General features: G+C 43.8%; 2 long non-coding RNA genes across 3 annotated transcripts; both read left to right on the forward strand.

The window, feature by feature from the left end:
* The first annotated feature begins 10,529 nt into the window (after positions 1-10,529).
* Positions 10,530-40,306, forward strand: LOC138745715 (uncharacterized). Of its 2 annotated transcripts, none has more exons than XR_011346439.1 (3): positions 10,530-10,697; positions 19,899-20,018; positions 39,085-40,306. It is a non-coding gene; the product is annotated as an uncharacterized lncRNA (long non-coding RNA). The 2 variants fall into 2 exon arrangements; XR_011346440.1 differs by having other exon boundaries at positions 19,899-19,988.
* A 5,588-nt stretch (positions 40,307-45,894) lies between these two features.
* LOC138745714 (uncharacterized) lies at positions 45,895-52,662 on the forward strand. Its single transcript, XR_011346438.1, has 2 exons — positions 45,895-47,758; positions 51,383-52,662. It is a non-coding gene; the product is annotated as an uncharacterized lncRNA (long non-coding RNA).
* Positions 52,663-72,089: the final 19,427 nt, after the last annotated feature.

Genomic DNA, 72,089 nt, shown 5'->3' on the forward strand with positions numbered 1-72,089 from the left:
CAGCAGAGACTGGGCACAAATCAAGTCTCACCTGCACACCCTCTTCTCCCAACTGGTCGAATCTGGCCTAACAATCAACCTGGCCAAATGCCAGTTCCGGAAACAGTCCATGCAGTTTCAGGCCCACATCATCATGGCCGAAGGAGCTACACCAACTGCTATGAAGGTCACTGCAATCAGTGATTGTCCTTGCCCGGACAACCTCAAGGGGCTACAAGAGTTCGCAGGTATGGTCAACTTCTATAACCGATTCATTCCAGGAGCTGCACACATCATGCAGCCACTCTTCGCCAAGGACAAGATACTCGCCTGGACTCCAGGGCATTCAAAGCCACGAAGGTTGCCCTCGTGAAGGCTACCCTGCTCCTCCACCCACGTACCGACCTTCCTATGGTGCTCTCCATCGATGCCTCTGCCACTGCCATTGGTACTGTCTTGGAGCAGCAGGTTAATGGACAGTGGAAACCACTGGAATTCTTTAGCCAACTTCTTCATCCGCAAGACCGCAAGTATAGTGCTTTCAACCGTTAGTTGCTGGGCTATCCTTCTGCAACTTTACGGTTTTTACACTTCCTACTCTGTCCCCTATCTTGGTGACCTCTGCAAATTTCGCCACAAAACCATTTAAACCACAATCCAAATCATTAATTTCTTTTTCCTTGCAATATATCTATCCTGCATTCCTTTTATTATGGCCACATGCCATTCTAGAATTTATCATTACTGAACCTGAACATGTTCTTTGTGATAAACATCTTCAAATAAATGTTCTGGATTTAATTTTTTTAAATCTCATTGTGGCTCCTCTTCATCCCCTCTTTGCAAGTAGAATTCACAAAATTTTCCAAATATTTTTTCAGTAATAATTCTGTGGTACAGAAGATTACTAATCTTTCCTAGAGGTTAAAAGTTGCATTTTGATTTTGTTGTCTCAACTGAACATTGTACAAGGTGAAGGCTGATTAAAATGGATTCAGTAATGATGGCCTTCAAATGTTGCATTATTGCTGTAGCTACACAGCTTGAATGATAAACTGGTGTTTCTACAGGGAATTAACTCATGGAAATGTTCTAAATACATTCATTGGAGATAGATTTCTGTGAAAAGTTTACTGCCCATGGGCAACAATCCTTGAAAAGAGATGAATCATCACCCAACAGAGCAGCCCAGGAATAGGCAATTTGGTGAACAATGTCTGTGGTGACCATGATGCTCATTTAAATTAATCCCATCTGTCAGCACATGGTCCATACACATCACCCATTCCCTCTTGTTCATGTGCCCAATCAAATGCCTCTTAAATCGTGGTGATTTCACCGCTATCCTGGTAGCGTGGGCCAGACCCCCACCGCACTGTGCAAAAACCTCCCTCACTTCTCTTCTTTTCCCCTCTCATGTTCAATATAGGCATCGTAGTATTTTTACATTTCCCACGGTGGGGGGGGGGGGGGAAGAAGAAATCGACCTTCTCCAGGACTACAATAATTGGATAAATTTCAACCAGGTCATCTCTCAGCCTCCAAAGCTCCAGAGAAAACTATCCACATTGCCACTTTCAAGGAGCTCGCACTTGCACCCCAGAATCCCTCATTGCAACACTACTACAAGTCCTCTCAAAGTGCAAGACAGTGAATATTCCTTTTCCTTTGGGTGTTGTTTCCTCCATATATCCAAAAGTTGCATTTCTTGCATCGATTTAATTATAAATTTGGTTACTTTGTTCTTTCTGTTATTTTTTTTCGCAGTTTTATCCACGTTTGAATCCAAATTAAGGTTGAAATCCCCTTCTATTAGTATGTTCCCTTGCGTGTCTGCTATCTTCAAAAAAATATCTTGCATAATCTTTTGATCTTCTTCGTTAGGTGAATATACATTGGGTAGATTCCAAAACTCCGAATATATCTAACATTTTATCATTACACATCTCCCTGCTGGATCTATTATTTCCTCTTCTATTTTAATTGGCACATTTTTACTAATTAATATAGCTACTTCTCTAGCTTTTGAATTGTACGACGCTGCTGTTACGTGTCCTACCCAATCTCTCTTTAATTTCTTGTGCTCCAATTCAGTTAAATGTGTTTCTTGCACAAATGCTATATCAATTTTTTTCTTTTTTCAGTAAATTTAGCAGTTTCTTCCTTTTGATTTGGTTATGTATTCCGCTAATATTTCAAGTCATATAGTTCAACATAGCCATTTCATACTTTGTTTATCTTCCCTTTCCGTTTCCTCATCATCACCTTTCTTTCTTATCCATTTCTGCTTTCTTGCTTTGAACACTTTATAAGACAACATTTCTAAAACATCAAACATTTTCCTTATTCTGCTATTTAAAACTTCTTTAACCCCATTCTCCCCTCCCCCTCCTGAGTTGCCCTTTATTCCTTGTCAGGCAACCACGTCTCCCCTCTCCTTTTGGATTTGCGAATTCACTCGAAAGCGTCAACTGATTTTGCAGTGACCGTAACTCCTCTCCACCCAGCCCCTTCCCGAGAAGATTTCAATTTTCATATATATCAAAAGTCACTCTTTTAATTCCCTCGTTATTCCCTCTATTCCCTTTCATTCCCTTATTAATTCTTATCTATACTATATATTTTCCTCTAAATATGGATACATTCATGTATACACATATATACATACACATCTGGCGTGAAGCAAGGCTGTGTTCTCGCACCAACCCTCTTTTCAATCTTCTTCAGCATGATGCTGAACCAAGCCATGAAAGACCCCAACAATGAAGACGCTGTTTACATCCGGTACCGCACGGATGGCAGTCTCTTCAATCTGAGGCGCCTGCAAGCTCACACCAAGACACAAGAGAAACTTGTCCGTGAACTACTCTTTGCAGATGATGCCGCTTTAGTTGCCCATTCAGAGCCAGCTCTTCAGCGCTTGACGTCCTGCTTTGCGGAAACTGCCAAAATGTTTGGCCTGGAAGTCAGCCTGAAGAAAACTGAGGTCCTCCATCAGCCAGCTCCCCACCATGACTACCAGCCCCCCCACATCTCCATCGGGCACACAAAACTCAAAACGGTCAACCAGTTTACCTATCTCGGCTGCACCATTTCATCAGATGCAAGGATCGACAATGAGATAGACAACAGACTCGCCAAGGCAAATAGCGCCTTTGGAAGACTACACAAAAGAGTCTGGAAAAACAACCAACTGAAAAACCTCACAAAGATAAGCGTATACAGAGCCGTTGTCATACCCACACTCCTGTTCGGCTCCGAATCATGGGTCCTCTACCGGCACCACCTACGGCTCCTAGAACGCTTCCACCAGCGTTGTCTCCGCTCCATCCTCAACATCCATTGGAGCGCTCACACCCCTAACGTCGAGGTACTCGAGATGGCAGAGGTCGACAGCATCGAGTCCACGCTGCTGAAGATCCAGCTGCGCTGGATGGGTCACGTCTCCAGAATGGAGGACCATCGCCTTCCCAAGATCGTATTATATGGCAAGCTCTCCACTGGCCACCGTGACAGAGGTGCACCAAAGAAAAGGTACAAGGACTGCCTAAAGAAATCTCTTGGTGCCTGCCACATTGACCACCGCCAGTGGGCTGATAACGCCTCAAACCGTGCATCTTGGCGCCTCACAGTTTGGCGGGCAGCAGCCTCCTTTGAAGAAGACCGCAGAGCCCACCTCACTGACAAAAGGCAAAGGAGGAAAAACCCAACACCCAACCCCAACCAACCAATTTTCCCCTGCAACCGCTGCAATCGTGTCTGCCTGTCCCGCATCGGACTGGTCAGCCACAAACGAGCCTGCAGCTGATGTGGACTTTTTACCCCCTCCATAAATCTTCGTCCGCGAAGCCAAGCCAAAGAAGACATACACATCTATATGTATGTATATATATATATATATTCTTTGGCTTGGCTTCGCGGACGAAGATTTATGGAGGGGGTAAAAAGTCCACATCAGCTGCAGGCTCGTTTGTGGCTGACCAGTCCGATGCGGGACAGGCAGACACGGTTGCAGCGGTTGCAGGGGAAAATTGGTTGGTTGGGGTTGGGTGTTGGGTTTTTCCTCCTTTGCCTTTTGTCAGTGAGGGGCGCTCTGCGGTCTTCTTCAAAGGAGGTTGCTGCCCGCCAAAGTGTGAGGCGCCAAGATGCACGGCTTGAGGCGTTATCAGCCCACTGGCGGTGGTCAATGTGGCAGGCACCAAGAGATTTCTTTAGGCAGTCCTTGTACCTTTTCTTTGGTGCACCTCTGTCACGGTGGCCAGTGGAGTGCTCGCCATATAACACGATCTTGGGAAGGCGATGGTCCTCCATTCTGGAGACATGACCCATCCAGCGCAGCTGGATATATATATATATATATATGTATATATACCCATATACACACATACATATAGTTCGTGGTCATTTTTACTCTCATTATGTCTTCATCTCTCTGCTTGTTTTGTAGTTGTTCTGCAAATTTCCTTGCTTCCTCTGGATCCGAGAATAGTCTGTTTTGTTGCCCTGGAATAACTATTTTAAGTACCGCTGGGTACTTTAACATAAATTTATATCCTTTTTTCCATAGGATCGTTTTTGCTGTATTGAGCTCCTTCCTCTTCTTCAGGAGTTCAAAACTTATGTCTGGATAGAAAAAAAAATTGACCTTTGTATTCCAGTGGCTTTTTGTCTTCTCTTATTTCCTTCATTGCTTTCTCCAATATATTTTCTCTTGTTGTATATCTTAAGAATTTTACTAAAATGGATCTTGGTTTTTGCTGCGGTTGTGGTTTTGGGGCTAGTGTTCTATGTGCCCTCTCTATTTCCATTTCTTCCTGTAATTCTGGTCTTCCTAGGACCCTGGGGATCCAATCTTTTATAAATTCTCTCATATTCTTGCCTTCTTCATCTTCCTTAAGGCCCACTATCTTTATATTATTTCTTCTATTATAGTTTTCCATTATATCTATCTTCTGAGCTAACAGCTCATGTGCCTCTTTAACTTTTTTATTAGATTCTTCTAATTTATCTTTTGTCCTCTACTTCCATTTCTACGATTATTTCTCGTTCTTCCACATTGTCCACTCTTTTTCCTATCTCTGATATGACCATTTCTATTTTATTCATTTTTTCTTCTGCACTCTTAATTCTTCTTTTTATCTCATTAAATTCTTGTAATTGCCATTCTTTCACTGATTCCATATATTCTTTAAAAAAATATATATCCATTGTCCTGCCTTTCCCTTCTTCTTCCATTTCTCTTTGTTCTTCTTCTTCTTCCTCTGGGTTGGCCATCTGTTGTCTCCTTGTTTTCTTTTTTCTCTCTTCTTTCATGTTGTTGTTATTTTCTATGTTCTCCTCCTGTTGCTGTGTTGCAGCTGTCACTCTCAGCTGTGGAGATCGACTCCGCAGCTGTTCCCCCCTCCTGTCAGTGTGTTTTTTTTTCATGCGCATCGCGCACTTTTATTCGGCTCCGCAAGCCATTTTTGTAGTCCCGAGCTCGGGACTTCCACTGACCTTAGGGAGCGGACTTCTCTCTCCGCGGCAGGCCTCCTCGGACAGGTAAGGCCTTCACCTTCTTCTTCCGATGTTCTTTCATCTTCTCTTCTTCCCGTTGCTTTCGACTTTTCTCTCTTCGCTGCCATTTTCTTCTCACCTTTACTTTTACTTTGTTTTAATTTTTATTCTTGTACCGTTGTGTTTTGTGTGTTTTTTTTCAACTTTTCTGGAGAGGGATGGAATTCCCTGACCAGTCTCTACTCCATCACGTGACTCCCTCCTGTGACACCACTTTCATGGAATTATGTAACTCTGTTTTATCTCTTCCTGCCAATTTGCATAACTTGGCTGTTCAATTTCATAATGTTGGCTTCTGGACTATTTTATTGTGTCCCTTGATCAAGAGAGTTCTGGCAGTGCAACGCAATTTTGTTTTCTTTTGTCAGGTCAAATTTTGTCACATTGATCCAAAAACAAGTATTTTCACCATTCCTTCATTTCAGATTCTCTGCAGCTGTGGTATTGTACCTCACAGTGACGGCATCATGTTTGTCTTGTGTATCCTTTCCCCCTCCATCCAGACAGAGGTGCTGATCAACGAGTCGACTCCACTCATCCAGCACCACTGCCATTTCTGCTGCTCGGGCTTTTCATCCCATCTATTCATTTTGTTATTTCCCCTCTTCTTTTTCACAGCAAATAGAATCAGGTTTATTTGATCATCTTTCTGAATCCCAGTGAAAGGTTATCAACCTGAAGTTTTTAACTCCGATTATTTTTCCAGTAGATGACCTGCTGAGTATTTCCAGCATTGAGATTTTATTTTACTGCCTTGGTGTATTACTGAGTGCTTTGAATGGGAGAAGAAATGTGGGTTGGGTTAAGTGGAGATGTTTCGATCATGGAGTGGATTTAGAAAAATAGACGTTAAGGGGGAGGGTGCATGGAAATAGTTAATTCATCTTTTCAAATTGTTTTTTGAGCTATGATTGTTTTCCTCTTCTTGCAATTTTGTTAGTTCAATTTTAGCAAGAAACTCATCTATTTTGTCTTCTTTTCCTTCAATCTCAGTTCAGTATAATTCCTCCTAGAATTCCTTAAAGTTTTCATTGATCTCTGTTGGGTTTTATGTAATTTTTTTTGTCTTTTTTCCTTGATGCCAAAACCGTTCTTTTAGCTTGTTCTGTTTTAAGCTGCCAAGCTAGTATTTTGTGCATTTTTTCTCCTCACTCGTAATACTTCTGCTTTATTTTCATTATGTTCTTCTCCACCTTATACATTTGTAGTGTTTCATATTTTTTTTTGTCTGGCAATTCTCTTCTTTTTGTTGTATCTTCCCTTGATGCTAGATCTTTTTCTGTACTTACTATTTCCCTTTCCAGCTGTTCTATTTCCCGATTGTAGTCCTTTTTCATCTTAGTTACATAACTTATTATCTGCCCTCTGATGAAGGCTTTCATTGCATCCCATAATATAAATTTGTCTTTCACTGATTCCATATTTATTTCAAAGTACATTTTAATTTGGCGCTCAATAAATTCTCTAAACCCCTGTCTTTTAAGTAGAATGGAGTTTAATCTCCATCTATATGTTCTTGTTGGGATGTCCTCCAGTTCTATTGCTAATAACAGGGGTGAGTGTTCAGATAACAATCTAGCTTTATATTCCATTATCCTAAATCTCCCTTGAATATGGGCTGACAACAGGAACAGGTCAATCCTTGAGTATGTTTTATGTCTACTCGAATAATGTGAGTATTCCTTCTCCTTTGGGTGTTGCTTCCTCCATAGATCCAAAAGTTGCATTTCCTGCATTGATTTAACCATAAATTTGGCTATTTTGTACTTTCTGCTAGTCTTTTGTCCAGTTTTATCCATCTTTGAATCAAAATTAAGGTTAAAGTCCCCTCCTATCAATATATTCCCCTGTGTTTTTATAATCTTCAAAAAAATATTTTGCATAAACTTTTAATCCTCTTCATTAGGTGCATATATATTGACCAAATTCCAGAGTTCTGAATATATCTGACACTTTATCATTACATATCTCCCTGCTGGATCTATTATTTCCTCCTCTGTTTTGATTGGTACATTTTTATTGATTAATATAGCTACACCTCTGGCTTTTGAATTAATATGATGGTGCTGTTACCTGCCCTACCCACTCTCTCCTTAATCTCTTCTGTTCCACTTCAGTTAGATGTGCTTCCTGCACGAATGCTATATCTATTTTTTCAGTAAATTTAATATCCTCTTCCTTTTGATTTGGTTATGTATTCCATTAATATTTATAGTCATATAGTTCAACATAGCCATCTCATACTTTGTTTAAATCTCATTTCCGATTCCTCACCACCACCTTTCCCCTTTTCCCCATTTCCATTTCTCAGTTTTCTTTTTTTGAACGCACTGTATGACAACACTTCTAAAACATAAAATATTTCCACCATTCCCACATCTATAATTCCCTTAACCCCAACTGTCCCCCATCTCTGAGTCACCCCTTGTCCCTTGCTGGGCAGCCACAACTTCCCTCTCCATTCAGACTGCGAACCGGTTCGCAAGTGTCAACTGATTTCGCAGTAACTGTTATTCTCTCCCACCCAACCCCCTCCAGAAAAGACTTTTATCTTCACATTATAACAAAACTCCTACTCGTTTCTTCTCTTTTTCTTTTTATGTTTTATTTATTTATTTGTTAACTCCTCCTCTTTTCTTTCCCCCTACTCCCTGACTCCACTTTTCTTCCCTCCTTTAGTTCTTACTTATACATTATTTTTACATCTTTATATATAGTTTATTGTTGTTCTTTGTTCTTGTTACATCTCTTCATCTCTCTGTCTGTCTTGCAGGTGTTCTGCAAATTCTCGTGCATTCTCCAGATCCGTGAACAGTCCGTTTTGCTGCCCCGGGTAACTATTTTAAGCACCGCTGGATATCTTAACATAAATTTAAATCCTTTCTACCATAGGATCGATTTTGCTGCATTAAACTCCTTCCTCTTCTTTAGGAGCTCCAAACTTAAGTCGGGGTAGAAAAAAAATTGACCTTTGTATTCCAGTGGTTTTTTCTCTTCTCTAATTTTATTCATTGCCTTCTCCAATATATTTTCTCTTGTCATGTATCTCAGGAATTTTACTAAAATGGATCTTGTTTTTTGTTGTGACTGTGGTTTCGGGGCTAATGTTCTGTGTGTGCTTTCTATTTCCATTCTTTCCTGCTTTTCTGGCATTCCCAGGACCTTTGGGATCCTTTCTTTTATAAATTCTTTCATATCTTTGCCTTCTTCATCTTCCTTAAGGCCCACTATCTTTATATTGTTTCACCTACTATAGTTTTCCATTATATCCAACTTCTGCACTAACAACTCCTGTGTTTCTTTAATTTTTTTGTCACTTTCTTCCAATTTTCTTTTTAGGTTGTTCACTTCCATTTCTACTGCCATTACACGTTCTTCCCCATTTTCTGATCCTGTCCCTACATCTGTTATGACCAGCTCTATTTTACTCACTTTTTCTTCTGTACTTTTCATTTCACTAAATTCTAGTGTCAGCCATTCTTTTAATGCTTTCATTTGTTCTTGAAAAATAATTTTTCTTTACGTACTCTCCATTCATTTTACCTCCTATTCCTCTGTGCAGAGCTTGGTGTTCTCCTTCTTCTTCTTCTGTGTCTGCTCTTGGGTTTGTGTCTTCTATTTCTCTTCCTTGTATCTGTGTCTCTTCGGACTTTCTGGTTGAGCTGCTTGTCTCAGTTTTTTGCGTTTTTTTTCCATGGTTTCTTGATGTTGGTCCTCTTTTTCTGGGCTGTTTATCTGTTGTGTCTCTTGCTTCCTTTTTTCTTTCTCATCCCTCCCTTTCTAGTTGCTTTCTTTATCTTCCAGCTGGGAGCCCTGCTGTCAGGCATCTCACAGCTGTTGGTGCTGTGGAGTTTAACTCCACAGCCGGTCCCCCTCCCGTCAGTATGCTCCTTGTCGTGCGCATCGTGCATGCACGATTCTTCGCGTATCCGCAGTGGTGCACCCCTGTTTGGCTCCGTGAGCCATTTTTGCTGTCCCACAGTTGGTGGGTCGCGACCCTGCGGTGTCTCCACTCACCTCGGGGAGCGGGCTCCTCTTTCCACGGTGTGTCCCTGCTTTTTCGTGCAGGTAAGGCCTTCAATTTCTCTTCTGGTGTCTTTATTCTTTTCTTCCTGTTGTTTTGGTTTTTCATTCTGAGGAGCCATTTTCTCCATACCTTTATTTTTTATTTGTTATGATTTGTGTGTCTGGGGCTGTAATGGAGGATTAAAACCATGTGCACAGCTGCTTTTTGCTTATGTGGAACTGACGACATTGGGTCCACACGCAGGTCACCTTACTTTCAGAACTAGCAGATGTAATTAAACTCAGCTATGGGGATTTATCTGAAGATAGACTTTGAAATGGAATTCCACTGTGAGGCCCAGGGAAAGCAGTTGTCAAATGCAACACTCTGAAATTGACGAATTGGTCACAACCTGTCTTGCTCGAGAAGTTTTAATAAGTCTTTGTATCTATGAGATAAACCAGGAAATCATAACATCCTGGTTCCATAATAATTAATCTTCTAAATTGTAGAATATATTGTTCAGTTTTGATTTTGACTGACAAATGTTAGAAGGAGGAGGCGCATGATTAATTGTTTTTGGGGTATATAAGCCTGTGGTCCTGCTGCTTAAGTTTAGACACTCCGAGGGGTGGGAACACCCCTTGTCAAGAAGGAAGAACAGCCAGAGTCCAAGCAACGTCCCGGTTGGGGGAGGTGGAGAAGCTGCTACCGGCGCCCTGACAACCTACTACAAGTGTGCAGTCATTGCCTCGCTTCGGCAGTTGGGACCAGTCCAAGCGTTGATAAGTATAATTGGGAAGGGCTTGCATATTGTAGTGTGAAATCAGGTTTTGAATTAGTAATAAACATTTGTATAAACTGAACTGCTCTCGTTGTGTGTGTCTATTTTCTTTCGGTAGCTCAAACACTGTGACCAATCTAAAATGAACAAAATGAGAGGTATAAGTTTACCCAAGACAGGGGCTTTGCTTTTTCTTCACTTATTTCCTTTTTTTCTGGAGAGGGCTGGTATTCTCCTACCGGCCACTACTCCATTACATGACTCTTCCAGTTTATCTTTCTTATTGAGGCGGATTCCACAATGTAACTTTGTTATTTGAATGAGTTCATCAGAATGAACATGTGATGTGATTTTTACCCGCCGTCTAACCTTGTAAGTGAGTGAGTCCCACTTTTTGACCTTGTTTTCTAATTGGAGTTCGACATTGAAAATGTTTTGTTAGTGAGTTCCACAGTGTAACCTTGTGATGTGAGTGAGTTCCAAAGAATAATCATGTTTTCTTTGTGAATCCCATATTGTAAACGTTATGTTAGTGAGTTCCTCAGTGTAAACTTGGTATGTGGGAGATTTGCACAGTATAATCTTGTTTACTTTGTGAATCCCACATTGTAAATGTTATGTGAGTGAGTCCCACAGTGTAAACTTGGTATGTGGGAGATTTGCACAGTATAATCTTGTTTACTTAGTGAATCCCACATTGTAGATGTTATGTGAGTGAGTTCCACAGTGTAAACTTGGTATGTGAGAGATTTGCACAGTATAATCTTGTTTACTTTGTGAATCCCACATTGTAAATGTTATGTGAGTGAGTCCCACAGTGTAAACTTGTTATGTGAGAGATTTGCACGGTATAATCTTGTTTACTTAGTGAATCCCACATTGTAAATGTTATGTGAGTGAGTCCCACAGTGTAAACTTGTTATGTGAGAGATTTGCACAGTATTATCTTGTTTACTTAGTGAATCCCACATTGTACATGTTATGTGAGTGAGTCCCACAGAGTAAACTTGGGATGTGAGAGATTTGCACAGTATAATCTTGTTTACTTAGTGAATCCCACATTGTAGATGTTATGTGAGTGAGTCCCACAGAGTAAACTTGGGATGTGAGAGATTTGCACGGTATAATCTTGTTTACTTAGTGAATCCCACATTGTAAATGTTATGTGAGTGAGTCCCACAGTGTAAACTTGGTATGTGAGAGATTTGCACAGTATAATCTTGTTTACTTTGTGAATCCCACATTGAAAATGTTATGTGAGTGAGTCCCACAGTGTAAACTTGGTATGTGAATAATTTTCACAGTGTGACCTGGTGATGTGAGTGAGTTTCAAAGTGTGACATTTTTATGGAAGTGAACTCCACAGTATCAACCTGTAAAGTTCTTGAGTCTCAGAGTATAAAATTGGGATGTTAAAATGGAAAGGAACTACAAACACTAAAATAAATGGCATTTTGGGAAATGTTTAATCTTTGTTTTCACAAGCTATGAACTGTGTTGTGTATAAATTAACAGCAAATGTAAAACGATTTTTCTTCAAGAAAACAAAATGTACATCAGGAAATTCACATCTACATTTCAATTTTAAATATGTGCTAAAATGTAACTACAAACACTAAAATAAATGCTATTTTGGGAAAAGTTTTATCTTTGTTTTCACAAACTATGAACTGTGTTGTATATAAATTAATTTCATATGTGAAACGTTCTCAGAGGTTGGAAAAAAATACTTTTCTACAAGAAACAAAATGTAGATCAGGAAATTCACATCCTCATTTCTATTTTAAAAAAATATAATACAAATGCTAAAATGAAACTACAAACATTAAAATAACTGCTTTTTTGGGAAATGATTAAACATTGTTTTGACATCTATGAACTGTAATGTTTAAATATTAATAGCACTTGTAAAACAGTTAAAGAAGTTGAAATATGTACTTTTCAACCAGAAACCAGAATGTAGTTAGGGAAATTTGCATTTAAGTTTCAATTTCATCAAGGATTCCACAGTGTCAATCTGTCAGGTTAGTGTGTCTCCGGCGGCTGGCATCCCTGCGGAGACTATCGACGACTCAACGAGGCAACCATTCCTGACCGTTACCCCATCCCTCACATCCAGAACTTTACGGCCAAACTGCACGGTGCGAGGGCTTTCTCCAAGGTTGACCTGGTGTGCGGATATCACCAGATCCCGGTGCACCCTGAGGACAGACCCAAGATGGCCACATCACCCCCTTTGTCAATATATGCATCTGTATGAGTTAACCCTTGGATTACCAAATTAATCATCCTTTGGAATGTAGCAGGGGCATTTTTCATGCCAAAAGGTAACATGTTATACTCATATAAACCGGATGGAGTTACAAAAGCCGAAATATTCTTTCCTCTCCCAGTTAAAGACAGACACCAGTAACCTTTCAACAAATCCAACTTAGTAAGAAATTTAGCTTTGCCAATTTTATCAATACAGTCATCTGTTCTCGGAATAGCATAAGCATCTGTTTTAGTTAATGAATTAACCTTCCTGTAATCTGAACTGAACCTAATAATTCCATCTGGTTTCGGTACCAGAATACAAGAAAAAAAATCTTTCTGAGTTTGAAGGTCTAATAATGTCATTTCTCAACGTAAATTCCACCTCCTGATCCATGATTTTACTCCTTAATGTATATACTATATGGGTGTTTATTCATGGGACTTGCTTCTCCCACGTCTACATCATGATAAATCACTGATATGTTTATTTTGGCACATCAGGAACAAATCTGTAAATTTCAAAATTACTTCCTTCAATTGCATCTGTTTCTTGTGATTTAAGATGACCTAACTTTTCCTCCAAATTTTCCAAAATTGCTGAGTTCGACAGGCGCTCAGGAACCATGGTTTCTTTAAGGTTACCCTCACAAGATTTTGTTGCCATAATCTTATGATCGATAACTTCTTCAACCCTCTCAACAGCAAACACCTCTGAAACAGATGGTTCTCCACTCCCCTTATCCTCATCATAAGGTTTGGTGGTGGTGCACATCTCTGTGAATGAACCGGCCCTGTTTGTACCGCTGCGCTGGCGGGGCAGCTGAAGAAGATGGCGCTGTCAGGGCTTTGTTATTGCCTCGTGGCCTCAGTTTGTGTCCCGGGCCACTTAATGACGTCACCACTGCGTGGGGCAGAACAAACGTTGGCCTTAAATTGGGGCGCTCCAAATTCAATTAAACAATTGTCCTGGAAATTCCATCAAGTCCTGTGGTGTTTTCTGTGTGTAGCGGCCATGACATTGGTGACCCTGCAGAGCCCAGATGACATCTGGTCTCAAATAATGGATTCCTCGGCGATCAGCACTGTCTCTGTGAAGCTCCCCCATTCTGGACCCACCGGCCCCGCACATGGATCAGGCAGGTGGAGGCGGAGCTTCAACTCCGGCAGATCACCATGTGTGTTCCAGCACATGCTGAGTGCCTCAGCAAGGAAACAGCAGCCAGAGTTGATGATCTGATCGATGATCCCTCTGAGGAGGACAAGTACATCGCCCTCAAAACCCTCCTCCTCAGCATCTTTAGACTCTCCTTGGTCACCATTATCCCTATCCATGATAGGCCGAATTAATGCTATTAAGATGATGATCTTACCTAAATTTTTATATATATTCCAAGCTATACCTATTTTTGTTCCTAAATCTTTTTTTGATAAGGTCGATTCTAAATTGTCCTCGTATATCTGGCAAAACAAGAATCCTAGATTGGGGAAAAAATATTTACAGAAATCTAAACTAGAGGGAGGGTTGGCATTACCCAACATTAGAATTTATTACTGGGCAATTAATATTAGTTACTTAAGGTATTGGTTGAATTATTCAGAATTATCTCTAAATCCCCATTGGGTAAATTTAGAAATTAATCCGATACAAAATTTTTCAATTAGCTCTATTTTGGGAGCTGCTCTCCCTTTTACTCTTACTAAATTATATAAACAAATTGATAATCCAATGGCGAAACATACACTACGTATATGGTTTCAATTCCGGAGATTTTTTGGCCTAAGTCATTTTATCTTGGAAACTCCTATTGTACTAAATTTTCTTTTTCATCCCTCTCTAATTGATCAAGCTTATTTACTCTGGAAAGTTAAAGGTATAACATGCTTTTCGGATTTATTCTTGGATAACTCTTTCATGTCATTTGAACAATTATCCATGAAATATGATTTACCTCGATCTCATTTCTTTCGAGATTTGCAGATTAGGAGTTTCTTAGTTTCGACTTTACCCTCTTTTCCCAATCGGGAGACTACGACTGTTTTAGAGGATATACTATATTCAAAATTCCCTCCAAAAGGTGTGATATCTAAATTATAATTACAAAAATAAATTCTGGGACTTTTGAAAAGTTTAAAAATGATTGGGAAAGAGAACTCAACCTTCATATTTCTAATGAAAATTGGAATAAAATTCTGCGACAGGTAAACTCTTCTTCTCTATGTGCAAAACATTCACTAATACCGTTTAAAGTTGTTCATAGAGCTCATATGTCTAAAGATAAACTCCATCACTTTTATTCTCATATCGATCCTATATGTGATAAATGTCAATTGGAAATAGTTTCCCTTACACATATGTTTTGGTCCTGTCCCTCTTTACAGAATTATTGGAAGGAAATTTTTTCCATTATATCTACTGTTTTGAATAATGATTTACAACCACATCCCATTACTGCAATTTTTGGATTACCTATGATAGATTTGACTTATTTATCTCTTCCTGCGGATCGTATGATTGCTTTTCTTACACTAATGGCTAGAAGATCTATACTATTAAATTGGAAAGAGGTAAATCCTCCCACTGTTTTCCAATGGTTTACCCAAACCATACTATGTTTAAATTTAGAGAAAATTAGAAACTCTGTCTATGAATCCCCTTCTAAGTTTGAGTTAACCTGGCGACCATTTATTCAATATTTTCATTTGTGGTGAGTTGATCTGGCTCTGTTTTCTTTTTATGATTATGTATGATAATTGGGCTGTAAGATGAGATCGGAGTGATCGGCGTGGTTTAGCTATATCTGTAGGGTTTTTTTTAAAGTTTTTTTTAAAGTTTTTTTTAAATTCAGATTTGTTTTTTCTTCTTTTTTGGGTTTTTTTTTCTCTTTTTTCATATATTGTTATTAATTATATCTTTTTTTTAGAGATAGTTCACACCCTAAACTGATCAAATTTTTTTTATGATATATTTTTATTCTGTAATATTATTGTTTAATATCTCTGTATTAATTCATTACTTACTATGTATTTTTTTTATATCTCTTTGAACTGTATGTGTTTATAAATTATAATAATAATAAAAAGATTGAAAAAGAAAAGAAAGACTCTCCTGTCGGCAGCACGCAGCCAGGCTGATGCACCTCAATGGCCTGGGGGACAGACCTATATAGTATATACATTAAGGAGTAAAGTCATGGATCAGGAGGTGGAATATATGTTGAGAAATTACATTATTAGACCTTCAAACTCAGAAGGTTTTTTTTCTTGTATTCTGGTACCGAAACCAGATGGAATTATTAGATTCTGTACAGATTACAGGAAGGTTAATTCAGTAACTAAAACAGATGGTTATATTATTCCTAGAACAGATGACTGTATTGATAAAATTGGCCTTGATGGACGTGATGCTTGCACTGATAGAAGGTCACAGACCCTGCCTGATGCTTGAGCAAGCCTACCTCGAACAAATGCCAGAGGACATCCCGTTCCTGCAAGCAGACGAGGACTTCTCAAATCCCAGGACAGTCGCAGCCCATGCCGATGTGTTTGGCGGACAATGAGAGAACGAGGCCACCATAAACCAGGTCACAAGCCCTGTGCCTGAATGACCACAGCCCAGACAGAAGACGGAGGAGCACCAGTCGACCTTGTGCTTCTACAGGGGCACAGTTCCTACTTCTTCAAAGCCACCACCATCGTCCCTGGGCCGAAGAAGTCATCAGTTCTTGCCTCAGTGACGGCTGCCCTGCCCCACTTACATCTACCATCATGAAGTGCTTTGAGAGTCTCATCATGGGGCACATAAACCTCCTGCTGCTCACCTCACTGGACCCCCTGCCATTCGTATATTGATCAAACTGCTCTATGGATTATGCCATCACCACCTCCCTCCATTTAGCCTCACCCATCTGGAAGCAAACACAGGTCTGTTGGAATGTTGTTCATTGACTTCACTTCAGCCTTCAACCCAATCAGACCTCAGAACCTGATGGAGATGTTGAACCTGCTGGACCTAAACACTTCCCTCTGCAGTTAGATTCTTGACATCCTGTGGGGGAGATCTCAAGCATTCTGGGTCACAATCAGGACTTCCCAGATCATCACCCCTCCCCACCTCGCCCGGGCTGTGGAACTAGACTCAGCTCAAACCATATCCTCAAGTTCATTGATGATGCGACCGTGGTGGGCCTTATCTGCAAGAATAATGAGTCAGTGTTGAGGTGCAATTGCTAACAGACTGGTGCAGAGCCAACAGTCTATATCTGAATGTTAATAAAATCAAAGAGATAGTTGTCCACTTCAGTGAGGCCCGAAGGATCACTCTTCACTGACCACTGACGGCTCCACCATTGAGGTTGTGAAAAGGACCAGGTTTCTTGGTGTGCGTTTGGTGGAGAATCTCCCCTGGTCCTCAACACCAGCTCCATTATCGAGAAAGCCCAGCAGCATCTCTTCATCCTCTGAAGGCAGAGGAAAGTTCATCTCCCAACCTCCATCCACACGACATCCTACAGAGGATGTATTGAGAGGATTCGGAGCCATTGCATCACACTCTGGTTTGGAAACTGTACCACCTCAGACCTTAAAACCCTCCAGAGGATAGTGGAATCAGCAGAGAATATCATTGAGGGCTCTCTTCCTGCCATGATGGACATCTACAAGACAAGATCCACGTGGAAGGCAAATAATATGGTGAAAGACTTCACACACCCTTCTTGGAAATGGTCTCCATTCTTCCATCTGGAAGGAGCTTTCGGGTCCACTCATCCAGATTGTGTAACAGCTTTCATCCGCAAGCCATCAGGCTCCTCTATTCCGAGAACATATGTGTACTCGTATATCATGGGTTTGTTTTCGTGGGTTTTTTAAAAAATTGTCTTATGACTTAATAGTTCATTCCGATTTATGTCAATATGCTCCTTGTTCCTGGAGAAACCCTCTCTCATCTTTCCTGTGATATTAATGGCAATGGTTTGAATGATAAATAAAGGTGACTTGACCACTTGGATTTCCTTCCCTTCAGACCCCAAAGAGTACGGATTGGTAAACTCATCTCCTCCACAATCAGGAGCGGAGAGTCACAGGGTGGCCAATTCCATCTCCTGCTCTATTCTCTTTGGACCTATGACTGATTCAGAAATTACATTTTCCAATCACTTATTAGCAAATGATACCACAGCAGTGCACTGTATAAAAAGGGTCAATGGGTCAGCACACAGGACGGAGACAGAAATCTTGGCTGAAGCAATATAACACCCACTGTCTGCGTCAAAGAGCTGATTGTGGACTTCATCAATGTGTGACAGAGTATATAGATATGTTTTTGGGAGATCAATTGGGAAAGGTTTGTTAGAGCACTGTTCAGGTGTCCCAGCTATATTCATCCTTTATGAGTGACGAGCCACCTGCTGGTGAGGGGTAACAGGAAGTCCTCCCTATGGCGCTCCATTCCATCCAGTCGCTACTATGTACCATGACCAACACTACTCGTCACAAGCTCTTACTCAATTTGGAAAGTAGGTCGACATCGAGAACAACACTCCCAACCTGGATCACCACTCCGGGTCCAGTCCTTCTCAGGAAGCACGTGAGGAGAAGCAAGAACCGACCCCCTGGTGGAAAGGGCGAACCTGCTCCACACCAATCCCACGTATGCCTTTGTGGATACCCGGATGGGAGGGAGAACACGGTCTACATCAGGACCTGGCAACCACCAGATCAAAGGGTCTGTTGCCTCAGGTGCCCTGCAAGTCACGGAGCTCATTCTCACAGCCCCCAGTCAGGGCCTCGGGGGATCCAGTTCAGGAGGAAAGTGCATCCCCCTCCACCATTGAGCCAGAGGACCAGCCCACCTCTCCTCCCTCACAAGGGGACCAGGAGACCCAAGGAGCCTAAGGCCCCCCCCCCCCCCAGTGCTAAGGTGCTCCACCAGGATCTCCAGGTCCCCGCATCGCTTAATTCTGTAAATTTGTAAATGTATATTTTTCAACTTTTCTTCTGAACCCATGATCTGTCTTCATTCACAGACCCTAAATTCTACAAGAAGGGGTGAATGCAGTGAATTGGGATTCACTGGTAGTGGGTCGGGAAATGTTTGTATTGGAATATATGGGTCAGCACAATATCAAGGGCCGAAGGGCCTGTGCTGTGTTTTGCAGGAAAGTGCACAGTGATTTTTTTTTCCAAAAGATCAGGTTGTATTTGACAAAATGTGTGGTGTTTTAGGGTCAAAAACCACAACTTTGCAGGGCCGAAATGTGGGCAGTTTTCATTTGAAAAGCCCAAACTGTGATTTACAAATTGTGTGTTTTGGTTTAAAAACCATGTCTGTACTTTGCAAAAGATGAGACAATGAGACCTAGGAGCAGGTCGGCCATTCAGCCCATCGAGTCCGCTCCACCATTTCATCATGAACTGATCCATTCTCCCACCGCCCCACTCCCCTGCTTCTCCACACAGCCTTGGTACCCTGACTGTTCAGAGAGCTGGGACTGGGAGAACATGGCAGCACTGGCAGAACTGCAGACCCATGGAGAGCAGAAACCCAGGGCTCCGTTGTGGGCTCCTACCATCCAGTCTGAATGCTGTTGGATCCGGACAGGCTTTAAAAACCTGTACATTGACCTGACGCTGGTTTTATTTGAAGAATACTGCAGCCGTGGGGGCCGCCTCCAGGATAGCAGGGCCTATGATTGGCAGCAGCCAGGAGAGGTGAGAGACTTCGGGGAAGCAGAGGACTGGCTCAGGGCACCAGGAAATGGGGAGCCCACCCCGGTTTAAGAAGGAGATGCAGAGGAGGTGACCCCTGGGACAGGATCACAGCGGCAGCCCAGAGAGGGGTTCTGTCGTTGAACCCACAGGCAGGGGGGCGGGGGGGCGATTCGAGGGAAGCTGCTGACAAGTGCAGTTGAGGGATTCACAGGACTGCTCAAGACTGGCCGAAGGGGATACAGGGATCTGAAGCAGGATGAGAGAGGGGGCCGAGGTCCCTGAAGGGTTCCTCATCGTGATGGGGGCTCAGGTCTGGAGCTCAAGCTGCTGATGGTTTGGACTAGATTCTGTGTGGTAACAGGGGCTATGGGAGGGTTGAAGGCAAATTGACGGACGCTCAGTGACTCTGGGGAGGTCTCATTTGCTTCTCTTTCTCTGACTTTAAAGAGGTGCTTCAAGCAATTTCTGCCAATGTCAAATCTGTCTGCCCTACAGCAGATGAAAAACAAATTTTGTGTAATGTTGCACTGTCTTTATTACATGGCAATAAATTGAATCTTAACTCTTGGAAATGTGAGAGAGATCTGACTCTTTCATTTGTCCACACAGAGAGTGGTGCTGCCTGGAATGTATTGGCGAGGGTGGTGATCGAGGCTGGGACAACCGGGACATTGAAGACTCTTTGACAGGCAGATGGATGTAAGGATAATAAAGGGTGACGGGTGTAAGGTAGGTTAGATTGTTATGGAGTAGGTTTACGTCGGTCAGCACAACATTGTGGACTGAACGGCCGGTCTGTGCTGGAATGTTCTGTGTTCAATGCTGTTGAGCAAATAAGGAGGGTTCCAACAGTCCCAGTCAGGATGGTTATAAAGATGGGGACAGATGTGGCTTTGCTGAGGGCCCCTGCTTCAGCTCCAACTCTTCCCAACAAAGCCTGTGCACCGTGTACATGGCTCAATGTCCATGGGACCTTCTCTCGTGGTCTTGTATTTCCTTGTGACAGGAAAGGAGGGGACTTGAGCTCTGCTTCCCTGTTCTCTCCCAACAACTGATCCTAATTCTCCTCATATTTTTGCTGAATCATTACAATTAAACGCAGTTTGAATTTCCAGACTTTACTGTGGCATTCCCTGAAAAAAATTATTTCCCGCCACTTAGATCTTTTCACAGAGTCATAACGTTTCCCAGCTTAGAAACAGGCCCTTTGGGCCAACTACAGATTGACTGTCAGAGTTCAGTGCATGACGTCACATTCAACCCTGAGATTCTTGTTCCTGTAGGCGAGGCAGAGTTACCACTTCTTGGTCATGCCAAAAAGAACCAACTCAACCTACGCAGGGAAACAAATAAAGAACAACTGGGAACAAATGGTGCCATATAGATTCCGATTTATTGACAAGTACACACATAAAAACTCAGAGATTCATTTTTCCTCTGGACAGACACAAATACCACTTATTGGAGGTCTAAAAAACTGTACACAACATACACATGTAAACACATGAAGAACTGTAAACAAAGTGTACAATACATTGGAAAAAAATCATTAAAGTCTAAACATAAGAATCCTTAAATGAGTCCCGTAAGCCAACTACCCAGAGCCGACGTAACCCCACTACCCACAGCTGCCTTAACCCCACTACCCAGAGCCGCCATAACACCGCCACCCAGAGCCGCCGTAAACCCACTAACCAGAGCCGCCATAACCCTACCACCGAGAGGTGCCGTAACCCCACTACCCAGAGCCACCGTAACCCCACGACCCAGAGCCAACGTAACCCCACTACTCACAGCTGCCTTAACCCCATGACCCAGACCGCCATAACACCGCCACCCAGAGCTACCATAACCCCACCACGCCATAACCCCACCATCCAGAGCCGCCGCAACCCCACCACCCTGAGCCACCATAACCCCACTACCCAGAGCTACCATAACCCCACTACACAGACCCACCATATCCAAACTACCCAGAATCACCTTAACCCCACTACCCAGAGCCAGCGTAACCCGACTACCCAGGCCACCATAACCCCACTAAACAGAGCCACCATAACCCCACTATCCAGAGCCATCGTAACCCCACTAACCAAAGCCACAGTAATCCCCACTACCCAGCGCCAACGTAACCCCACTACCCAGAGCCACCGTAACCCCACTACCCTAGCCACCATAACCCCACTACCCACACCCACCATAACCCCACCACCCAGAGCAACCGTAAACCCACTCTCCAGAGCCACCGTAACCCCACTACCCGGAGCCACAATAACCCGAATGCCCAGAGTCATCGTGACCTGACTACCCAGATCCACCGTAACCAAACTACCCAGAACCACCGTACCCACACTACCCAGAGCCACCGTAATCCAACTACCCAGAGCCACCGTAACTCCACGACCCAGAGCCGCCGTAACTCCACAATCCAGAGCCGCCGTAACCCCACTACCCAGAGCCACCGTAACCCCACGACCCAGAGCCACTGTAACCCCATGACCCAGAGCCACCGTAACCCCACTATCCAGAGGCACCGTAACCCCCACTACCAGAGCCACCGTAACCCCACTACCCAGGGTCACCGTAGCCCGACTACCCAGAGCCACCGTAACCCCACTACCCAGAGCCACCTTAATCCCCCTAACCAGAGCCACTGTAACCCTACGACCCAGATCCACCAAAATCCCACGACCCGGAGCCACCGTAACCCCCACGACCCAGAGCCGCCGTAAACCCACTAACCAGAGCCGCCATAACCCTACCACCGAGAGGTGTCGTAACCCCACCACTCATAGCCGCCATAACCCCACAACCCAGAGACACTGTAACCCGACAACCCAGAGCCACCGTAAGCCCACGACCCAGAGCCACCGTAACCCCACTAACCAGAGCCACCGTAACCCCACTAACCAGAGCCACCGTAACCCTCACTACCCAGAGCCACCGTAACCCCACTACCCAGAGCCACCTTAATCACACTACACAGAGCCACCGAAACACCACGACCCAGAGCCACCATAATCCCACATCCCAGAGCCACCGTAACCCCCATGGCCCAGAGCCACCGTAACCCCACTACCGAGTGCCACTGTAACCCCACGACTCTGAGACACCATAACCCCACTACCCAGAGCCACCGTAACCCCACTACCCAGAGCCACCTTAATCCCCCTAACCTGAGCTGCCGTAACCCCACCACCCTGAGGCGCCGTAACTCCACCACCCAGTGGCGCCGTCACCCCACGACCCAGAGCTGCCTTAACCCAATGACCCAGAGCCGCCGTAGCCCCATGACCCAGAGACGCCATAGCCCCACTACCCAGAGCTGCCGTAACCCATTACACAGAGCCGCCATAACCCCACTACCCAGAGCCACTGTAACCCCACTACCCAGAGCCGCCGTAACCCCACTACCCAGAAACGCCGTAACCCCATTACCCAGAGCCACCGTAACCCCAATACCCAATGCCGCCGTAACCCCACAACCCAGAGCCGCCCTTACCCAACTACCCAGAGCCGCCGTAACCCCACTACCCAGAGTCGCCGTAACCCCTCTACCCAGAGCCACCGTAACCCCACAACCCTGAGCTGCCATAACCCCATGACCCAGAGCCGCCGTAACCCCACGAGCCAGAGCCACCATAACCCCATGACTGAGAACCGCCATAACCTCATGACCCAGAGCCACTGTGACCCCATGATCCAGAGCCGCCGTAACCCTGCTACCCAGAGCCGCCGTAACCCTGCTACCCAGAGCCGCCATAACCCCACGACCTAGAGCCGCCGTAACCCCACAACCCAGAGCCGCCCTTACCCAACTACCCAGAGCCTCCGTAACCCCACTACCCAGAGTCGCCGTAACCCCTCTACCCAGAGCCGCCGTAACCCCACAACCCTGAGCCGCCATAATCCCACGACCCATAGCCGCCGTAACCCCATGACCCAGAGCCACCGTAACCCCACGACTGAGAGCCGCCATAACCTCATGACCCAGAGCCACAGTGACCCCACGATCCAGAGCCGCCGTAACCCCACGACCCAGAGCCGCCGTAACCCCACGACCCAGAGCCGCCGTAACCCCACTAGCCAGAGCCGCCGTAACCCCACTAGCCAGAGCCGCCGTAACCCCACGACCCAGAGCCGCCGTAACCCCACGAACCAGAGCCGCCGTAACCCCACGACCCAGAGCCGCCGTAACCCCACGACCCAGAGCCGCCGTAACCCCACTAGCCAGAGCCGCCGTAACCCTACTACCCTGAGCCGCCGTAACCCCACTACCCAGAGCCGCCGTAACCCCACAACCCTGAGCCGCCATAATCCCACGACCCAGAGCCGCCGTAACCCCATGACCCAGAGCCACCGTAACCCCACGACTGAGAGCCGCCATAACCTCATGACCCAGAGCCACAGTGACCCCACGATCCAGAGCCGCCGTAACCCCAGGACCCAGAGCCGTCGTAACGCCACGACCCAGAGCCGCCGTAACCCCACTAGCCAGAGCCGCCGTAATCCCACTAGCCAGAGCCGCCTCAACCCGACTACCCAGAGCCGCCGTAACCCCACTACCCGGAGCTGCCGTAACCCCACTACCCAGAGCCGCCATATCCCCACTACACAGAGCCGCCGTAACCCCACTACCCAGAGCCGCCGTAACCCCACTACCCAGAGCTGCCGTAACCCCACTACCCAGAGCCACCGTAACCCCCACTACCCAGAGCCACTGTAACCCCACTACCCAGGGCCACTGTAACCCCACCCTGTGCAGTGGCATTTCTAGTTGGGACGTGCCTTTGTTTTTGATCATTTGAAAACAGCTTAAATGTACTTATAAATACCACTGATATTATTATTTTACATTCTAAAAAATTCCAAATTCTGAAAGTGTCTGGTCCACAGGATGTTGGATAAATGATTGAGCACCTGGAAACAGAAAGAAGAAAGAGTTAGAGAAGAGAAATCAAACTATTATATAAACACAATATCATAACAGTCAAATGACAACAAGGTTGTAAATTACTTCAACAATTATAACATGGCGAATTGTAAAAAGTCACAAAATTATATAATACGACAAATTCTATCCTCTCACCTTCTGAACTTCTCGGGTAAGTACAAATCATTTCACTACCTTTAAAGTAAAACACAAAATAATAAAGCAAGTTTCTAGTGATCTCATAAATTAGGAAAATATTGAATAAAAGGAGCCCATAAGCAGAGATAGATTAAATGTGATCAAGGTAGAAGAACATCGGAGATTCCCCAAAGTATCTTTTCCTTTAGCAGGCCCTTTCCACATCCAGAAGGACTATTACACAGCTGACATCCGCCAGGAGGCGCAGTCCAAATCCGGCACCTGTCAGACAGACCATCCCACAACAGGCACCTGACCAATCCTCATCTGGCATCTGGGAGATGGACTATCCACACCTGGCACCTGGCAGGTGGACCATTCCACATCTAGCAGGCAGACCATTCCACATCTCGATGGCAGACCATCCCACATCTGGCACCTGGCAGGCGGACCATTCCACATCTGGCAACTGGTAGGCGGACAATTCCACATCTGGCATCTGGCAGGAGGACCATCCCACATCTGTCATATGGCAGCAAAGCTATTCCACATCTGGCATCTAGCAGCAGGAACATTCCACGTTCGGCACCTGAAAGGTGGACTATTCCACATCTGGCAGGCCGACCATTCCACATCCGGCATCTTGCAGCAGAAACATTCCACATCCGGCATCTGGGATTTGGAGGATTCCACATCAAGCAGGAGGAAGAGACTACTGGGGAAATGACCAACTCACACATACCAGAAGCAACACCAAATAAACAAAGAAGGCTGCGGATTTTCACGAATGTCAAATTCCTAAGCATTAAAATTCTGAGGATCTGTCATGGAGTCTCCATGGTGATGCATTCAAAAAAAGGGCTATTGGTTATACTGTGTGATATGCCTGAGGAGATTCATTATCGCAATGAAGACACTCCTTAACCTCCACAGGTGTACTATGCAGATCATTCTGGTAGGTTGCATCACTGCCTGGCTTGGAGGTGCCATATCTCAGGAAAATCATAATTTCGAGAGGGTTTTTATCTCTCCCTGTAACATCACAGGCACTAGAATTCACTCCAGTCAGAATCTATACATGACATGCTGTCTTAAAATAAAAGTCTCTATCATGGAAAACCTCCACCATCCAGACCATAACTTCCTCACTCACTATCATTGGATAAGGTACTGGAGCCTGAGGAATAGAGAGAGGTCAATGCCACAATGTCAGTTTCTTCCCTGATGCCACCAGATACTGTATAATCAATGAGCCAAAGACACAGCCTTGCTTTTTTGTGCACTGTTAACTTTATTTTTAAGTCTAGTTCTGAACGATGGTTATAAGATGAATGTTTTCTCCATCCTGCTGCCCCAAATCACCAAATATTAGGACATGTTCTTGACAATAAATCCTGATTCTGAACCTGACAAGATATGAAAGGTATCTTCACAAAAAGTGGAAATAGGTGCATGAGACCAAAAAATATGTAAACAATTACCTTCCCAGCAGGAGGCACACTGCACATCCGGCATCCGGATTGAGGCTCTTTCCACATCCGGCAGGAGGACTATTCCACATCCAGCATCCGGCAGGAGTCCCATTCCACATCCGGCAGGAGGCCCATTTCACATCCGGCATCCGGATGGAGGCCCATTCCACATCCGGCAGGAGGACTATACCACATCCGGCATCTGGCAGGAGGCCCATTCCACATCCGGCTTGTGGCCCCTTTCATATCCGGTACCCGGCAGGAGGCCCATTGCTTCAAAGGCATGAGGCTCTCTTTTAAAATATTTTCAGTGGCCTTTAAGAAACAGGAAACAAACAGAAGCCATTAATCAATGGTAATACATAAAAAGGAAGATTCAGATAAAATACAAATTATAAAAATAAATTGATCATATCATAACAAACAGAAATAAAGTGATAAACATTTAAACAATTATAACATATGTCTAATAGAACATGATTTAAAGAGTATACGATACTCCAAATTCCTTCACCTTCCCTTCTGAAGTTCTTCTGTGAGTACATAAAATTTCTCTACCATTAAAGAAAACAAACATATAAAGCAAGGTCCCAGTGATTAAATGTTACAAAAATGTTGAATTAAAGGTGCCCATGGACACAGAATGTTTAAATGTGAATCTGTGGAAGAACATCTGATTAATTCAAAGTTAGGCCTGCCACCATATCACAGAGGAATTGAGTGTTTTTAGGGGCAACAGCATCTTTCCAACTCATCAATATTGAACGTCGATCAACAATGGAGGCAAAAGAGATGACATGTGGTTAATTCATAGTTCAATTCATTTAGGTTGTCTCTGTTGATCCAAAAGGAGCAATATTAGATTAGTTATCCACTTCAGGACATCCTTCAATACCATTGTTCCCTCAGTGCTGGTCAAAAAGCAACTAACTCTATCCCTCTGTACCTCACTCTGCAATTGGATCTTTGACATTCTCATTGGAAGACTACAGTCAGGACGAATTGGAAACAAGGTCTCTTCCCCACTGATCATCAACACAGGCGCAGTCCAAGGATGTGTGCTTAGCCCCCTGCTCTACTCTCTGTAAACCCATGACTGTGTGTGGTGAGCCATAATTCCATTGCTATCAACATGTTGGCGGATGACACTACAATTGTCAGCAAACAATAAATGGCAATGATGAAGCGAGGAAGGAAGGACATAGATCAGCTGGTTGAATGCTAACAAATCAAACTTTTCACTCAATGTCAAAAAAACAAAGGACAAGATTTTGGATTCTGCAGGAAGTCAAAAGAACACGACCCAGTCTTCATGGAGGTCTCAGGAGTGCAGATGTTCACGAACGTCAAATTCCTAAGCATTAAATCTCTGATGATCTGTCATGGAGCCTCCATGGTGATGCTTTCACAAAAAAGCCTCACCATTGGCTCTATTGTGTGAGGTGCCTGAGGAGATTCATTATCGCAATGAAGACACTCCTTAACCTCCACAGGTGTACTATGCAGATCATTCTGGTAGGTTGCATCACTGCCTGGCTTGGAGGTGCCATATCTCAGGAAAATCATAATTTCGAGAGGGTTTTTATCTCTCCCTGTAACATCACAGGCACTAGAATTCACTCCAGTCAGAATCTATACATGACATGCTGTCTTAAAATAAAAGTCTCTATCATGGAAAACCTCCACCATCCAGACCATAACTTCCTCACTCACTATCATTGGATAAGGTACTGGAGCCTGAGGAATAGAGGTCAATGCCACAATGTCAGTTTCTTCCCTGATGCCACCAGATCCTGTATAATCAATGAGCCAAAGACACAGCCTTGCTTTTTTGTGCACTGTTAACTTTATTTTTAAGTCTAGTTCTGAACGATGGTTATAAGATGAATGTTTTCTCCATCCTGCTGCCCCAAATCACCAAATATTAGGACATGTTCTTGACAATAAATCCTGATTCTGAACCTGACAAGATATGAAAGGTATCTTCACAAAAAGTGGAAATAGGTGCATGAGACCAAAAAATATGTAAACAATTACCTTCCCAGCAGGAGGCACACTGCACATCCGGCATCCGGATTGAGGCTCTTTCCACATCCGGCAGGAGGACTATTCCACATCCAGCATCCGGCAGGAGGCCCATTTCACATCCGGCATCCGCATGGAGGCCCATTCCACATCCGGCAGGAGGACTATACCACATCCGGCATCTGGCAGGAGGCCCATTCCACATCCGGCTGGTGGCCCCTTTCATATCCGGTACCCGGCAGGAGGCCCATTGCTTCAAAGGCATGAGGCTCTCTTTTAAAATATTTTCAGTGGCCTTTAAGAAACAGGAAACAAACAGAAGCCATTAATCAATGGTAATACATAAAAAGGAAGATTCAGATAAAATACAAATTATAAAAATAATTGATCATGTCTAACCATTATATCATAACAAACAGAAATAAAGTGATAAACATTTAAACAATTATAACATATGTCTAATAGAACATGATTTAAAGAGTATACGATACTCCAAATTCCTTCACCTTCCCTTCTGAAGTTCTTTTGTGAGTACATAAAATTTCTCTACCATTAAAGAAAACAAACATATAAAGCAAGGTCCAAATGATTAAATGTTACAAAAATGTTGAATTAAAGGTGCCCATGGACACAGAATGTTTAAATGTGAATCTGTGGAAGAACATCTGATTAATTCAAAGTTAGGCCTGCCACCATATCACAGAGGAATTGAGTGTTTTTAGGGGCAACAGCATCTGTCCAACTCATCAATATTGAATGTCGATCAACAAGGGAGGCAAAAGAGATGACATGTGGTTAATTCATAGTTCAATTCATTTAGGTTGTCTCTGTTGATCCAAAAGGAGCAATATTAGATTAGTTATCCACTTCAGGACATCCTTCAATACCATTGTTCCCTCAGTGCTGGTCAAAAAGCAACTAACTCTATCCCTCTGTACCTCACTCTGCAATTGGATCTTTGACATTCTCATTGGAAGACTACAGTCAGGACGAATTGGAAACAAGGTCTCTTCCCCACTGATCATCAACACAGGCGCAGTCCAAGGATGTGTACTTAGCCCCCTGCTCTACTCTCTGTAAACCCATGACTGTGTATGGTGAGCCATATTTCCATTGCTATCAACATGTTGGCGGATGACACTACAATTGTCAGCAAACAATAAATGGCAATGATGAAGCGAAGAAGGAAGGACATAGATCAGCTGATTGAATGCTAACAAATCAAACTTTTCACTGAATGTCAACAAAACAATGGATAAGATTTTGGATTCTGCAGGAAGTCAAAAGAACACGACCCAGTCTTCATGGAGGTCTCAGGAGTGCAGATGTTCGCGAATGTCAAATTCCTAAGCATTAAAACTCTGAGGATCTGTCATGGAACCTCCATCGTGATGCTTTCACAAAAAAACCTCACCATTGGCTTTTCTGTGTGATGTGCCTGAGGAGATTCATTATCGCAATGAAGACACTCCTTAACCTCCACAGGTGTACTATGCAGATCATTCTGGTAGGTTGCATCACTGCCTGGTCTGGAGGTGCCATATCTCAGGAAAATCATAATTTCGAGAGGGTTTTTATCTCTCCCTGTAACATCACAGGCACTAGAATTCACTCCAGTCAGAATCTATACATGACATGCTGTCTTAAAATAAAAGTCTCTATCATGGAAAACCTCCACCATCCAGACCATAACTTCCTCACTCTACTATCATTGGATAAGGTACTGGAGCCTGAGGAATAGAGGTCAATGCCACAATGTCAGTTTCTTCCCTGATGCCACCAAATCCTGTATAATCAATGAGCCAAAGACAGAGACTTGCTTTTTTGTGCACTGTTAACTTTATTTTGAAGAGTAGTTCTGAACGATGGTTATAAGATGAATGTTTGCTCCATCCTGCTGCCCCAAATCACCAAATATTAGGACATGTTCTTGACAATAAATCCTGATTCTGAACCTGACAAGATATGAAAGGTATCTTCACAAAAAGTGGGAATAGGTGCATGAGACCAAAAAATATGTAAACAATTACCTTCCCAGCAGGAGGCACACTGCACATCCGGCATCCAGATTGAGGCTCTTTCCACATCCGGCAGGAGGACTATTCCACATCCAGCATCCGGCAGGAGTCCCATTCCACATCCGGCAGGAGGCCCATTTCACATCCGGCATCCGGGTGGAGGCCCATTCCACATCCGGCAGGAGGACTATACCACATCCGGCATCTGGCAGGAGGCCCATTCCACATCCGGCTGGTGGCCCCTTTCATATCCGGTACCCGGCAGGAGGCCCATTGCTTCAAAGGCATGAGGCTCTCTTTTAAAATATTTTCAGTGGCCTTTAAGAAACAGGAAACAAACAGAAGCCATTAATCAATGGTAATACATAAAAAGGAAGATTCAGATAAAATACAAATTATAAAAATAATTGATCATGTCTAACCATTATATCATAACAAACAGAAATAAAGTGATAAACATTTAAACAATTATAACATATGTCTAATAGAACATGATTTAAAGAGTATACGATACTCCAAATTCCTTCACCTTCCCTTCTGAAGTTCTTTTGTGAGGACATAAAATTTCACTACCATTAAAGAAAACAAACATATAAAGCAAGGTCCCAGTGATTAAATGTTACAAAAATGTTGAATTAAAGGTGCCCATGGACACAGAATGTTTAAATGTGAATCTGTGGAAGAACATCTGATTAATTCAAAGTAAGGCCTGCCACCATATTACAGCGTAATTGAGTGTTTTTAGGGCCAACAGCATCTTTCCAACTCATCAATATTGAACGTCGATCAACAAGGGAGGCAAAAGAGATGACATGTGGTTAATTCATAGTTCAATTCATTTAGGTTGTCTCTGTTGATCCAAAAGGAGCAATATTAGATTAGTTATCCACTTCAGGACATCCTTCAATACCATTGTTCCCTCAGTGCTGGTCAAAAAGCAACTAACTCTATCCCTCTGTACCTCACTCTGCAATTGGATCTTTGACATTCTCATTGGAAGACTACAGTCAGGACGAATTGGAAACAAGGTCTCTTCCCCACTGATCATCAACACAGGCGCAGTCCAAGGATGTGTGCTTAGCCCCCTGCTCTACTCTCTGTAAACCCATGACTGAGTGTGGTGAGCCATAATTCCATTGCTATCGACATGTTGGCGGATGACACCACAATTGTCAGCAAACAATAAATGGCAATGATGAAGCGAAGAAGGAAGGACATAGATCAGCTGGTTGGATGCTAACAAATCAAACTTTTCACTCAATGTCAACAAAACAAAGGACAAGATTTTGGATTCTGCAGGAAGTCAAAAGAACACGACCCAGTCTTCATGGAGGTCTCAGGAGTGCAGATGTTCACGAACGTCAAATTCCTAAGCATTAAAACTCTGATGATCTGTCATGGAGCGTCCATGGTGATGCTTTCACAAAAAAGCCTCACCATTGGCTCTATTGTGTGATATGCCTGAGGAGATTCATTATCGCAATGAAGACACACCTTAACCTCCACAGGTGTACTATGCAGATCATTCTGGTAGGTTGCATCACTGCCTGGCTTGGAGGTGCCATATCTCAGGAAAATCATAATTTCGAGAGGGTTTTTATCTCTCCCTGTAACATCACAGGCACTAGAATTCACTCCAGTCAGAATCTATACATGACATGCTGTCTTAAAATAAAAGTCTCTATCATGGAAAACCTCCACCATCCAGACCATAACTTCCTCACTCTACTATCATTGGATAAGGTACTGGAGCCTGAGGAATAGAGGTCAATGCCACAATGTCAGTTTCTTCCCTGATGCCACCAGATCCTGTATAATCAATGAGCCAAAGTCTCAGCCTTGCTTTTTTGTGCACTGTTAACTTTATTTTTAAGTCTAGTTCTGAACGATGGTTATAAGATGAATGTTTGCTCCATCCTGCTGCCCCAAATCACCAAATATTAGGACATGTTCTTGACAATAAATCCTGATTCTGAACCTGACAAGATATGAAAGGTATCTTCACAAAAAGTGGAAATAGGTGCATGAGACCAAAAAATATGTAAACAATTACCTTCCCAGCAGGAGGCACACTGCACATCCGGCATCCGGATTGAGGCTCTTTCCACATCCGGCAGGAGGACTATTCCACATCCAGCATCCGGCAGGAATCCCATTCCACATCCGGCAGGAGGCCCATTTCACATCCGGCATCCGGATGGAGGCCCATTCCACATCCGGCAGGAGGACTATACCACATCCGGCATCTGGCAGGAGGCCCATTCCACATCCGGCTGGTGGCCCCTTTCATATCCGGTACCCGGCAGGAGGCCCATTGCTTCAAAGGCATTAGGCTCTCTTTTAAAATATTTTCAGTGGCCTTTAAGAAACAGGAAACAAACAGAAGCCATTAATCAATGGTAATACATAAAAAGGAAGATTCAGATAAAATACAAATTATAAAAATAATTGATCATGTCTAACCATTTTATCATAACAAACAGAAATAAAGTGATAAACATTTAAACAATTATAACATATGTCTAATAGAACATGATTTAAAGAGTATACGATACTCCAAATTCCTTCACCTTCCCTTCTGAAGTTCTTTTGTGAGTACATAAAATTTCTCTACCATTAAAGAAAACAAACATATAAAGCAAGGTCCAAATGATTAAATGTTACAAAAATGTTGAATTAAAGGTGCCCATGGACACAGAATGTTTAAATGTGAATCTGTGGAAGAACATCTGATTAATTCAAAGTTAGGCCTGCCACCATATCACAGAGGAATTGAGTGTTTTTAGGGGCAACAGCATCTTTCCAACTCATCAATATTGAATGTCGATCAACAAGGGAGGCAAAAGAGATGACATGTGGTTAATTCATAGTTCAATTCATTTAGGTTGTCTCTGTTGATCCAAAAGGAGCAATATTAGATTAGTTATCCACTTCAGGACATCCTTCAATACCATTGTTCCCTCAGTGCTGGTCAAAAAGCAACTAACTCTATCCCTCTGTACCTCACTCTGCAATTGGATCTTTGACATTCTCATTGGAAGACTACAGTCAGGACGAATTGGAAACAAGGTCTCTTCCCCACTGATCATCAACACAGGCGCAGTCCAAGGATGTGTACTTAGCCCCCTGCTCTACTCTCTGTAAACCCATGACTGTGTATGGTGAGCCATATTTCCATTGCTATCAACATGTTGGCGGATGACACTACAATTGTCAGCAAACAATAAATGGCAATGATGAAGCGAAGAAGGAAGGACATAGATCAGCTGATTGAATGCTAACAAATCAAACTTTTCACTGAATGTCAACAAAACAATGGATAAGATTTTGGATTCTGCAGGAAGTCAAAAGAACACGACCCAGTCTTCATGGAGGTCTCAGGAGTGCAGATGTTCGCGAATGTCAAATTCCTAAGCATTAAAACTCTGAGGATCTGTCATGGAACCTCCATCGTGATGCTTTCACAAAAAAACCTCACCATTGGCTATACTGTGTGATGTGCCTGAGGAGATTCATTATCGCAATGAAGACACTCCTTAACCTCCACAGGTGTACTATGCAGATCATTCTGGTAGGTTGCATCACTGCCTGGTCTGGAGGTGCCATATCTCAGGAAAATCATAATTTCGAGAGGGTTTTTATCTCTCCCTGTAACATCACAGGCACTAGAATTCACTCCAGTCAGAATCTATACATGACATGCTGTCTTAAAATAAAAGTCTCTATCATGGAAAACCTCCACCATCCAGACCATAACTTCCTCACTCTACTATCATTGGATAAGGTACTGGAGCCTGAGGAATAGAGGTCAATGCCACAATGTCAGTTTCTTCCCTGATGTCACCAAATCCTGTATAATCAATGAGCCAAAGACTCAGCCTTGCTTTTTTGTGCACTGTTAACTTTATTTTTAAGTCTAGTTCTGAACGATGGTTATAAGATGAATGTTTGCTCCATCCTGCTGCCCCAAATCACCAAATATTAGGACATGTTCTTGACAATAAATCCTGATTCTGAACCTGACAAGATATGAAAGGTATCTTCACAAAAAGTGGAAATAGGTGCATGAGACCAAAAAATATGTAAACAATTACCTTCCCAGCAGGAGGCACACTGCACATCCGGCATCCAGATTGAGGCTCTTTCCACATCCGGCAGGAGGACTATTCCACATCCAGCATCCGGCAGGAGTCCCATTCCACATCCGGCAGGAGGCCCATTTCACATCCGGCATCCGGATGGAGGCCCATTCCACATCCGGCAGGAGGACTTTACCACATCTGGCATCTGGCAGGAGGCCTATTCCACATCCGGCTGGTGGCCCCTTTCATATCCAGTACCCGGCAGGAGGCCCATTGCTTCAAAGGCATGAGGCTCTCTTTTAAAATATTTTCAGTGGCCTTTAAGAAACAGGAAACAAACAGAAGCCATTAATCAATGGTAATACATAAAAAGGAAGATTCAGATAAAATACAAATTATAAAAATAATTGATCATGTCTAACCATTATATCATAACAAACAGAAATAAAGTGATAAACATTTAAACAATTATAACATATGTCTAATTGAACATGATTTAAAGAGTATACGATACTCCAAATTCCTTCACCTTCCCTTCTGAAGTTCTTTTGTGAGTACATAAAATTTCTCTACCATTAAAGAAAACAAACATATAAAGCAAGGTCCAAATGATTAAATGTTACAAAAATGTTGAATTAAAGGTGCCCATGGACACAGAATGTTTAAATGTGAATCTGTGGAAGAACATCTGATTAATTCAAAGTTAGGCCTGCCACCATATCACAGAGGAATTGAGTGTTTTTAGGGGCAACAGCATCTTTCCAACTCATCAATATTGAATGTCGATCAACAAGGGAGGCAAAAGAGATGACATGTGGTTAATTCATAGTTCAATTCATTTAGGTTGTCTCTGTTGATCCAAAAGGAGCAATATTAGATTAGTTATCCACTTCAGGACATCCTTCAATACCATTGTTCCCTCAGTGCTGGTCAAAAAGCAACTAACTCTATCCCTCTGTACCTCACTCTGCAATTGGATCTTTGACATTCTCATTGGAAGACTACAGTCAGGACGAATTGGAAACAAGGTCTCTTCCCCACTGATCATCAACACAGGCGCAGTCCAAGGATGTGTACTTAGCCCCCTGCTCTACTCTCTGTACACCCATGACTGAGTGTGGTGAGCCATAATTCCATTGCTATCAACATGTTGGCGGATGACACTACAATTGTCAGCAAACAATAAATGGCAATGATGAAGCGAGGAAGGAAGGACATAGATCAGCTGTTTGAATGCTAACAAATCAAACTTTTCACTCAATGTCAAAAAAACAAAGGACAAGATTTTGGATTCTGCAGGAAGTCAAAAGAACACGACCCAGTCTTCATGGAGGTCTCAGGAGTGCAGATGTTCACGAACGTCAAATTCCTAAGCATTAAATCTCTGATGATGTCATGGAGCCTCCATGGTGATGCTTTCACAAAAAAGCCTCACCATTGGCTCTATTGTGTGAGGTGCCTGAGGAGATTCATTATCGCAATGAAGACACTCCTTAACCTCCACAGGTGTACTATGCAGATCATTCTGGTAGGTTGCATCACTGCCTGGCTTGGAGGTGCCATATCTCAGGAAAATCATAATTTCGAGAGGGTTTTTATCTCTCCCTGTAACATCACAGGCACTAGAATTCACTCCAGTCAGAATCTATACATGACATGCTGTCTTAAAATAAAAGTCTCTATCATGGAAAACCTCCACCATCCAGACCATAACTTCCTCACTCTACTATCATTGGATAAGGTACTGGAGCCTGAGGAATAGAGGTCAATGCCACAATGTCAGTTCCTTCCCTGATGCCACCAGATCCTGTATAATCAATGAGCCAAAGACAGAGACTTGCTTTTTTGTGCACTGTTAACTTTATTTTGAAGAGTAGTTCTGAACGATGGTTATAAGATGAATGTTTGCTCCATCCTGCTGCCCCAAATCACCAAATATTAGGACATGTTCTTGACAATAAATCCTGATTCTGAACCTGACAAGATATGAAAGGTATCTTCACAAAAAGTGGGAATAGGTGCATGAGACCAAAAAATATGTAAACAATTACCTTCCCAGCAGGAGGCACACTGCACATCCGGCATCCAGATTGAGGCTCTTTCCACATCCGGCAGGAGGACTATTCCACATCCAGCATCCGGCAGGAGTCCCATTCCACATCCGGCAGGAGGCCCATTTCACATCCGGCATCCGGGTGGAGGCCCATTCCACATCCGGCAGGAGGACTATACCACATCCGGCATCTGGCAGGAGGCCCATTCCACATCCGGCTGGTGGCCCCTTTCATATCCGGTACCCGGCAGGAGGCCCATTGCTTCAAAGGCATGAGGCTCTCTTTTAAAATATTTTCAGTGGCCTTTAAGAAACAGGAAACAAACAGAAGCCATTAATCAATGGTAATACATAAAAAGGAAGATTCAGATAAAATACAAATTATAAAAATAATTGATCATGTCTAACCATTATATCATAACAAACAGAAATAAAGTGATAAACATTTAAACAATTATAACATATGTCTAATAGAACATGATTTAAAGAGTATACGATACTCCAAATTCCTTCACCTTCCCTTCTGAAGTTCTTTTGTGAGGACATAAAATTTCACTACCATTAAAGAAAACAAACATATAAAGCAAGGTCCCAGTGATTAAATGTTACAAAAATGTTGAATTAAAGGTGCCCATGGACACAGAATGTTTAAATGTGAATCTGTGGAAGAACATCTGATTAATTCAAAGTAAGGCCTGCCACCATATTACAGCGTAATTGAGTGTTTTTAGGGCCAACAGCATCTTTCCAACTCATCAATATTGAACGTCGATCAACAAGGGAGGCAAAAGAGATGACATGTGGTTAATTCATAGTTCAATTCATTTAGGTTGTCTCTGTTGATCCAAAAGGAGCAATATTAGATTAGTTATCCACTTCAGGACATCCTTCAATACCATTGTTCCCTCAGTGCTGGTCAAAAAGCAACTAACTCTATCCCTCTGTACCTCACTCTGCAATTGGATCTTTGACATTCTCATTGGAAGACTACAGTCAGGACGAATTGGAAACAAGGTCTCTTCCCCACTGATCATCAACACAGGCGCAGTCCAAGGATGTGTGCTTAGCCCCCTGCTCTACTCTCTGTAAACCCATGACTGTGTGTGGTGAGCCATAATTCCATTGCTATCGACATGTTGGCGGATGACACCACAATTGTCAGCAAACAATAAATGGCAATGATGAAGCGAAGAAGGAAGGACATAGATCAGCTGGTTGGATGCTAACAAATCAAACTTTTCACTCAATGTCAACAAAACAAAGGACAAGATTTTGGATTCTGCAGGAAGTCAAAAGAACACGACCCAGTCTTCATGGAGGTCTCAGGAGTGCAGATGTTCACGAACGTCAAATTCCTAAGCATTAAAACTCTGAAGATCTGTCATGGAGCGTCCATGGTGATGCTTTCACAAAAAAGCCTCACCATTGGCTCTATTGTGTGATGTGCCTGTGGAGATTCATTATCGCAATGAAGACACACCTTAACCTCCACAGGTGTACTATGCAGATCATTCTGGTAGGTTGCATCACTGCCTGGCTTGGAGGTGCCATATCTCAGGAAAATCATAATTTCGAGAGGGTTTTTAGCTCTCCCTGTAACATCACAGGCACTAGAATTCACTCCAGTCATGACATGCTGTCTTAAAATAAAAGTCTCTATCATGGAAAACCTCCACCATCCAGACATAACTTCCTCACTCTACTATCATTGGATAAGGTACTGGAGCCTGAGGAATAGAGGTCAATGCCACAATGTCAGTTTCTTCACTGATGCCACCAGATCCTGTAAAATCAATGAGCCAAAGACACAGCCTTGCTTTTTTGTGCACTGTTAACTTTATTTTTAAGTCTAGTTCTGAACGATGGTTATAAGATGAATGTTTGCTCCATCCTGCTGCCCCAAATCACCAAATATTAGGACATGTTCTTGACAATAAATCCTGATTCTGAACCTGACAAGATATGAAAGGTATCTTCACAAAAAGTGGAAATAGGTGCATGAGACCAAAAAATATGTAAACAATTACCTTCCCAGCAGGAGGCACACTGCACATCCGGCATCCGGATTGAGGCTCTTTCCACATCCGGCAGGAGGACTATTCCACATCCAGCATCCGGCAGGAGTCCCATTCCACATCCGGCAGGAGGCCCATTTCACATCCGGCATCCGGATGGAGGCCCATTCCACATCCGGCAGGAGGACTAAGCCACATCCGGCATCTGGCAGGAGGCCCTTTCCACATCCGGCTGGTGGCCCATTTCATATCCGGTACCCGGCAGGAGGCCCATTGCTTCAAAGGCATGAGGCTCTCTTTTAAAATATTTCCAGTGGCCTTTAAGAAACAGGAAACAAACAGAAGCCATTAATCAATGGTAATACATAAAAAGGAAGATTCAGATAAAATACAAATTATAAAAATAATTGATCATTTCTAACCATTATATCATAACAAACAGAAATAAACTGATAAACATTTAAACAATTATAACATATGTCTAATAGAACATGATTTAAAGAGTATACGATACTCCAAATTCCTTCACCTTCCCTTCTGAAGTTCTTTTGTGAGTACATAAAATTTCACTACCATTAAAGAAAACAAACATATAAAGCAAGGCCCAAGTGATTAATTGTTACCAAAATGTTGAATTAAAGGTGCCCATGGACATAGAATGTTTAAATGTGAATCTGTGGAAGAACATCTGATTAATTCAAAGTTAGGCCTGCCACCATATCACGGAGTAATTGAGTGTTTTTAGGGGCAACAGCATCTTTCCAATTCATTAATATTGAACGTCGAGCAACAAGGGAGGCAAAAGAGACGACATGTGGTTAATTCATAATTCAATTCATTTAGGTCGTCTCTGTTGATCCAAAAAGGGAAATCATAGGGCAAAGGAGTTAAGGGTTATGGGGATAAGGCTGGAAAGGGGTATTGATGGTAGTGATCAGCCAGGATTTGTAAAATGGTGGTGCTGGCTCGACGGGCCGAAGGGCCCACTCCAGCTCCTATTGTCTATTGTAAATATCAGATTGACCCTGAGAACTAAAGTGTGCTCTTCATTGACTACAGCTTGTCCTTCAAAACTGCTATCAACTCAGAGCTGGTCAAGAAGTAAAATCTCTCACCCCCCTGTACCTCACTCTGCAATTGGATACTTAACTCTCTCAACCAAAGACAACAGCCAGTATGAATCGGAAACTATGTCTCCTCCCCACAGTTTCTCAGCACAGGCCCACTCTAAGAATTTGTGCTTTGCCCACATCGCTCTCATTATTGTTAACACGTGACCATGTGGCGAGGCACATTTCCATTGCTTTCTGCGTGTTTCCCGATGACAGGACAAATCTCGGCCAAATAACAAATGGAATGACAAAGTGTACAGGAGGGACATAGATCAGCTCGGCTACTGTGTAACAACGACATCCTTTCCCTCAATGACACCAAAACAGAGGAGATAATTATGGATATCAGGGTGAAGTCTGCAGACCACGATTCGATCTTCATGGAGGATTCAGCCGTGGAGATGATCAAGAATCTATTCAGAAAGAAGGCTCGCCAGTGGCTATACTTTCTGAGGTGTATTAGGTGCTTTGGTATTTCATCCAAGACACCAGTTAACCTCCACAGGTGAACTTTGGAGAGCATTCTGGCTGGTTTCATCACTGCCTGGTATAGAGGTGCCAACTCTCAGGAAGTTCACCCTGCCACATCATCGGTGGCAGAATTCACTTCATCGACAACATCTACGTGAGGCGTTATATTAATCCTGTTTCAGCAAAGACCCCCACCACCCAGACCATAATGTCTTCACTCTGCTACCCTTAGGAGAAAGGTACTTGAGCCTAAGGACAAGCAGCGCATGCCACGAGGACAGCTTCTTCTCCGATGCCACTAAATTCTTGAATAATCAATGAGCCAAAGACACTGCCTTGTTTTTTTCCACTGTTAACTTCATTTTTTAAAGCAATGTTAAAAGATGGTTATAACATGAATGTTTGCACTATTCTGCTACCCCAAATCACTGAAATTCATTACTTGTTCTTGACAATAAATTCTGATTCTGAATCAGAAAACATATGTAAGACTTCTTCACTAAAAAGTTCAGAGAAGAGTGAGAGAAAAAAAAAATATGGAACAAAATCATCTCTTTGAAATCATCTCTTCAGAATTTAGCTTAAACTATAATGGGCACCCCCTCCGCGCGCGCGCGCACGCACGCACGCACGCACGCACGCACGCACGCACGCACGCACGCACGCACGCACGCACGCACGCACGCACGCACGCACGCACGCACGCACGCACGCACGCACGCACGCACGCACGCACGCACGCACGCACGCACGCACGCACGCACGCACGCACGCACGCACGCACGCACGCACGCACGCACGCACGCACGCACGCACGCACGCACGCACGCACGCACGCACGCACGCACGCACTGTGGGGTTAAGTTGCATTTATGTTTAGAGTTAAGGAACAAATGATAAACTATAAATAAAAAAACGATTGTTTGGAAGATATTGTTTTCTTTGTGAATTTCTATTGCTGCTGGTCTCGTATTTAACACATTCCCTGGCTTTCTTCCTATAAACCATGATTCCCTGACTAATCCTATACATCTCAATCTCTGCCTTAATTACTCCCAATGACCTCACTTCCACAATCGCCTTTAGCAACAAGCTTCACAGACTCGTGAGCCCCGGACTAAAGAAATATTTTGCATCTCTGTTTTAAATTGACACCCTTTTATCCTGACATTATGCCCTCTTATCCTACAATCCACTGTCATGGGAAACATCCTTGCCACATCTACTCTGGCTCGGCCTTCCAGCATTTGAACTGCCTCGATAAATTTCCCCTCATCCTCTGTACTCTATCAAGAACAGCCGAAAAGCTTAAAACGATTCCTCAAATGCTAACCCTTTGAATCCTGGTATCATTCCAGTAAATCATCTCTTAACCCTCTCGTCTCCTAAATGCAATTCTACGATTAATGGTCCAATAGACAGTATGCCTTGTTAATCACAAAATCAACCTGAACAGCTTTTTGGAGCCCCCTATGGACTCAAACCACAAGATCCCTGTGATCCTCCACACTGCCAAGAGTCTTACCATTAAAACTAAATTCTGCCATCATATCTGACCTACCAAAATGAACCAGTTCGCATTTCTTTGGATTGAATTCCAACTGCCACTACTCAGCCGGGGTTTTGCTTCCAAACAATGTCCTGCTGTAACCTCTGACAGGCCTCCACACTATCCACAACACCCCCAATCACTGTGTCATCTGCAAACTGACTAACCCATCCCTCCACTTCCTCATCCAGGTCATTGATCCAAATCTCAATGGTTCCCAGAACAGATCCCTGAGGAACACCACTGGGCACCTACCTCCATGCAGAATAGGACCCGTCCACAACCACTCTCTCCCATCTGTGGTCAAGCTCATTCTGCATCCACAATGCAATGCCCCTTTGGTTGCTTTGCCTCCATACCTTCTCAATAACGCTTGCATAGGGAACCTTATCAAATGCCTTGCAGAAATTCATACACCCAACATCTCCTGCTCTTCCTTCATCAATGGGTTCAGTCCCAGCCTCAAAGAAATTCAATCAGGCTCGTAAGGCTCAAGCTGCCCTGGACAAAGTCACCTTGACTCTTCTTCATCATAGTCGACCTCTCCAAATGTTCATAAATCCTGCCTCTCATCATCTTCTCCATCAATTGACCAACCACTGCTCGATCATTTCCTGGGCTACCTCTACTCACTTTCCTGAATAAAGAATCAACATCCTCCGGAACCTCTCCCGTCCCATCGATGATTCGAAGATCGTTGCCAGAGGTTCAGCGATCTCCTCCCTCACCTCCTCCAGTCGCCTGGGATCCATCTCATCTGGTCCCAGCCACTTCTCCAACTTGATGCTTTCCAAAAGCTCCACCACATCCTCTCTCTTTTATCTCCAGGCTCAAGCTTTTCAGTTTGCTGCAGGTCATCACTTCAATAACCAAGATCCTTTTCCATCGTCAAGTCTTCATCAACCCCTCTGCTATTTCCTCACTTTCTCATTGTTACACTTGATAAGTCCTATTCTTTCACGTCTTATCCTCTTGCTCTTCACCCACTTGTAGAATGTCTTGATGATGTCGTGGACTTTCAGTTCAAAAATACACGCCACTTTTGAACAAATCTGCTCCTACACCCCCACTTATCTCCACCACTGTGTCAGCAGGATCAAGGCCTGTCCGACATGTCTTGTGCTGGGAAGGGAGCTGAATCTCATGCTCGGAATCAGAGATTGACAAGAATATGTGTCACAAATTTTGCTGAAACTGAATAACATTAATATTGACTTCTCTGGCTGTCATTAAGCTCCCCACTTCAATTCTCCCCCATCACCTTCCCCAAGATCTGTCTCTCTCCCCTTTCCCTTTCTCCTTTCCCACAGACATCATCAATGCTCACCTCTCTGTTGGATATGACACCATTACGTGTATGAAATGATTTATACTGAATATTTGGTAGTCATTTCTGTAGTATGTAATGAATAAAGCATTGAGTTAGTCGGCATTGACGATGTGGCTGTCATTATTTACAATGGGGGGCTCGAACATAACAGTGGCGACAAGGATTCAAGAACTCACTCAACCATGACACATTTATCATTTCTACTCCAGAAGACAGTGAGATGACGGCAGCAGTTCCTGCAGCTCCCTTAGACTAATCCAATGAAGATGAAGACACGTGGGAAGCATCTGTAGAAGGTTTTGACGATCATTGTATTGTACATGATATGACTGAAAATCCTCCATCCACTAAAAACGGGCATTGTTTTTAACCCTAATGGGAGGAGGCACCTGAGCTCTTAAGATCGCTGACTAGCTCACACATGCCTTCAACGAAAACATCTGCTGAAATCTGTCAAGTGATCGCTCAGCACCTTAACACCCCACCTCCAGCGATGACAGAAAGTCATAAATTTTACCGATGTAAACAACAACACAGAGAGTCTGTCCCCAATTTCATGTAAACTGTCTAGATACAATGCAGTTGGGCAGATCAAAGACATCAAGAGATCAATTCATAATGGGTTTAGCTGAACAAACGACCCGAGGAAAACAAATTGCAGCACAAAATCTGACACCTGAACTGGCGTTAGACATTGCTACTGCCGCCGAGACAGTGGGAAGCAATGCAGATGTCTGTCCGAGAGACTTGGCTATCAATAAATCTTGGTGCCAAGATTCTTCCCGCCAGGAACCTGCCCGTCAAAAATGTTTTTGCTGTGGGAAGACGAATCAAAGTCCCAATATTTGCTACTTCAAAAAGCCAAATGCCACAAATGCAATGTGAAGGGGCACATCAAAGCAAGATGGCCATTGATTAAACTGAGGAAAGATTACCAGCCAGCCTCCTGAAAAGTACATTTTGACCAAGAGACGGGAAAAGCCAGACATTGAAATCCGGATACCAATGAATCAGAAGTGGAACCAAACCAAAGTGAACATGTGATCCAAGTAATCCCCATCCATGGGCCACAAAGAGCCAAATTTTTACATCCACGTCCACATGAACAGCAAACTGATATGGATGGAACTCAATACAGGAGGAGCGGTTTCCCTCAGGCCCAGAACAATGAAGGAGGGCCAGCTACCACACACAGATGCTCCATCTTAAAAACAGTTATGGGGGAGGAAATACAAGTTCTTGCCAAGTGCAATGTACACGTTAAGTACAAGGATCAATCGAATCAGTTGCCCCTCTATATCACCGAGAGGCCACAATTGCTCGGTCCTCATGGTTAACAACTTTCAGCTGGATTGGCAAGAAATAGGGAACATAATCAGTCAAAAGAACAAAGAAAAGTGGGATGAACACCTGCTGCAAACCACACACCTCAAACTGGCTCCAATTTTAAAATGTGATGGTAAGGAGATCAAAGCAATCCTGGTGTCTCACCAAGGTTTAGATAACTAAAATAAGAAAACATCACTCCTGTCCAGGTGAACACAAGACTATGGAGCAGTAATAGGCTATTCAGCCCTACTACCTGGCCTTCTCCCCTTGATGCTCTGACTAATCAAGAATCTCTGCCGATGACCTGGCTCCATAACTGCCTGTGGCAACAAATTCCACAGATTCACCACCCTCTGGCTACAGAAATTCCTCCACATTTCTGCTCTAAGTGGAATTCCTTCAATCCTGAAGTTGTTCCTTCTCTTCAACTCTTCCATCATAGGAAACAACTGTTCTACATCCACTCTGACCATGCCTGTCAACATTCAAAATGTTTCAATGATGACCTCCCCCCCACACATTCTCCTAAATTCTAACGAGTCCAGGCCGAGAGCCAGCAAACATTCCTCATGCCATGCATCCCGCACACTTGCAGCACCAGGCTGTTAGTTTTCCCACAGCTTCCAAGTCCTGCACCATTCCTGCTTGGAAATATATTGTTGGTCCTTCATCATCCCTGGATCTTAATCCTGGAAGACCCCCCTCTCCCACCCTCCTGCCTAAAAGCAGCTTCACCAGAAAGATGACTGCACTTCAAGAAGGCAGTTCAGCCCCACACTCCCCAAAGCTGAGTGGTAAATACTTGCTTTCAGATTAGATTAGTTTAGATACGATTTATTGTCATGTCATCAAACATAAATGTAATATTACACATCATCAACAATATTACAGCAGCTATCATCAAGGATCCACACCACACAGCACATGTTCTGTTCTCGCTGGATAGGGTGTAGGGGCCACAAGACTCACACCACTAGGTTCAGGAACAGCCGCTCTCCCTCCACCATCAGACTCTTCAACAACAAACACAATCAGGGCTTCATTTAAGGACTTTACTTTGCCACTTTATTGATTTTTCCCACTTCTCTTTTTTGCACAGTTTGTTTCCATTTCTTTATTTGTTTCCGCAGTGTCCAGTTTTTTCTTGCAATTCCAAGAAGTGGTCATTTGGCCTGGCCCACAAGATAACAAATCTCAGGGTTGTATGTGCGATCATTCATGTACCTTGACTATAAATCTGAATCTGAAATCATTGCCCTCAGTCTGACAATAAAGCAGACAAAGATTCACTGTGAGCCTGAACATTGACTGGCTCCCCTTACAGTCAGGCAAAGAGAGGTCAAAGAGAGTCCCTTCACAGTCATTGGGTGACCGTGGATTTGTCTCCGATGCTCCCGCAGCCTCTGCCAGACTCCTGTTCAGTTCAAATCGTGGCCCGTTCCAAACCTACAGCACAGTGAGGAAGTCTTCAAAGCCCAAGGCATACAAAACGTGGATGTTAAAGTGATTGGAATCCAGCATCTCAGACAGCAACTCATTTGTACATGAGAAATGACATCTATTCGAGTTGACTTGTTCATGTGAAGTCTTGTTTGACGTCTATCATTTCCATTTCTTAAGAAAGTGCATCCAGAAATGTGAAAAGCTGAGACATGAAACAATGTACCTCAAACAAGTTTAAAGGGATGTCCATCAAATTTGATTTCAAGAATATGCCTTAAATATTGTACCTCCCCATGGTAAAATTCCAATGAGATCCTTGTATTAGCCAGGTGACAGTGTCCACCTGACATTAATACTACTTATTCCCGCTGGTGTGACTCGAATTAAAGCCATGTCTTGTTCTTTGTGGTTCTGTTGGGATTTTTGAACCTCACAGGAGGCACAATGATACAAGGGTAGTTCTATTGCGTCTGTTTCTTCATGGGACTTCGTGTAACCCTTGCTTGGGTTTTTTAAATCATTGGGGAAGAAAAACGTCCTGAAATTTCCATGCAAGAGTGGAAAATCAGTCATATGAAGAAACAATTCTTTGGAAACAACTTGACAAGAAATTTGTGAGTTTTGAGGTCTGATGGCTCACGCTTCCTCCATAATTGCTTTTGAACAGCAGTAAAGACTATTTTCAACACAAAAATTTCTGAGACTGAACATTAAAATCAACTCTTCAGAATTAAGCTTATAATTTAATAGTTTGGGTTTTGCCCCATGCGCACATGCACACACATTTGCACATCATGTGGATAAGTTAGATTTAAGTTTCAAGTGAAGTAAGAGATTATTAATAAATAAATGAATGTTGTGAAGATACCCTTGCCTTTGTGAATTTCTATTGCTGCTGGTCGAATATTTAACAAATTCCCTGGCTTCTTCCCTGTAAACCAAGATTCCCAGACTAATACAAAGCATAGCAATCTCTGCCTTAAATACTCCCAAAGACCTCGCTTCCACAGCCGCCTGTGGGATCAAGCTCCACAGATCATGAACCTCTGGCTAAAGAAATTTTTCTGATTCTCTCTTTTAAATTGGCATCTTTTCTCCAGAAATTATACCCTCGTCCTAAAATCCAGGCCATGGGAAACATCCTTTCCCCATTTACTATGGCCAGGCCTTTAGCATTTGAACTGCCTCGATATGTTTCCCCTCATCCTCTGTACTCCAGCTGAAAACCATTCCTCATATGTTAACCCTTTCAATCCTGGTCTCATTCCAGTAAATCTTCTCTCAACCCTCTCCGAAGCCAGCACTTTGTTTCTCAAATAAGGCATCAAAACTGTCCCCAATACTCCAAGAGAGGCCTTACCTGAGCTTGATGGAGTCTCAACATCACACCCCTGCTCTTGCCTGCTGTCCCTCTGGGAATGAATCCCAACATCGCATTCACCCTGTTTATAACAGAATGGAATGTTCTAGAACTCATCAGGATGACCAAAGGCCTTCATCGCAATCCATCAATAATGGTGATTTCAGATGGGATTGTGATGAATAAATTAGAACTTCCCTGGACATTCCATGTTGTCTTTTGAATGTCCCTCTTGTTCCAGCCTCCATCACCACCCTTGGCAATGCATTCCAGGCACCCACCACACTCTGTGGAAAATAACATCTGGCCTCTGTTATCACCACTAAACTTTCCTCTGAAACTACATTTTCATAAAATTGAATTATTCCCAATCAACTCACATGATCCTATATATGACATTATACCATTTAAGATTGTTTTTTTTTAAAAATTTTTATTTTTCACACCATAAACCACATTGTTAGAGATAGAGAATTTAGGTTAAAATGGCTTAAGTTAAAATGTGATGATTAATCATAAAAAGGGAAGCCAGAACGGACAGGGAGCTTACTAGCAGCCAAGGACAAAAGGTTCAGCTGGATATGTTTTTTTAAACATATCTTTTCATGGTCATAGTGAGAGACATGCAGGAGACAAAAGATTGATAAGAAGGGTGAGAAACAGAATTTAGTGTATGTAGAGTTCGCAGTGTACGTAACGAACGTGATAATTAAAAATGCAGTTGTACTTAGAATGCTTTTGCAATACTAACCAATTAAAACAGTATTAATAAGAAGGGGAAGGGCAAACAACAAGGGTATAAAAATCAATGCACTGTATGTATCGGGGCTTAACTGGTGAGAAGCCAGTTGAGTCCAACTCTGCAGACTTGTAAATAAAGCTTGTCGTGTCATCAGTTTTAAAGAGACTCATGTGTGAGAAGTTTTATTTCTGACAAATGGGGGCTTGTCCGGGATCTACACTCTGGCCGTGAGGGGGGGCGAGAAGAGGGACATCGGAGGTGGTGCACCCCGCTGAGTTCAGCGGCTCCTAGTCCCTTGCTCGTCGCTTCGGGCGGCTTGAGCGAGTGGTATCCGGACAAGGTGACACGACAAGACGGAGAGGAGAAGGGTGACGGTTCAATCCCCGGGAAGACACCGGTAAGTGACGACTTACGATTGTGGTGTGGGGATTGGGTAACAGGTGTAACGGGATACACCTGTTTGGATAAAAAAAAAACCTAACGTAATAGATCAGGTATAGAGCTTTTGTCGTGGCGTGAGGACCCTGTCGTGGGACTCTAGGATAGACCCCAGGGAAACCTCGGCGGTAACCGAAGGAGGGACAGCACCTCCGACGAAGTGCCGAGAAGAGAGGGGTCGACCCCAGGGAAACCTCAGCGGTAACCGAAGGAGGGACAGTACCTCCGACGAGGCGTCTGAGAAGAAGGGAGTAGGGTCCAGAACGAGAGGGTCCTCAGCAACGATAAACGGATCTAGGTGGGAAAATGGGAGGATCAAAATCTAAGGGTCCGTCTGAAAATTCAGGACAATTCCTGGGAGTTCCCCTTGACAGCTCTTTGGGGAGAATGTTTGAAAATTGGGATAGTAAAAGATATCGAGACAAAAACAAGAAAAAGATGGTTCAATATTGTCTCCTTTGGTCGAAACAACCTATTAAAGGTTCCTCGGTCTGGTGGCCGAAATTTGGATCTGATGAGGATTGGGTTAGACAAGCATTAAACATATATGTAAATTTGAGACCAAAGGTGAATCAAGAAGAGTCAGCGTATGCATTTTGTTGGGTTCCCTGGCCAGGATCCTTAACAAAATGTTTTAAATTGAGGGTAGCGGGAGAAAAGAAGTGGGAACCTCTGGACAACCTTCCCCCTCCTTATATTCCCCCGGTGCCTACTGCGCCCGAGGAAAGCTCATTACCGGAGGGGAAAGGTGATGAATCTGATTGCCCCGAAAGGGGCCGGGAAAAAAAGAATGAATTAAGGGAGTCGGACCCTAAACTTCCACCGGTAAACCGACCCTGGACAAGATCCCAGACTGGTCCAGGACCATCAAAGTTTTAAGTAAGTCTAAATCCCCTGAGGGAAGTTCCTATGGGAGGACCGGGAGGGGGAACGGGATATGTGAATGTTCCCCTAACTAGTACAGAGGTGCGGGGATTTAAGAAAGAAATGAAAAAGTTATTGGAAGATCCTATAGGACTGGCCGAACAGCTCGACCAATTCCTGGGACCAAACACATATACGTGGGAAGAGATGCAGGCAATAATGGGAACATTATTCTCACCCCAGGAGAGGCAGATGATTCGACGGGCTGCCCTCCTCATGTGGGAATATGAACAACCTGGGGACCCCAGACCCCATGAACAAAAATATCCCTTAAATGAACCCAGGTGGGACAAACGAACACCCGAGGGATTGGCAAGTATGAGACAATATAGAGAGTGGACAATTAAAGGGATACGGGAGGCTGTGCCAAAGGGTCACAATTTCACCAAGGCATTTGGGAACCACCAGGGGAAAGACGAGTCCCCTACTGATTTCTTGGAGAGGGTGAGAAAGAATGTCCAACAGTATGCGGGCGTGGACCCTAGTACACCAATGGGTGAACAGCTTATTCAAATTGAATTTGTTTCCAAATCATGGCAGGACATTAGAAAGAAACTAGAAAAGGAGGAGGACTGGAGCGAAAAACCCCTAAGCGACCTATTAAAAAAGGCGCAAAAAGTATATGTGCAGAGAGAAGAAGAAGATCAAAAGAGGGCGACAAAGGTTATGGTACAGACTATCCGACAGATGAATGCCGAATCCAGAGGGGAAAGAAAACAAAACCTTCCTCTAAACAATCCAAGATATCCAAGAGAGGGAAGACCCCGGAGGTTCGTTAAGTGCTATTACTGCAATGAGGAAGGACACTTTAAGAGGGAATGCCCCCGATACAAGAGGGAATTGTGTGCCCTCGAACTTATGGAAGAAGATTAGGGGGGGTCAGGGGTTCCAAATGTTGGGGACCAAGTATAAGAGGGAACCCCTGGTAAAACTAAAAATTGGTCCCAAGGGAGAAGAGGTGGTGTTTATGGTGGACACAGGAGCGGAACGAAGTAGTGTAATAACTGTGCCAATCGGGACTGAACCTTTTGGAGGAAAGATGACTGTGTACACCTCCCATTCTGTGAGTGTTTTATTAACACAAACTGCCCATCGATGGCTGACTGATTCTCGCATATTTAAGTATGAAACCATTTTAATGGTCGGAGAAGATCTACAGTTTGCAAAGATTAATAGCTGCAACCCAGCTCAGTTTTTATACGGCAGTGAAACAGAGAGAGAGGTGGAGCACGACTGTGTCGAGTTGACGGATCTTCAGACCAAGACCCGAGAAGACCTTTGCGATACTCCTCTGGGAGAAGGATATGAATTCTACATTGACGGCTCCGCCAGATGTGTTGACGGAATGAGAAGAAGTGGGTATGCTATAATAGAAGGAAATACTTGGAAAGTAGTAGAATCCACGAGACTACCCGGAAGCTGGTCAGCACAGTCCTGTGAACTATATGCCTTGCAGAGAGCCCTCAGAATACTGGCAGAGAAAACTGGAACGATTTACACTGATTCCAAATACGCATACGGGGTAGTGCATACCTTTGGTAAGATCTGGAAGGAGCGTGGTCTAATTATATCAAGAGGAAAGGAATTGGCACACGAACAGATGATTACTCTGACTTTAGAAGCCTTGACATTACCCCAGGAAATAGCAGTGGTCTACATACCAAGCCATCAGAGGGGAGATACCCCGACAGCAATTGGAAACAGACTGGCTGATGAAGAAGCCAAAAGGGCAGCCATGCAACAAGAAGTCCGTTTGCTGACCTTAATCCCAATAAGACAAGACATAAAGAAGGCTCCCATTTTCACTGCTAAGGAAGAAAAGGACATGGCTCAGCTGGGCGCAACCAGCTGCCTGATGGAACATGGAAGACACCAGATGGAAGAATGGTTCTAAATAAAGAAATAACTTGCAATATTTTAAAACACCTGCATCATCAGAGCCACTGGGATACCCAAGCCTTATGTGACACAGTGCTTCGAGAATATGTGTGTAAGGGAATCTACACCTTGGCCCAACAGGAGGTGCAGAACTGTCACCTATGCACAAAAATTAATAAGAAGACAATGAGGACAGGGACCATGGGAGGTCAACCATTAGCCATACGCCCTTTTCAAAGTATCCAGATCGACTTCACAGAATTACCTCAAGTCCAAAGATGGAAGTATCTGTTGGTGGTAATAGATCACTTTACCCGATGGGTGGAAGCCTTCCCAACAGTAAATGCTACAGCCTCTACAGTAGCTCGCCTCCTCCTAGAGCAGATAATCCCCAGATATGGTATAATGGATTCTATAGACTCAGACAGGGGTCCACATTTTTGTTCAAAAATCCAGCAATTGATTTGTAATGCATTACAGGTCTCTTGGAAATTGCATACCCCTTGGCATCCACAAAGCTCAGGGAGGGTTGAACGTATGAATGGAACCCTAAAAATGCAATTGACAAAATTAATGGTGGAAACTAAAATGCCTTGGATAAAGTGTCTGCCCCTGGCTTTATTGAGAATTCGTACTGCCCCACGAAAAGATGTAGGGTTGTCCCCTTATGAAATGATGTTTGGGCTTCCCTTCTGGAGTACAGTTGAGGGGTGTCTCACCTTGGGGGAAGGGGATATATTTGTTAGGAACTATTTACAGGCACTGTCACGCTCTCTTACAGATTTACGAAAGAGAGGACTATTGGCACAAACACCGCCTCTAGACTTTTTTTTTTTACACAAAGTGGAACCAGGAGACTGGATTCTCATCAAGACCTGGAAAACTGAAAAACTCCAGCCCCAGTGGGAAGGTCCATACCAAGTTCTCTTAACTACAGAGGCTGCAGCACGAACAAGAGAGAAGGGGTGGACACACGCATCCAGATTTAAGGGACCTGTAGAGGCGCCTCAGGACCCTGATACTAACTCAGATTGGACTTGTGTTCCTGGAGAAAAACCTCTTACCTTGCGATTTCGCAGAAAGACTTGATTCACAATGTTATTGTTATGTTCTTTGATTTTTCTTAGTTTGCCTATGTCTTTATCAGGTGTGAAATGTAAGAAATGCAGAGACACAGTGGTCCTGTTTCAGGACCGCACTTGGGGAAGAAAGGAGGGTAATTTTATTTCCCATACCTCAGTTCCTGAGAAATGCTGGGCAGAAAATACCACCCAACATCCATATACCCCTTGTGTGGAAAAAGAAGGAAATAATATGGGTCATTATATACAGATTCCTAATACCACTCCTTTCCCTCTTAACGGTTGGAAGGGTGACTCAGGCCCACCATGCCCTGATGGACTCTGGTTTTGCATACACCAGCGTACTGTTCCAATAAGAAATTCCACTCTACACTCAAAAGTGCCTGCCCCTTTAAGACAGCCGGACTTAATTCGAGTCCATCCAAATAACCATGAAAGTTTCGGTCACGCAGTTGGGGGAGATAACCTTTTTGTTGATCTTGCAACTAGAATTGCAGGAACTTTTAATGTAACCAATTGTTGGGTCTGCGGGGGTCCACGGATGTCAGAACAATAGCCTTGGTGTGGGGAGTCCCTCAATTCATTAACCATGATTTCCCGAATTTGGACAACTAACCGAACGAGATCAAGAGAAACTTGGTCTCTCTCTAACGTCCCCTCTGGTTTTTATTGTCTCTCACGAACCGGCAAATACCCAGTAGGAAAAAGTCCCTGCAAGGCTGTATGGATTCGCATTTCGCCTGGTAATTTCACTTGGTTTCCTAAACCCCTGACTTGGTTCTTATCCACTGTTTTTAAAACTAATTGCCTACCCCTGTCTAATAGCAATATTCAGCTTTGGAATTGTACCAGTTCCACCATCACAGGACCATACCAATCAAACCCCACTCTTAAAAGAGTTTGGGAACGGGGATATGGAGTATCCCCAAATGGATTATTCTGGGTATGTGGTAATAAAGCTTATACTCGTCTCCCCTTACAGTGGAGTGGAACTTGTTTCCTAGGAATAATCCGCCCAGAATTTTTCCTCCTACCCCACGATCACGGTCATAAATTAGGAGTGAAGATTTTTGATACATTACACCGTCAGCCCCGCTCTAGCACGGTACATTTGGGACAATGGGGAGATGATTGGCCTCCAGAACGCATAATTCAATATTATGGTCCCGCTACATGGGCTCAAGATGGATCCTGGGGTTATCGTACTCCTATTTATATGTTAAATCGCATTATTCGCTTGAAAGCAGTCCTTGAAATTGTTACAAATCAAACAGCTCTAGCCCTGCAATTACTTGCATCCCAACAAGGTCAAATGCGCTCTGCTATATATATCAGAACCGTCTGGCCCTAGACTATCTCCTAGCCACAGAAGGAGGTGTATGTGGAAAGCTTAATTTGACTAACTGCTGCTTACAGATTGATGATAATGGCCAAGCCATTCGAAAAATCGCTGATAATATTCGTACTTTGTCCCATGTACCGGTTCAAACCTGGCATCCTTTTGCAAAATTAAATTAGATAGACAAATGGTTTGGAGGAACCTGGTGGCTTACCTTATTGTGGGTCATCGGAGGTATTTTATTCCTCCTACTTGTTTTGCCCTGTATTATTCCCTGTCTACGCAGCCTGGTGATTTCCATGGTCCAACAGGCTATGCAACCAGGGGGATCGGGAGACCCCGTTAGAATTTTACTTCAACACGAGATTAATTTATCATGAAACGTTTCTCTTCCCCGAGTTAAAATCCCCATTCATATATATATAATACACACATTTTAAAGAGAGAAAGGGGTGGATTGTTATATATAGAGAATTTAGGTTAAAATGGCTTAAGTTAAAATGTGATGATTAATCATAAAAAGGGAAGCCAGAACGGACAGGGAGCTTACTAGCAGCCAAGGACAAAAGGTTCAGCTGGATATGTTTTTTTTTTTACACATATCTTTTCATGGTCATAGTGAGAGACATGCAGGAGACAAAAGATTGATAAGAAGGGTGAGAAACAGAATTTAGTGTATGTAGAGTTCGCAGCGTACGTAACGAACGTGATAATTAAAAATGCAGTTATACTTAGAATGCTTTTGCAATACTAACCAATTAAAACAGTATTAATAAGAAGGGGAAGGGCAAACAATAAGGGTATAAAAATCAATGCACTGTATGTATCGGGGCTTAACTGGTGAGAAGCCAGTTGAGTCCAACTCTGCAGACTTGTAAATAAAGCTTGTCGTGTCATCAGTTTTAAAGAGACTCATGTGTGAGAAGTTTTATTTCTGACAGTACGTTGAGTTAAAAACACCGTAATACTTCCCTGAACAACACACCTCTCTCCGAAAACCAACAAGAACCTTCCTGAGTGGTAATCATTTACCTTTCGAGCACCAAAGCCTGGTGAACTTTATATATGTTCAATTATGTGCACAGTATATGAATGGACTGCAACAAGTGGACTTGGAGGAATGAGAAGTGAGATTGGACTGTGAACCAAAGAACTTTTCTGAACTTACACACACATTACACACATGTGCACTTAGAATTAGAAGGGGGGTAAGTTAAGTAAATTAAGTTAAAGTATTAAAATAGTGATAAGTTAAAGTGTAAATTGTGTTCATGTTTAAAGATAATTAATATCAGCTTTTGTTTTAGTCACCATTTGTCTTGGTGAATATCTATTGCTGCTGTGTTTTGGGATCCTCTGGTCTCGTAACACAGCAACTTCAGGTTATGATAATAGTCCAAAAAAGGGACCCAGCATCTTTTGAAAATTATTAATTGACTCTTCAATAATTTTTTGTAAATATCAACAAAACATAATATAATTTAACTGTTGTGTTTGTGTCGTTGGAGAAGTGCCTTTCCATTCAATCAGAATTAGAGTTTTGGGTGCCGCATTTGAGAAAAGATGTGCTGGTGTTGGAGAAGGCCAGAGATGATTTACTGGAATGATATCAGGAATGAAAGGGTTAGTGTATGAGGAACAATTGTCGACTCTTCGACTGTACTAGTTGGAGTACAGAAGGATAAGGGGGACCTCAGAAGGATTTCAAATGCTGGAAGGCCTGGACAATTAAAAACAACATTTGTTAAAGTATCCCTTTGTCTTGGTGATTTCCTATTGCTGCTAGGATTTGGGGTCCTCTGGGCCTGTAACAGTCCCAAGATGAGGTCTTCTACTCCAGGACACCCAAAATGTCTTATTTCTTCAATAAATGCAGTTTTCTCCATACTGTCTTTGATAAAGTCTGCACCCGTATCTCCAATTCTCTTTCTGCCCTTACCCCACCTCCTCTCCAGCCGAACAAGGACAGAATCCCTCAGGTTTCTCACTTACCACCCATCAGCTGCCACATCTGACACGTTAACCTTGAACACTTCCAACTTCAGCACCATCCTCTAACCTGCTCCACTCAGATCCTCTTTTCACAGGGGCACATCTTTCTGTGACTCCCTCGACGGCACTTTCCTCTCCACCCACCACCACCTGATGCACTTCCCATTGAAACCGCAGAAATTGCCAAACTTGTCCCTTCCTATCCTCTCACCTCCATCCAAGGCCACAATCAGACCTTCCAGTTGAGGCAGTGTTTCACATGCACCCCATCCAACTTAATCTCCTACATTTGGTTGACTCAGTTGACCTCGATATCAGCAAGTCCAAATAGAGACTGGGTGGCCATTTTGCTGAACACATGCGCTCTGTGGATCTAAACTTGAGCCTCCTGTGGCCTACCATATCAATTCTCGAACCCTTCCAACAACATTTCTGTTGGCCCCATCCTTCACCAAGGTGAGGGTAAACAATCTTAAAGAAAACACATTATATTCCTCCTGGGCAGCCTTAAACTCTATAGCATGAACACGAATGTTTCTAATTTAAGCAGCCACTCACCTCTGTCTGATTTCACTGTCTCCATCTCTTGATCTACTGCCCATTTGAATATAATTACTCCTTTAAGGTAGAAGAGTCGACATGGTGTTTTTCCTATATAGCTTGCCATTGAACAACTGGCAAAATTAAGCGGCAGTTGTTGCAGAATGAATGGTGTTATTGTTCAAAATCTGCCTGTGATCGAAAGTATTCTTGGACTGAATAGACATCTGGGCCAAATGGCTATTTAAGGATAATCTGTACATGATTGTACATCCTAAAGTACAATGACTACTTCTTCCACTAAAGATTGTTAAAGAGCAAGAATAGACAATACAATCACGTAAAATTCCCATCCATACAGCACACGTATTAATACACAAAACAATCACACTTCCTTATTGGTCAGGAAGTGCCTACACTTCCAAAGGAGACTGAGGAGGTCAAGGCCAACGGCTCTCATCCTGAAATTTCACAGGAGCGCAGTTGATTCTCCTGTCTGGCTGCATCATTGGATGGTCTAGTAGCTGTAAAACATCAGACAGGAATGATGCAAAGAGTTGTGAGGATCACTGGGGTCTCCTTTTCTTCTGACGATGACATTACTGGGAGTGTTGTTCAAATAGGGCTCAAGGAATTGTACAAAGACCATTTCCATGCAGTGCTCAGCATCTTTAACCACGTCCATCATCAAAATCAGGACTGCCAGGCTGGGGAATAGTTTCTTCCCACAGGGTGTGAGATGGATGAAAAGTATCTTGTAAGTGGGATAATCATCCAAAATATTTATATATGTAGCGGCTACTTTGATAGAGCTACTAAACGAACACACATACACCAGGTTAGTCAACAAAAGACTGCTTTATACAAACTATACAGGCTTATTTTATTTACAGCTTGTCCCGGGCTCCATGGGTCAAGGTGGAACATTATTATGAGTTTGCTGCCGATCCACGGGACCACAGGTTTAAATTAAGCCCTGTGAATGTTCCGCACCTTCCGGCAAGAGAATCCACAGATCAGCGTTCCATTCTTTGGCACGCAGCACAACGCGAGGGTTGTCAATTAAATGGATGAGTACCCAGCTCTTTGCCTTATGATTTCACGCACCCGCCAAAGAACCTTGCCCACTCAGCCCACTAGACAGCTGCTACACCAACCCCCCCCACCGCCACCCAGAACCCGTCGCCAGAAACTGAAACACCAGCTGCATGCACCTGAGGTGGACCCCCTCGCCGTCTGGGCTTGGGGCACTGAAGAGGTGAAGCGGGATCCACATGGGCAGGCTTGAGTCTGTCCACATTAAACAGCTGTGAATGCCCACCAATGTCCAAAGTAAAAAGAACCCCATCTATCTTCACCACGTGGAAAGGACCCTCATACAGTCATTGTAACGGAACTCCTGGGATAAAAACAAAATCAATATCCAGGAGTGGTGGGGGAACATTCTGCTTAGAGGATCCAAGCCAGTGGTTAGGAAAAGGTTTGCTGATCGCGACACCATGTCGAAGCTGCTGAAGGATGTTCAGATCAGAGTTGGTTGTGAAATGAAAGTCCCATGAAACTGTAAGGACCGTACCATAAACCATCTCTTCGGACAATGCAGACCTATCTTCCTTTGGAGCCGTGCACACTCCCAATAGAACCCAGGGCAACTCATCAACCTAATTGAGACCGGTGAGTTGGGCCTTAAGTGCGGACTTCAGTTGCCGGTGGAAACATCCACAAAGCCGTTGGACCGTGGGTGAATTGTGTTCCGCGGTCTGAAGAAATGTGGGTCGGGAAACCAAATCTAGCCATCCAATTGAAGATGAATGCTCTGGCCTTTGTCTCAGTGTCACTGGATGGCAAAGGGACGGCCACTGGCCAGCGTGTGAAACATTCTACGACTGTTAGAATGTATCTCATGTTTTGAGATACTGGCAATGGTCCAAGCAGGTCCACATGCATGTGTTCCAACTGCCTGCGTACCGATGGGAAAGGTTGAAGAGGTGCCTTAATGTGGCACTGAATTTTGGCAGTCTGGCAGGAGGTACATGTTCAAACCCATTGAGCGACACATTTTTTCAGTCCATGTCATACATATTTATTTGACATGAGCTTGACAGATGTTCTGATGCATGGATGAGACAAGCTGTGTATCTGGTCAAAAAGACGTTGCCTCCAAGATGGTGGAATCACTGGTCGAGTGTAGCCCAAAAACATGTCACGAAGTAAGGTTGGCCACCCAGTTGTGCTGCCCCCTGCTGTATGTCCAGGTTAGTAATGGCCGTACTGTATGCCTGAACATCGGGGTCCATTGTCTAGACACTGGCTAATTCCAGAATATCAATGTCACGCTGAATATGATATACAGTCAGTCTGGACAGAATATTCGTGACGGCATTGTTTTTACCAGAAATATAGCGCACGTCCATGGTAAATTCTGAAATATATGATAGTGACCCTGCTGTCTTGCCGACCATGGATCCGTTATTTTGCTGAAGGCAAAAACGAGCGTCTGGTGCTCTATGAACACAGTGAAATGCCGACCCTCCAAAACTAATCAGAAGTGCCATGTGGCTTGATATAATGCACGATATTTCATCTCCAATGGCCAAAGATGTCAGGAAAAGAACACGAGGAGTTGGCAATGGCCATCGACGTACTACTCAAGAACCACACCCAGGGCCGTACTCGAGGCATCAGGACTAAATGTCAATGAAGTGTTGGAGTTAGGATGGGGGAAGCATTGCTGCATTGACTAAAGCATCTTTGGCATTGCAAACTCAACCTCTGCCTCTGTTGTCCAGGGATCATCCCTGTGCTTTGTAGTGAGGATTGGAAACCATGGTCGAAGAATGTCAGCAGCTGCTGGAATGAATCGGTGACAGAAGTTTTTCATGCCCAAGAATTTCTGCAGGCCCTGAACCGTGGTAGGTGTTGGAAAAGCACAGACTGCCTCTACCTTGATGGTTAAGGGAAATACACCATTGACCATGATCTTGTGTCCCAGGAAGTCGATGGTGGACTTGCCAAATTGTTATTTGCTATGGTTGATGGAATTCCTGCAGCCATTGGAACAGACAGCCTAAATGCAGTTGGTTATATCCTGTTCAGTTTGACTGGCTTTGAGGACGTCATCCAAGTAGATGGAAGTGAACTCTGCCCAAAGCATCTATAAGATGCTAGAAAGTTTGAGTGGCATTCTTCAGCCCAAATGGTATCTTTAAGAAATTCAAAAAGCCCGAAAGGGGTAACAATGTCATCCTTATAGACCAGGATCTGACTGTATCCCTTGACAAGATCAACTTTGGAGAAAACATGGAAAATGTGCAGATGGGCAGAGAAATGTTGCATATGAGGGAGAGGGTATCTGTTGGGTGTAGTTAATGAGCCTACAGTAATTGCCGCAGGGTCTCAATCCATCTGTTTTTTTGGGTACCGTGTGGAACGGTGATGCCCAAGGACTGTTGAAGCACTGAATGATGCCTAATATCTCCCTTGCAGTAAACTCTGCCCTTGCCTGCCGCAGTGAATCAGTTGGAAGATGATGAGCCCTTGCGTAAATCGGCAGGTCTGATGTGTCTATGTAATGGGACACACCTTGGTCTGTTTTGGAGGTGTTGAAATTAGGAGATAATGGTTGGAAATTCATTGAGCAGGACAGCATACGCATCTTTGTGCGGGGTATGCATCCCGAGGTAGGAAATTCTCCCTTTGCTGCATACCAGTGGGTATGTTTTCAAAGTGGTGGAATGACCAATTTCCTCCACTTCACGTCTACTGGCAAATCATGGGACCTTAAAAAATTTGCACCCAAAATGACCTGTGCAACGGAAGACAATACACAATTCCGACGGAATGTCACACCTCCTTTCCCAATCGTGACCCGTCCTTTGCTAAAGCAGGGAATTGTAGCCCCATTTGCTGCTTGAAGAGCCAAGTGTTGTTATTTATGTGTTTTTTTCAAAATAGGTTGGCAGGATATTTGTACTTACCAGTGTCGTCTTGAAGATACAATAGGCCAGTCGGTACTTGTGCCAGATGCCGAGGCCCCAACTGGCAGCCGTTCTTTTCATTTCCTGCCTTTTTTCTAATAGATAAATGGCGGGACACATCTATGTGCTTTTTTACCCATTGGCGATGGTAAAAACACCATTTTCACCGCCTATCAGTGCACTCATCCTTCTTTAACTGAACAGCAGGTAGAGGAGGCTTGTAGGACACGGTAGATGGATCTACTGATCAAAGCGGCTGTTTGTGAGCAGATGATTGCATTGCAGTATGATCGGGCCTGTCAGCCTCCCACGCTACATCATGGGGATGCCAGAAATCCATGTTAACGATTGGTATTGCGACACGACCTGGGAGTTTGGACAGGAATAGAGTCTCAAAAAGTAAACAATGAGAATGGCCATCTGCTAATACGAGCATCTCATTCATTAGATCAGATGCATCCCTGTCACCCAGGCCCTCCATATTTAAAAGCTCATGTCTAGTCAATTCCAGGAGAAATAGGCAGAACCTGGTTTAAGTGGCAGCTGCTGCAGTCGTTGTGTCCATGATCACTGGAGATTCAAGCTTCGGCTGAATTTTGCATTCGGGGCTCACCATTTCTGGCGGCAACTTCGGTACAGCTACTAAAGTCATATACATACCCATGTTAGTCAACACAAGACTGTTTTATTCAAACTTTACAGACTTCTTTTATATACCACATTACTTGTCAGGGAAGATATTACAGCGGTGCTCAGGCAAGAGACTGGAGGTCTCATCGAGGTAGGCAGTGTGGGTAAAACTAAAAAATAAGAAGGGTGAGGTTACTATTATAGGGGTACATTATAGTCTGGGAAATGGGAAGGGAGAATTAGAAGAGCAAATGTGCAAGGAATTAGCTGAGATCTGCAGTAGGAATAGGGTGGTGTTGTTTGGGGATTTCAATTTTCCTAACATCGATTGGGAAACACAGTCAGTGAGAGGGCAGGATGGCTTAGAGTTTATACAATGTGTTCAGGACTGGTTTTTGCAGCAGTATGTGGAGATGCCCACTACAGGGGGGGCAATGTTCGATCTGTGGTTAGGGAATGAAATGGGATGGTTAACTGGGTAAGCAAATATGCAGATGATATGAAAATAGGGGGAGTGGTGGATGGTGAGGAAGGTTTTCTTAGATTACAGGATTTGGTTTGTTTGGAAAAGTGGACTGAAAGATGGCAGAAGGAATTTAATGTCGACAAGTGTGAGGTGCTGCATTCCAGAAAAAATAACCAAACTAAGACATATGCAGTTAAGGGGAGGGCATCGAGGAATGCAGAGGAACAGAGGGATCTTGGAGTTACGGTACAGAGTTCCTTGAAGGTGGATTGCCAGGTAGACAGGGAGGTTATGGCATATATCATAGCATAAAGTACAGCTGGAAAATGATGCTGCGACTGTTGAAGGCATTGGTGAGGCCAGGTTTGGAGTATTGTGTTCAGTTCTGGACTCATTTGTCAAAGGAAGGATATAGATAGATGGAGAGAGTGCAGAGAAGATTTACAAAAATGTTTCTTGGCTTACAACAGCTAGAATCCAGAGAAAGATAAAGGAGGGCTCATCGAGGGAGGCAGTGTGGGTAAAATGAAAAAATAAGAAGGATGAGGGTATATTATAGGCTGCCAAATGAGACATGGTGAGACATTATTAAGAGTTTGCTATCGATCCATGGAACCAGCAGGTTTAAATTAAGCCCTGTGAATGTCCTGTACCTACCCGTAGAAGACACCACAGATCAACGTGCTGTTCCTCGGCATGCAGCACCGTGCACGTGTGGTCCATTAAATGGGTGAGTGCCCAGTGGTCTGTTTTATGGTACTGCGCGACGTCGGAGAACTGCGTCACCGACGGTTCACAACGTGGGCTGTGTGCCCGCTTGGCCCTCTACATATATTTATTTAGTTTATTCATTTGGTCATTACGTGCTGCATATTGTGTGCTTTTGTGCAGGCACCATGGTAGTTTTGTCGGGTTGTAGATGTACGACCCAGTGCATCACTCCATGGATTCACAGAATATAACAGCACCGATACAGGCCCTTCAGCTTTTCTAGTCTGTGCCAAACTCTTATTCTGCCTTGTCCCACTGACCAGCAACCAGTCCATCACCCTCCATCTCCCTCGTATCCCTGAACTTGTCCAAACTCTTCATTGCTAACATTGAGCTCACATTTCCTCATGCAGCTGGCAGCTTGTTCCACTTTCCCACCACCTTGTGTGGAGAAGCTCCCCCTCATGTTTCCACTAAACTTTTCCCCTTTCATCCTTCGCCCATGTATTAAGGACTTTTCCAAGAGCCAGAGTCTCAAGAAAACAACCTCTATCCTCAAGGACCCTCACCACCCAGACCAGGCGTACTTCACACTGTGATCACCAGGGAAACAGGTCCAGGAGCATGAAGACGAACACCCAATGGTACAAACACAGCTTCTCCCCCTCTGCCATCAGATTTTTGAATGGACAAGGAACCACAGTCACTCCCTCACTTACTCTTCATTTTGCACTAATGGATTTCTTTTTTTAAAATGTAATTTAGATCAATATTTGCACCTGTATTGTTGCCACAATATGACAAATTTTCTGACATGTTCATCACAATAAATTTTTAATTCTGAACACTGCGCGTACATCAGAAAACAATCATAGCTCAAAGAACATTTCAAAAGATGAATTAACTATTTCCATGCACCCTCCCCTTTTATGTCTATTTTTCTAAATCCACTCCATGATCGAGACTTCTCCACTTAAACCCAACCCACATTTCTTCTCCCATTCAAAGTACTCAGTAATACACCAAGAAAGTAAAATAAAATCTCAATGCTGGAAATACTCAGCAAGTCATCTACTGGAAAAATAATCGGAGTTAAAACCTTCAGGTCGATAACCTTTCACTGGGATTCAGAAAGATGATCAAACAAACCTGATTCTCTTTGCTGAGAAAAAGAAGAGGGGAAATAACAAACTGAATACGTGGGATGAAAAGCCCAAGCTGCAGAAATGGTAGTGGTGCTGGATGAGTGGAGTCGACTCATTGATCACCACATCTGTCTGGATGGAGGGGTAAAGGATAAACAAGACAAACATGATGCCATCACTGTGAGGAACAATTCCACAGCTGCAGAGAATCTGAAATGAAGGAATGGTGAAAATACTTGTTTTTGGATCAATGTGACAAAATTTGACCTGACAAAAGAAAACAAAATTGTTTTGCCCTGCCAGTACTCTCTAGATCAGGGGTGTCAAACTCAAATTCACAGAAGGCCAAAATTAAAAACTTGGACTAAGTCGAGGGCCGAACTAAATATTTATTGAAAATTTTCAACATCTGTATGTTTTCTCTTCTTTCAACATATGTAATGCTGTGTCCATTTTGGCCTGCATCAGGACTCAGCATTTCCTGCTCACTCCTCAGGCTCGAGGCCTCTATTCACCCTCGACCCATCATCTCTCTACCTGACCAGTCCTTTACCCAACCTCTACTCACCCCTCACTCCACTCGCTCTGCCTCTACCTACCCCATCCTATACATGCCCCTCTACTGCCTCTCCCCTCAACCTGTTCCTCCCTCTACCCGTCTCTCACCCTCTAATCACCCCTCCCCTACTCGCCCTGCCCCTTCCCTTTTACCTCTTCCCTATCCACCCCTCCTTCTACTCATCCCTCCCTCTAACTGCCCCTCGCACCACCATAACTTCCCCTGCCCATTACTCCTCACCTACACCCTCTGCCTACCCCTGCTTACCCACCCACTCAGGCCCAGTGCGCTGCCGATCAGCTTTTGCCGACAGCCACCATCTCTCTCTTCATGTGCAGGGCCAAACCAGCTGTCCCTGGGGTCCGCGCGGGTGCAAGCGCTGAAGGCCGTGGCGACTGGGAGAAGTGCGCTTGTGCTGTGGAAGTGTTGTCCGGTGCCAGTCGCGCGGGGCTCGCGCTTCCCAGGGGCCATACGCAGCCTGCCATGCCCGTCGCGCCGACAGGAAATCACAGGCGCTCGCCAATCCGCCGCACCGCTCGACAGGTGGGAGAAGTGACTGGTTGTGCGGGGAGCGTTCCAACCGGCTTGCCGGCTGATGACATCGACAGACTTCTCGTGTTACAATTTCTCGTGTTACAATGGGGAAGGATGTGCAATGAAGGGGGAGGATGGTGGGGGTGACATTACCAAAAAACAGCATCGGTGGGCCACCTCTAATACATTTTTGAAATGATCTTGCGGACCAAATATAATTATATCGCGGGCCACATTTGGCCCGCTTGCCAGAGTTTGACATGTGTGCTCTAGATCAAGGGCACAATAAAATAGTCCAGAAGCCAACATTATGAAATTGAACAGAGAAGTTATACCAATCGGCAGCAAGAGATAAAACACAGTTACATGATTCCATGAAAGTGGTGTCACAGGACGACAGGGTTCTAAAGACAGCTTTTGTCATCTTGGCCTTCATTAATTAACATATTGAAAATAGGAATTGGGAAGTTATGGTGAGGTTGGATAAGATGATGGTCAGGCCAAATTTGGAGTATTGTGTGGAGTTCTGGTCACCTAGCTACAGGGAGAGTATTAGTAAGATTGAAAGAGTGCAGAGAACATTTACTAGGATGCTGCCAGGTCTTCAGGAGTTGAGCTACAGGGAAAGGTTGAACAGGTTGGGACTTTATTCCTTGGAGAGTTGAAAAATGAGTAAGAGATTGCTTAAAGTGGAATATGAATGGGAATAAAGGCTGAGAAAGACTGCAGTGGACCCAATTGTGAAGGAAATATTTTGCCTGAGAAAAATTGTCACTGGCCCATTTCCTCTGGAGTTATGAAACCACGCACAGAACAAGTCAATGAGGTACACTTAAAACAGTGGTTTTCAAACTTTCTTTCCACTCACCTCCCACTTTAAGTAATCCCTTACTAACAGAGCACTTCTGGCATAAGGATTAAGTAGAATATGATCCGGGGGGTGGGGGTGGGGTGGAGGAGGAGTTTGAAAATCACTGCTCTAGATGAAAAGGTTTCTGCATCTCAGTTTTAAACAGACATCCTTTTATTCTGAGGTTGTTCCCACTGATCCTAAACTCTCCCACGACTGGCAACATCCTCTCTATCCAGCCCTTTCACTATTCATCAGATTTCAATGAGGTCCTGTCTCATTGTTCTAAACTCGGGCGAGTCCAGGCCCAGAACCATCAAATGCTCCTCAAACATTATTCCTCTCATCACCAGGATCATTCTTGTAAACCACCTGTGGGCCATCACATCCTCTCTTAGAAATGGGGCTAAAATTGGTCACAACACTTATTAGATCAGGACAACCAGAAGGTGGTCACGGGAGGGGAAGCCAGCTGCAGGACTGCCTCGAGTCCCTGGATTGGATCGTGTTCAAGAACTCACCTGCGAAACTGAATCACTGTACCAGGAACATAGCGAACTTTATCAAATCAGCTGTGGACAAGGGTGTCCCCACCAAATTGTTCAGGGAGTTTTCTCAACCAGAAATCCTGGATGAACAACAATATCCAGAAATTGCTGAGAGCCAAATCACAGTTTGGAGATACAGATACACAAGGAGCCAATACGAACCATGGAAAGCCATCTCGCAGGTAGTGGAGATTCAGCATGAGAATGGAAACAACAAAGGATACCCATCAGCTGTGACAGGGGCCTAAATGACATAAAGTGCTGCAAAAACAAATCTGGTGCAGTGGGAGATGGCAAAGCCTCACTCCACATGAACTCAATGCCTTCTACACCTGATATGACCACTAGTACAGGGAAGAACCATCGCAAATGCCCCCTCCCCCCCTACATCTCTTGATGATCTGCTGCTATCAGTAACCGAAGATGACAACATGGGCTGCCTTCAGGAGAGTGAATCAAAGGAAAGGATCAAGCCTGGATGGAGAACCCAGCAGAGGACTGATAACCTGTGTTGACCAACTGGCCATGGATATCTTCAACATCTCACTCCGACAGGGAGTGGCACCCACCTGTTTCAAATAGGCATCAAACATACCAGTTCCAAAGAGTGGGGTAATCTGCCTAAATGATGATTGACGAGTGACACTCACATCCAGTGATAGGGTGGATTGAGGGGCTGGTGTTGAAGTACATCATCTCCTGTCCAAAGGGCGACATGGATCAATTCCAATTTGGTTAATGCAGTACCAGACCTATGGCAGATGCCATCTTCACTGGCTCTGCCAAAACCCTGAAACACCCAGATGACAAAGGTGAATCCATCAGAATGCTCTTTATTGACTAGAGTCTGGCATTCCATACCATCCTCCCATCAAAGCTGATGAGGAAACTCCAAAGTACTGGGTCGCCACAACATACTGTGCAATTGGATCCAGAATTTCTTCACCTCCAGTCCCCAATTAGTGTGGATTTGCAAGAACCACTCTTCCAAAATCTCCATTCGCTCCCAAACACCAGAGGGTTGCATATTTCACCCCTGCTCTACTCGCTTTACATCTGCAGCTGCATGGCTTGGTATGACGACACCATCTACAAATTCACTGACGATAGCACAGTCATGAGCTGCATGAGGAGGGCAACGAGTCAGCATTCAGGAGGGAGATTGAAAGCAGGGTTCAATCATGGACCAACAACAACCTCGCACTCAATGCCACCAAAACCAAGGAGATGATTGTCGACTGTAGGAAGAAAAAAAGATTGACACTGCCTGAATTGGAATGGTTTTGGTTTTGATACACACACACACTCACACACACACACACACACACACACACACACACACACACACTCACTCACACACACATATTTGTGCAGAGTGGAGTTAGAGTGAAGTAAAAAGTGTTGTTATTAATCTTTACCAATCAAAATTATTGTTTGAAGATGCCATTGTCTTGGTGAATTATCATGGACCGATTTGTGCGAATATTAATCTTTAAAGTTACAATAGTTTATATATATTATCAAGTTATTTTGTGGGTTGGATTCAGGGTCACACACACAATCCTTTGAGATGCCAGAAGGAAAGCCATGTACGGAGATGAAACATCTGCTCATTTTGCATCTGAAACCGAAAGAGGAAAACCTTCATGACGGTCCTTGAGATACTGGAGTGTTTGCTTTATTAAAAACGGAAGAATTTGTGTCATCAGGAAAGACTGCTGATCAAATCGAAAGACCATGTGTTGATTATCTGTGTTCTTAAAATTGAAACTAAGTCAATAGAGTGCTGAGAGATGGCAGCTGTTCGAATAAGCAAGTTCTTGATTCAAGGCTGGAGTTCATCGGCTCACGATTCATACTTTTGAAGAGGCTGAATGGACTTCAAAGGCAGAAATAACGGCACGTGTCATGGGATGAGCCATTCTGGAGAAACATTACAAATGAGAGGCAGAAGATGTTGTCCATGCTGTGGGGAAGAGAGGATTGAAGATACAGTCATCAGAGAAGGTACAGTTACATCGTCTTCTCCTTTCACCAGGAGTAACAAGTGGATTTTGAAGGAGGAAGACCATTTCTAACCGTCTCTTTGAGATCAAGAGAGCAGCCTCGTTGAGACCATGGAAATGGCCACTTTTGATGAATAAAGCCAAAGTAATCTTGCATTTGCAACATAACCAATTTTAAATGGAGACTTAGTTCAGCCCTTGACTGAGTTGATGAAATCTTGGTGGCAGAAAATAGCCACTCCACTGTCTCTTTGAAAAGAGAACAGATTCATCATGTGGAACAGATTCTGAAACCTCCCTGCAAGAGAGGAAAATAATCTCTCGCAGAGTAAGTTTCAGAGCAATGATTTTTCATCCAAGAAATTCAGACGAGTTTGAATGAGGACCGATGACGAGGTTCTGAAATCCTTCAGTTGCTTTTCCACAATTTAAAGAAATTGACATGGTGTCAAACGACTCAAATCCAGATACAACCCTTCACAAATTGAGCTCTTCCAGCTCCATTGGGTTCAACCAGCGAAAGATGAGGGGGTAAAGCCACAGGGTTAGAGAGAGTCAGCAGGTCAAACAGACATAGAGCAAAGAGAAAGAGACATCAAACACATTGTGGGTTTGTCCCTTCATCAAGGAAAGATGAGGAAGAGAAGGTCAGAAATGGGACCATTAAATTGTGGGGGTGGAGGGCAGGAGAAACCCAACACACACAGAGAGGGGACTTGGGTACCTGGGGCAAACAGGCGGTTCCCTCCCCCGGCCCCTCTCCCCCCCCCCGGCCCCTCTCCCCCCCCCGGCCCCCCTCCTCCCCCCCCCTGCCCCCCTCCTCCCCCCCCTGCCCCCCTCCTCCCCCCCTGCCCCCCTCCTCCCCCCCCTGCCCCCCTCCTCCCCCCCCCTGCCCCCCTCCTCCCCCTCCCCTCCCCTCCCCTCCCATCCCCCTCCCTCTCTCTCATCCCCCTCCCCTCCCCGCCCCCTGCACCGACGCCTCGGCTCCACCCAAACACCCCGCCTGTACCGGCCACTCCCGGGTGGGTCCCGGCGGGCTGCGGGTCGCCCGTTTTCCCTGGACCGCGCGGCTGAGGAAGGTCCCGGCGCCGCCGCCAACTTCTTCCCTTCAGGCCCGCGGCGACGGACCCCGATCAGACGACGCCGCCGCCAACGTCCCGCCTCCTCACAGCAAGAGCCAATCAGCCCGCGAACCCGCCCATCAATCCAACCTGACTTCAGCGTCCAATCCAATAGCGGCCTCACCGAATCAACCCAATGGCTCGCGCAACTGAAGCAACCAATCAGCGAGCGAGCGAACACACAGGTGAACCCAATCAGCATCGCAAGACAGAAAACAAAGGCAGTGGAAGGAGCAGGAGACCTTTCGGCCCTTCCACTTACAACTACCCCAACAACTCAATCAAATCCTTGGGAAACACAGGATCACTTTGTCTTGGCTCCAGGATTCCTCTGATCTCAAGAAATACATTGTACCCCAACTGCAAGGGAGACCATTTATTATCAAACTTTCCTTTATATTTATTACCGCTTCCAATTTAATGGAGGACACAAGTGGTTGTTTCAGACAGCTGGACCGCCTGGGGGAACCTCATGGAGCAGGCAATCTTGGTGAGAAGGTAACTCGTCCCGTGGGAGGCCAGTAGTGACCCTACAATGTCATTGTAGATGTGGCTGAACCTATGTGGTGCTGGCTCGAATGTCTGGCATGGTGCCTTCACGTATGTCTGTATTTTGGTCATCTGGCAGAGTGTGCAGGCCTTGGCCCACTGACAACCTGTTTCTGGAGGCTCAGCAAGACCAACCGATTGACCACCATTTTGACAGTACTGATGGCCGGGTGCGTCAGATTGTGCACCTCATCATAAAACTGCCATCTCAATGCTGTCGGCACGATGAGATGGGGTTTGCCATTGAAATGTCGCAGAGGACCGTCTACTTACCAGGATCGATGTTAACATCGTCTAGCCTGAGCCTGGACATTGCTGTCTTGCTTGCAAGGATCTCAGGGTCATCCTGCTGTCCCCTGCCGAGGGCTAAGTAGTCTATTCACTGGGACAGGGCCTGGACAGACTTGATTGCGGGGATGGGGCACTGCGTCACCCACGATGTGTTGAATGTCTGTAGTGAACTCAGACTCATATGAGAGGAGTCGCTGCTGCTTGGCCGACCACAGGTCTAACACTTTATGGAAGGCAAAAAATAATGACTTCTGGTCCATGAAGACACTGAATTGTCTACCTTCCAAAAATACCTTAAGTGCCTGACTGCCAGGTACAGCACCAATTGTTCTCAGTCAAAGACGCTGTATTTGAGTTCAGGTGGCCAGAGGTGTCTGCTAAAGAAGGACAGGGGCTGCCATTCCCCTTTGATGAATTGCTCCAGTGCATCCCCTACTGCTGTGCAGGAAGCATCTACTGTGAGAGTGGTGGGTGTCTCTGGCCTGGCGTGTACCACAAGGGTTGTGTTGGCCAGTGCGTCCTTGGCCTTCTGGACGCCTCCAAATCCTATTGTCCCAGGTAATGTCTTTACCTTTCTCCGCATGATGAGGGCCACGGGGAGGCGTGGCAAGATGGCGTAAGGATCAGACGTGCCTTCCAGTCCTCTCCTGACTCTATCTTAATGTTTTGTCTAGAAATGCCCGTTAAAATTCTTTAAAAGTTTAGATAACTTCAGTGCTGTTAATTTAACTTATGATGGTAAAATTGGTGGAAAAGAGCAAAAAAAAACGACAACAGATTATCAAAAAACTACATTTTCCAAAAGTTCAAGTTTTGGAGCCTACCTACAGGAAAGACATCGAGACTCAGCCTGAAATGGATCCCAGGAGAAAGGTACAGCTTTCGGATGTTGAGTTCAATATTACATCGGTAGAGCCCTCTAAAGAGGATGCCAAACAGCCTTTAGAACAAAGAGTTACTCAGGTTCGCACATGTGCAGTAGCATCTGACGGCAATGTTATGAATGAACCACTTGTAGTAACATCAGTTGAAGTACCGGCTGGGGAAAGGCATTTGTCAACTGTAGCGGTGGCACTGCAAACTGCACCTTTTGAGATAAAAGAACCTATACAACTTGATGGACTGGAGAAAACCCCGGCCAGCGTCCTCCAGTCATTGCTGGAGAGGCTGTGGCAGGGGTTTCCACACGCAGCTATACTACAAGGAAGGCAACCAGAATGAAGGAAGCAAAAGAAGACCCTTTGGTTATGCAGAAGAAGCAGGAATCTGTTGAGCCAGAATCTCTTCCAATTGAAAAGATTCTTGTGAATCTTGAATCTAAATGATCTTATACAATGCAGGGATTATCCAAGATTATGACTGAACTTGGTACTAGGTTTAATACTCTGTGGTGAAAATACATTCTCAACAGATGGCTGAGTTTGGAGCTTTTAAGCTTGAAGTGAGAGATAAATTTAATTCGTGTGAAGAGGATATATACGAAATACGAGATCATGTTTCAGATGTGACCAAAATGGTCAAAGACTTACAAACTCAAAATAAAGATTTGGTGAAAAAGATTGATTATTTGGAAAACCAATCCAGACGGAACAATATAAAGATTATTGGTTTGCCGGAAGGAATGGAGGGACCAGGCCCAAGAAAATTTTTTACTGAATGGATTCCGCAGGTGCTGGGTCAAGAACATTTCCCGGAAGGTATAATACTGGAACGTGCTCACAGAGCCTTGCGTAGAAGACCTATTTCAGGTCAAAGTCCAAGACCTGTTTTGGTTCGTTGCTTGAATTATTACGACAGAGAAATAATTTTACGAGTGGCTATTAGAAATGCACAACAGAGAAAATCACCCTTGATGATTCAAAATAATCGAGTTTTCTTCTATGCAGATTTGAGTCAAGAAGTTATGTTCCAATGACGGGAATTCAATTCTGCTAAAGAGTTGTTGTGGAAGAAAGGTTATAAGGCAACCTTTAGATATCCAGCTGTTTTGAAGGTTTTTCAAGATGGTTGCCAACCAAAGTTCTTTGATTCTCCAAAGGAAGCTATAGCATTTGCTCAAGAGCTGCCAATTACTCGGTTTCAACAGAGACGTAGTCCGCCGCGATCTCTAAGGAGACAAGAGATGGAAGAAAAGAGCCGTGCTCCAAGAAGGAATGGTTGTAATGGTGACTCGGCAGTTGGAGCTGATTAAAAGAAGAGTTGTTCTTTTTTTTTAATTTTTTTTTAAAAAAGGAATATTAAATAATGATGATGTTAGTTTAAGATGAAGTGAGAGTTGGGGGAGAGAACTGGATGGGCACTATTTCCTGAAAGTCATCTGCTACGTGTGAGTTATCTCACACCCATTTTTTTTGGGAGTTACCGAATTGCGTGGTTTAGACGGGAGGGGGTATTTTTAACCTCCTACCTGTTATTTTTCCTTTTTTTGTATTATTAGATTAAAGAGTTAAGGGTTTTCTTTTGTGTTTATAAAAAAAAGCATAAGAAAGTATTTGATTGTTTAAAAAACTAAAAATTCATGTGGTTTTTTTTGTAAAGTTTATTCAGTAGATCAGGAATATTTGAAATTTATATGTGAATGGGATGGATAAGTTTTTTTTAAATATTTTTTCTTTAACTTTAAGGTGAAAGGAGTGGTAATTCTGGTGTATATTATTTTGCTATTTTAGTTATAGAACGAAGGGAATAATGGTGAAATTTATAAATTGAATTGTACAATTCTTAATGAGGCTTGAATTTTGTTTGTGGCTTATGCTCTATTTGTTGAAGATATAGATTTCGTTGTAGATGTATTTTTATTATTTGGATATCTGAATTTTAACGTAATGATTGGGGATATTTAAATGTGGTATTGGAGCTTTTATTGGGTAATTATTCAAGGTTAAAAGGGAAAAATGGTGGAAGAGTACCAAATTTGAATTATACAATGTTTAATGAGGTTGGAATTTTGTTTTAAGATGGCAGTTTATGTGACTAATATGATGTTAGATGTGAAGTTAGTTGATATTTGGTGAAGGTTTATCTCTATAGAGAAAGTTTTATTTTTCATCTTTTTTTTTCTCATGCTACAATTTTTTTTAAAGAATTGATTATTGTTTAAGAATTTTTGATAGACAATGTTACTAATTTTACTAATTTTTTATATTAA

This window comes from Narcine bancroftii, chromosome 11 (genome assembly GCF_036971445.1).
Source record: "Narcine bancroftii isolate sNarBan1 chromosome 11, sNarBan1.hap1, whole genome shotgun sequence".
NCBI classification, from domain to species: Eukaryota; Metazoa; Chordata; class Chondrichthyes; order Torpediniformes; family Narcinidae; genus Narcine; species Narcine bancroftii.